Raw genomic sequence first — 51,226 nt, forward strand, 5'->3', positions numbered from 1 at the left:
CCCGTTTCGTTTTGTTCAAGCTGCATAACGACTTTGTGCTATTACGATGATGCGCCGGAGGGTTTGGTCGGAAGGGGACGAGGAGGTGTCGATGAACGGAGAGATGGCAGAGCGGGTAGAGAACGGGCGGACGGGCGGGCGGGCGGGCAGGAGACAAGGAACACGTACCAACAGGACAGCACATTTACCGTCAAGCACGTGCGCGTGTGTGTGTGTGCGCGCGTGTCCGTGCGTGTATGTCCGTGCGTGTCGCGTCATGGGGAGAAACACACGGGAGGGGGTGGCGCAGGGCGTTAGGGTTGAGACGGACGTGCCCCGGTAGACGCTCGCCAACATTTACATGGGCCACTGCTTGGGAAATGTCTTCCACACTCGAGCGCAAATAACGACGGACAAAATTAACCCGCGACTATGCTTTCAATTTTCACTTTAGTTAGCGTTGCTATAATTATATTATATATTTTTTTTTACTGTTTTTGTTTTTATGTTTTCATATATACACTTATACATCTGTGTTATTGTTCTCTTTTTTTTTAATGATCCTAACCGTAAAAATATTTCAAGCAAGATGGTCCATAGAAATGCACACACACCACCAATGTGTCCAGCAGTGGAGTTCAATACTGTCAGCCCCTACAGCACGGAATGACAGCCTTAACCGTTAATGCCCGGCGAAGATGCTGTTTTGATCTATTTGCTTCTTGAATTAGATTTTACCTTAATCCGGAATAACGTAGTGTGGGGTGAGTGTAAATATCTATCGAGTCTCTCTGCAGGTTTATTCGCGGTTGTGCCATCGTACGGCTGTCGGCTGCGTTTTCGCGTCGTGCCGCGTGCCGCTCGGCAAGACCTGCGACGTTTCGCTCCTCGTGCTGGGAGTCCCCTGCACTCACTTCCTGAAAAAGGGGTGCCAGCGTGTGGAGTGAAACGTCGAACATGAATTATGAACGTGCGGTACAACCGGAAAACTAATTGGAGAGCTATCATTTTTTATTCATTGGGGAAAAAAACCTAAGGTTCAATTCAAGTGGTTTTTGTTCGACGATTTTGCAAATATTTTGCCAACGGTGAGGTGTGCAATTAAAATCTATTCTCATGCCTTAGATTTCTGCGCCATAATTGTGCACGTGCGCATCGATTATTTTCAATTCACAAACATTGCAGTCAGCTCGCAGTGACCACAAGCAACATTTTTTTTGTTACTTTATAATTAAATCACGACCGCGGGCCATGAAATTAATCCGGATGAATCGTTACGTGCCGACCGACAACGTGGTGAATCCCCAAGGCCGATGCATCTCCTCGGGTGACGTTTGGCGCAATCTGGCCTCATCATCTACACTTTGGCTTTCCGATCAACTCGCCGAGGTTTGACCCTCAAACCGCCGAGACGTCCGGCCGCCAGCATCACACGGGGGGCGGCGGGGGGGGGTGTGGGGGGAGGCCGTAGGGGGCCGTAGGGACGCGTTCGGTCGCCTCGCATTGACCGCGGGGGGGCCGTCACGCCTCGTACCTCGTAGGGACGACTCGGCGACCTGAACCCGTCGCCCTGAAAAACGCCACTGCGACAAAGATGGAGCGAAGAGGGTGCGACCGTGGTGGGTCGGGGGGGGGGGGGTGGGGGAGGCAGCGGGCAGGGGAATAGGACGAGGAGGAGAAAAATGTAAAGAGGGCGAGCGCTTCAGGAGGAGTCCCTCTCGCCGGGATCGGCGTACACGTAGTTTTCCCTGTCTCCCCCCTGGCCCGGCGCATCCTTGCTCTGATAGCCGTTGGGCCAGCTCCCTTTGCTTTGCGCCGTCGCGCCGTACGACTTCCCGCCCGAGGCCCCCGCAAGGCCGCCGCCGCCGGCACCGGCGACGCCACCGTCGCCCAGCGCCGTCTCGGCCTCGCCCTCCGCGAAGTCGTCCCCGCCGAGCTCGTCCTCGTTGATGAAGCCGCATTTCTCGTCGCTCGTCTCCTCGGGGTCGGCCCACGGCTGCTTCTCGCCGGAGGCGAACAAGCCGTAGAAGATGACGCCGCCGTAGTGCACCAGCGCCGCGATGAGGAAGACGTTCTGCCACTCCTCGCGAGTCTGCGAGCGCGCGCGACGGAGATGTGGAGAGACGATGGGAGAGAGAGGAGGGGGCGGCGGGGCGGGGGGGGGGATAATACCACGGAACGGTTTTTTAGAAAATTGATGGTGCCCGATGAAACGGCGGTAATTGCCATGCAGGGGTGGTGGCGGTGGGGGGGGGAAATAGGAAAATTGCTGCCCGTCGAAAATTACAGGTGACCCCGTCGGTGAAGAGCCTGAATTGAGCGACCGATTTGAGCTCAATTTAACCGGCCCCATTCACGAGCGCTGTTGAGTTAACCAGGCACTCGCGACGCACGTATTAATTATGTCATTATAAGCCTCTATGCTTCGTAAATTCCTGTGCGTGTCAAAGTTTAAAGACGAAATTGTTTTAAAACGCAGTGTTATTTAGCAAACGCTTGAAATCATCAAGTAAAACAGAAATGCCACGAAAAAAACCTCATCCAAGGAATGCTTACAATAGTCTTCTAGTTGAACAAAATATTGTCTTTTATTCTGACAAGCCTCACAGTCGCAAGACTCCTTTAGGTATTTCCCAATAGTGATTTGCATGCGCTGAATGCCATGGCAATGAAATTGCAGCTCGGAACACAGAGCCGCATCTGATCGGCACAATATTGACCGCGCGGCACTGGTGGTCGTACATTTGCTAAACGCTCTACCACGGCAAGTCGATGCAGTCCACGAAAGAGGTCAATTCCATCGCAGCATCCGATATGCCTCCATTGTTCTTGCCTCGTCACGGTGCAGGATCTAGTCAGATTTCATCCGATCTTCGAAGATAATCTGCGATTGAGCCCGGTTAGTACTGTACTTGGATGGATAACCACTTAGGACTTGGCAGGTGATGTTGGCATGCGCGCGGAAGACGGATGGCATTGTGAATTTTCTCCAGGTGCTCTGGTTTCACCCCACACGAAGCCAAACACTCATGAATGGAATTTGCCAAATATCCCAAACGCAGGACCCTCCCGAAAATTTGCCTCGAGGCTCGGTGATGCGCTACGAGGTAACCTGTCTGCCGCATGTCTCGCAAAACACAGACGATACAAATGTCACGCCGACTGGGGCCTCGGTACCAACTCGGGTACGTGTCAGAATTTGTGCTCAAACTAACCCCGTGCCACAGTAAGAGATTGGAAACATTTACGTATAGGAAAAATATAGCCGAATTTAAAAAAAAATTCGGCTATATTTTTGCGTCTCAAATATACATATGCATTTGTGTGTTTGTGTATTTTTGGAGTTCTGCTGTTCTGCAGCTCAAAGTGGGAATGCACATATTTCTACTCTGGCTGACAGCATGTCACTAATCATGCAAACATGTCTTACACCAAATATTATAAAGCCACTGGAGCTGAGCACTTTTAAAATCTACATCGAAATTTTTTTTTACAACTGCTTTTTGTGTTTATTTTGTTGTCCTTCCCCACCGCACCTCTGATGAGCATGGTTGGCTATGTACGGTGCGAAAGAAGCTCAACATACATACATACACACACGCGCGCACACTCAACCCTGCGCAGTCTGGACTGTACAGCGCTATGATTGATGCAGCCACAGTACACTGATCGATCGACGCTGGCATCGTATATCAGCCTAATGAGCATTTACTGCTCGGCTAATGCTTGCAGCCGGGCCGTGCTACTAAATCAAAGGGCAATCTTGTACCCACGGCAGTTTCGTGGCGGAGAGATTTTCGCATGCTCGTGAACGTCGCACACTGCCACGCAGCGCGATTCCGTGACGACAAACCGTCGGGGTTTATCACTTGCACTCCTCGGCAAAAATGCAGTTTGAAAGGAAAATAAAGCAATAAAATATAAAGAGAACATTACGTCGTTTTGTAGCCTTTTCAGATTGTACGTACTTATACGGATCAATTTAATGAAGAGTTATGGTCGAAGTCCTCTTATCCGTTGTGATGTGGGAAACAAGCATCTCCTCTTATCCGCAATTTATTTTCTTCCAGATCATAGGAAGCTCTCCTACAATGCAGGAAGGGAAACATTGTCGATGATCACGGATAATAGGAAGAGTCGCCCGCGGCTCTCATACCCCACAGCTCCCGTTCATAAAAGGAGTCACGGATAATAGGATGAGTTCTCATGTGCGTTGTAGCTTGTATGATATCGCTATGGGTGCAACGAATAACCCCTCTCGCAATTGAATTCTCACGATTCAAGGTAGCAATGGCCAAGAAAGGCCAATGGAGTGGCCTCCAGTGCTTAGAGGTTTCGCATGAAACCATCACATACAACATGATAGATGCATATATCGTGTGAGCATAATAATCGATATTGATCGATACTAATCGATCAATCGATGTATCTTTAACACCCAAGTCTGAGTTGATCTGTGTATGCCGTTATTATTAAATGACTCACTCATTTATTTGCTCGTTTTTCACAAATCGTGATTGCATTTATACATCTCAATGCATTTTTTTTCCTGTATATAATAAAGACATTGTGAAAATAATATAAGTCATCAAAAGTGACTCATTCAGCACGCTCGGGTAAAACACGTTCACGAGCTAAAATACACGCAACCACTCGGATGCTTCATCACAAAGCAGCACTAGGCTAAAAATAATAAGCGTTGATTTGCTCTTACAACACCCCCCCCTCCCCCACCACCGTTTCCCTCGTTGAAGGTAATGAATAAATAAATAGCGCTGCCAATTAGCGCCTGCCGCTTTCATCTCCCGCGGTTGCTATTCCGGTCTGCGTGACTCACCCGCGGCCTCGGCTCCCTCTTTGTCTTCAAATTTTCACGAAGCACCGAATCGAAGTCTCGGTTCCTGACACCGATCCGCTCACGAATCTCTCCGTAGGGCCACACGCATAACAGGAGGTGCCCTCGTTTCGTGAATTCTATTTCCGTGGGGTAATTTTTTTCCGTGCATGTGAACTTAAAACTACGAGCAATTTTTTTAATAAATATTTTACCACGCCCGCTGAGCTATATAGCTCTTTTGTTCAGAATCGACCCGGCTATCACATATGACAGCTCCAAGGAAGGGGCTTAACACGTGGACATTTTCGCAACACAAATACTCCGAACGCACGTCCAATATAATAGTGGAGGGAATAACCCGTAAGACCCGGAGACAATTCCACACAACCACGGGCAGAACGTGCAAACTCCAAACATACAGCGGTGTCAGGGTCAGGATGGTACCCACGACCTCCTGCCAAGCAGGCGAGGCAGGTGGCATCTCGCCACCTTGGCGGCCCTGCCCGTGCTGCGGCAAGCCCGTGGCGCCACGCCTCTCACCTTGCCCTTTGTCATGGCGCCCACGATGAGAGGGCACACCATTCCCGACAGGGTCCCCACGCCGTTGGAGATGCCCATGAGAATACTTGCATAGCGAGGGGCGATGTCCAAGTGGTTGACGTTGAAGCCTGTGCACACGCACACGGCACCAGCCAAGGCGTGAGAGTTTAACGAGTAGTGGCGGTGGCGCTAAGGGCCCATCCATTGAGTGGGTACTCAAACATCTGTCAAAACTTGCCCCCCCCCCCTCCCTCCCTGTACACACACAGACTTTTTACACCCCTCCCCCCTTATCTGTGTACGTACGCCTGACGCACCCCCCCCCCCCCCCGAATCCTATAGAACGGCCGATATTTAATCCACGCAGAAACGATCAAGGATTAATAATATTAACGTGTTTAAGCACACAGATAGTCCACCGCCGGACTATCTGACTCATTTGAAGGCCAATGTAGACAATTTATTATCGAAGCTTCACCCTCCCCCCCCCAGTTCCCTATGCGTACGCACATTGTCAGTAGACCCCCCATACGCAAGCGTACACATTTGGTTAACCCCCCCCTATCCCCTCCATGCGTACGTACTCAATGGATGGCCCCTAACTGGCTTAAGTCAGAGTGGGGGGGCGGGATGAACGATGTACGAAAGAGTGGAAGGTGAGGGGGTGAATCGGAGGCGATGTTACGTAACGACAACAACATTTGCATTCCCTATGTGGAGGAGCCGTCGACGAGATAGTGACAGAGTAAGACGCGGCTGAGTTTAACAAGCGGAGATTGATCAAAGCCGCCATGCTCACGATGTATGCATCATATTCGCGCATACTCAGGGAGTCTGTATCATAGCCACGATACTCAGGGTCCGTCTATCACAGTCGCCATCGCAAGAATGTCAGGACCATGACCACCATGCTCATGCTCTCTGATTCATGGCCACCAAGCCCAGAGCCTCCGTATCGTGGCCTCCCCGTGCAAGTTTTGGTTTGTTTCGATTTAAAGCTTTCGTGACTGCAGGGATTCATCTTCTTGGTTCTTTCAGTAAAGTCACGTAGAAGGGAAAAAAAAATTGTATAATGTTTAATTTTAATTATTTTATTATTTCTCAACTACGTGACTTTACCGAAAGAACCAAAAAGATTTTTGTTTGTTGTTAAATTGTATTTTGCTCGAGGGCCCCGGCCGCCGCTGTACCGCCCCCCCATCCCCCAAACCTGAGATGGCGAAGCCGCTGAAGCCGACGGCGAGGACGAGGAACGTGATGGCGATGCCCTTGCCGTGCGAGAAGCCGACCACGAGCAGCAGAGTGGCTTCCATGCCGAAGCCTGAACTCGCACCGCCACACAGCAGGGACAACGGCGCGGTCAGCCGCGCGGTCTACAGGAGCGTCGCCTCGCATCGTTACAATGTGCGGCCGGATAAACGGTCAAAGCGCGGTTGGGCTACGTTACGGGGGCGAAAGAAATGTCAACACGCGTCCGTGCATTTCACGAATGATCGAGCGGGTGAATTCGTCAATGAACGCGTGAGTGAATTAATGGCTGCGCTCAATAATGCATGGATCGATTGATTAATTGATTGAAAGAATGGTTAAATAAATCAATGGGTGAGTGAGGACGCTAGGCTCGGGCACAAAGCGGTGTTTCTTGGAATGCCACGACGAAGTAATTCAACATCCCCCCTCTGCGTAGCTTTCCTCGTTCGAGCAGTAGAACTCTGCGATGAGTTTTCCGTGCTGTGCGGGAGCCACTTCAGGGCGTCGTGGGACGGGCATCATGAAAAAAAAAAACATCGCGCAATCTGGTTTCCAGGAACATTCGATCTTTTGTTGAAAAAACTTCAGATTTGGCCCTATCACCTGACGTCGTATCTTCCGCCCGCTACTCTTCGCTGGGGTGCCACGGTGGCGAGATGTTAACTACCTCACCTGGTATACAGGAGGCCGTGGGTTCGATCCCGATCCTGACGCCTGTATAGTTGGAGTTTGAATGTTCTCCCCGTGGTCACGTCCTCTGGTTTTTCCCCTCCACGTTTAGAATCAACACGTGTTTATATTATTTCGCTGCTAGAAATTTCCACGTGAAAAGCCAGTTCGTTGGGCTATCATTTGTGGCCAGATCGCTTGTGAAAAAGAGCAATATACCTCAGTGGGTCTTACCTGGTAAAACATAAAACTCGTTCTCGTTTTAATTTCGTTTTTCTCTATCCTTTATTTTTCTCCCGCTGCGTGAATGTTGCACTGTGGCAGATGCTCGGGTTGCACCGCATGTCCTGAATATAATCAGCCGAAATCAAAGCACATTCACAGCACAAATACACAATTCCCGCCGTGTGCGGGAAGCCTGGATTACATGGGGGGGGGGATAACGCATTCTGTTGAGATGAAACTCGAAAACCAATGACGCTTGGATGCCAACGTCCCAGCTAAGAACTCTTGCGAATCGTAATTCGGCATTAGACTTAGCGACTGCCCTGGTGTAATGGGTAGCCCACTGAGCACAGAGGTCACGGGTTCACTCTCCCAGCACGGCAGTTGAAACAATGATTCGAGTTTCCTAAATCTCCCCCGCCTCACCACTGCCTCTGTCCACTCAGCAGTATACAGTTGGGTTCACGACAGATGGCGATCGACAGGTTGCCGTGTGGTGGGGTAAAGTGTGGCTACTTCCACCTCTTCCAAGACGTCAGGACAGCATGGAAAAGCAGGCCAAAATACCCCTCTTGGAGGTGCTCTCTGGAGCAACTTTTAGTGTGGAAGGCCCCGTTTCACCAGCAGTTCCGTGAGCAAGCAATTGCAGCGCTGCACATTTGCTTCAATCTTGGCGCATTTCACACGGAAGCATCTGAGGTGTCGTTGTTTGGAGATTGTCTTGCCGACCTAATGCTTTGTCCAGTGGCTTTGTTTGAGTTGAAACACCAATGTGCAGAGACTTTTGAATCTGAATACGAACGCACGTAGTATTCTCTGCCACTAAGCCGTGCTTTCAAGATTAGTGGCTTAAAATTTGATGCCCAGGAGTACAGTACATGCCGTGTCAAAATAATTTTCATGTCCAGTTTTACGATACATGAAGAAAAAAAAATCTGTGTTGTGATATCCATATTATGAATATGGCATAACATTATTTTTTATTGTACTCAAATAACCAAATTAGGCTTATCTGACTTTCAATTGGTTTTGCATCACACCATCCAAAGAATTACCTAAGGAATCTAATTTATCCAAATATATGATGTTACATTTAGACTCGGCACACTTGGAAACCTCCATTTACAAATATTCATAGGCCTAGGCTTCACAAAAAAAAACCATTCAAAACATTTGACCCCTGAATTAATAATTCTCATTATCATTTTTAATCGACTGCTGGATTAAGGCCTCCCAAAGACGCCACTATCTCTCACCCTCCCGTCACGTAATAATCCACATGGGAAAAAAAGAATAGGTTTTACCCTTTCCGGCAATAACACAGGCGTTAAGATGCTCAAACACCAAATAGGTAACTATTGCAAGGCAGCATTAGTCACACGTACATACATACAAACAAACATACTCGGATAATATAATTATATGCATTGTATTCTTGGTTCTTTCGGTAAAGTCATGTAGACTTTACCGAAAGAACCAAGAATATGAATCCCTGCAGTCACGAAAGCTTTAAATCGAAATATATGCATTGTCTTTGAAACTGATTGGCCTACACCAGACACAGCCTTCTTTAAGGCCTTGTCTCATACAATTTTAGACCAGAGAACACCAAAAGGCAAACAAAGCAAAGGCATAATAACCATAATAACAAATACAACGGCATAGTAACCATAGTACTCCCAGGCTTTTTCGGCAAAGTCACGTAGGTAAAAAATAAAATTAAAATTAATAAAAGTAAAAAAAAATCACGACGTTTCGGAGGCAACACAAGCCTCCGTCTTCAGGTGGAACCGTCACAGCACGATTGCTGTATCAAGCCTTGTGTTTCCTCCGAAACGTCGTGATTTTTAATTTTACTTTTATTAATTTTAATTAAATGTTTTACCTACGTGACTTTGCCGAAAAAGCCTGGGAGTATGAATCCTTGCAGTCACGAAAGCTTCAAATCTAGAAGTAACCATAGTAACCATCATAACAAATACAAAGGCAATGCATGCACAAAGGCAATGCTCCATCTCCTCCTCGGTGGTGATGCTCTCCAGTGCATTTCCCTCCCAAGCTGCTCATTATTTCTGTCCACCAGCCATCGTACTTTCTCCATGTAGCTCGAGGCCAGACTGGCCACGACTGCCTCCTCTACACTGACCAAAGTGCCTTAACCCCTGCCACGAGACCCCCCCCTCCCCCCCAGCTTTAGCCACGAGGGGCCACTGACCTCCACAATTCATCATCTTCCGCACGGTGGTGGTGGACATGATCTTCTTGCTGCGGAAGAAGTCGGCCAGTTGTCCTCCGATGGGCACCACGATCGTCATCACCAGATGAGGAAGAGCCGAGATGATGCCCACCTGCAGGAGGTGGAGACATGCGTACATGCACGGATGAATGAATGGACATGGGAGTGGTGAACAAATCTATGAGGGCATCCGTACGTTTGTCAATCGCACCAGTCTTGTCGGCACAAGTCTATCACAAAGGAAGCTGTGTTTCAGACCTTTCAGTTTGATCGCGGGGCAAACTTGCCGAATGGATGAGACAGTCAACCACAAAAAAACTAAAACTACTGAGTGTACAAGACAGTAAAAGTGAAACAGACAATACAGACACTGCAATGTGAGGCAGACATAACCAACAAAGCCATACAAAGAAGAGGACGTGAAAACATCTTGATTGTTGAATCGAATTATTTGCTGAATTGTGACGATTCATGTAATCGCAGAGGGAATGGGGGCTGGATGTTTACATGCCACGTGAGCATACCCAGCCATCAGGCAACTCAGCTCAAAATAAATAAATTAAAAAGCTGACCCGGAGTATTAAATGTGCCTGCCACTCATCATCAAACCAAATCCACCCGCGCGTGTCAATGCCTTGTCCATGGTGCAATCGGCGTCTGAATCGTCGCGGTCACTGAAACAACGTGGCGAGGAGCGCAACACTGGGTCTGGGTGGCGTAGCAGGTCAGAATGGGCTCCCTGGGTGTAAACAATTACATGAAGCCGCCCATGAGCAATTCCTGTTCCTCTCTCCGCATAGCCCGGCGCCTAAGGCCCCCTTTCTAGTTCGTGGGCAACGGCGCAGTTGCACTGCAGGTGCCGTGACCCCGGCTGGCCAGGAGAACGCGATGCAGCCAGAGTGTAGACTCCGCCCCCGCTGCGTCCATATGGGATGCAGTTTCCCCTTCGTGAACGTGCGTTTATCTCTGGGTGGTACTCCTCCCACATGTAAACACCCGTTAATTGGCCGATAACACCTTCATATATAGAGGACCGCAGAGCTTGGGCAATTGAACATTATGGCTGTACCCCGGCTCTCGCATAATGTCCGTGATGCAGTCATTTTTAGTCTGTTGATGGTCGGCGATGCGGCAATCGACTCGTCTAGACGAGCTGTACACGATGCACTATTCAAATTTGAATTTTTTATAACGGATTTTTTATGCTGATGTTTGGCGTTTCGACATCGCGAAATTGCACTGATTTCGGGTTGATTAGTACCCCAGAAGTTAAGTACACCCCTGGACAAAATAGTGTCCCAGAAATACAATATTTCATTGCCTCACCCATTTTGTGTTATTTGGTGCCCCGGGGTACCGCCATCAGGATCATTTGTCTGGTGCCGGCGCGTGGATTCCTTCCTGTTTGTCGGTTGTTAATTGGCCCTCGTTCTGCCTCCCCTTGAGAGCGAGCGTGTGCCGTGCCTCACGTTACAAGTTACATCACAACAATAATAATAGTCAGTTTAACACGTATGCTTTCGCGACCAATATTATTCATAATCAACGTTTTTGGGTTTAGATCGCATTATTTATAAATGTGTCGTAACCCTCCACCACCCGACACGGCCAATCAGAAAAAAAGTGTCACGTTGACAAAAGACAAATAGTTCACTGCTTTAGCCCACCGGTGTGTTGAAGCGTGAAACTACAACATTTACAATTTGAGTACGACGTTTCGCTGGTAATTGCATCCAGCATCATCGGGCAATTCGCCAGAATGGTGATAATAATAGTTATAACTACGCGGCAGGCTGGTTCACCTCGTGCTAACGCTTTCACGCGAGCACCATGATCTGCCGTCACATTTGGGAGCAGTAAATAAGCGTTGCGGCGTGAGAACTGACTGAGTGCCGAATTTTGACTCGGCAGTACGCGTTGAATGGGCATCCTCTTCAGAGTTCAACGAGTTCGCCTGAACAATCTACAGAGCCGAACTCACGATCCCACATCAATTGCCGGACAGATTACAAGAGGCCTTTTTCTCTTGTGTTTGTTTTACTTTTACTGGGTGGATCATAGTTGTTGTTGTTGTTTCGCAAACAAATTAATTACGGGGGAAGTGTTTTTGTTCACCGCCACGCTATAGATGGGAAAGCGAAACACACATGGCCATTAAATAAAATGAACCATCCGAGGCAAAGCAAAGCCAACAATGAATAATCTGTTTATGAAAAGGGGAAGAAGAATAAGGAAAAAAAATAAAAAAAATAAAAAAAACCTAATTAAATACATTCAATGTACGGCGAAAATTGCGAGATTATTAATTGTGGGTGCCTTTTACAAAGCATTTAATTAACGGCATTAATTGCAATCGCAACAGACGGGCCTCGGCTGCGTGCTCGAAGGACGACTAGCTGTGGGTATTGCTCGTTAGCGTCTGTGGCTAAGTGTCCGACCCGCCGTCGCTATGGATGCGCGCTCGCGAGCACAGATAATGAAGCGTCAAGGCCACCGCTCCACAAAGCTACGACGAGAGGCATCCCCATTGCCAGAGGTGACATCGGCAAACGGGGGTTCTCTCTCCCTTGCTGCCTTTGTGACCAAAAATATGAAGAGATCCCCCGCCCCCCCCCCCCCGCGTGGCCTACACAGATTGTTGGGGGCCAAGTTTCTCTCAGCGAGCACCTCGTGAAGGCAGCCAGCGTGGACACACCGGGGCGTCGGTGTGGCCAATACCACGCCCGGTTGGTGACCTTTGTCTCCGCAGTGCTGTATAGATGTTCATAGATATCGCCAGGCACGTGAGTTTACACACTTTTTGTTGTTGTATTCATCCTCTCCAGAATTTGCCACAATCTGGGGTCACACTTTAATTGAAGAATGTAGTTAATGCTGATGCAATAATATAGTTGCATGGATAAATATAAGCAGCGCTGACGTTATCAATGACTGGGAATCGAAATCGTGCAGAACGCTCATTGCTGTGCCACCATCCCCGTTGTGAACAAAGACAAAGATCCCCCGTATAGCCTAAACAGACTGTTGGGGCAAGTGCTGTTCGCGAGCACCTATGAAGGCGGGTGGCCAGCACCAGGTACTCATTTGAGGCTGAGTCGACGTAGGGAAGTCACAGGACCAGTTCGGATAATCGTCACCGGTGTTGGCCATGAGCGGGAATCGAACTCGCGTGTGAACGCGCGCACAGACACAGACGTGGACAGCACGGGCGTGGTCACTACCCGTGTCTGCATACACCTCCGGTGAAGATGGTTGCCTACGTACGCGCGCAAAAGAAGTCCAACATACATACACACACACACTGCTCGGCCACATGGAGTTCACGCCAGATAGGGTGACACTAACAGGTGTTCTGAACCAGACACTCAAAGCCACACGCGTCGGAGTTGTAAGGGAAGACCCCCGTATTGGTTACACATCAAGACGATGATTCCATGATGACGATGACGACGACGATGAAGATTGGGCTTGTAACAATGAATATTTCCTGTTGTTGGATAAACTGTCACAATTTGACTAAATAAATTGATTCGAGAATTGAAAAACACGTGCAATAATTAAAAGATAACATATACAACACACATCTATGATTCACACATAAAAGCACGAAGCGTTGTTACAACTATGTATCTCAATACTGGATAAGATTGGTGATTAGATTACATTGCTTTACCACACCACGTGTATCAGATATGGAAATAGCTTGACCATAATTCACCACTTTCGACCAGTATGGTGAAGGAGACCAGTACTGGTGTAGACGCTGACGTTTCCCGTGACTGAGAATCAAACTCAGGCTGCGAGGTTCATAGCGCAGGGAGCTAACAATTCGGGGAAACCCAGAACCGGTTCGAACATCACTCGCCACGAACGTTATCCCTGGCTGGGAAGGAAACGCAAGTCTTTAACTGCACGGGCGCACTGAATGCAAGAGCTTGGGGGATTGCGAAGGGGCCCGGTAGAGTGTGCTCAGGGTTTGGATCGATGGAGCAGCTGTCATCCGACACAGCAGCTGAGCCAGGAGCCAGAGCAGCCGGTGGCTTCAGCAAAACACGAGGAGGCCACTCCGCACCACAGTGTACCACGCCACACCACACCACGCTATGCCGCACCGCCCCACGCCACACCACGCTGCACCACACCACATCACGCCACACCACGCTGCACCACGCCACACCACGCCACACCACACCACACCACGCCACACCACGCTAAGCCACACCACGCCACACCACGCCACACCACGCTGCACCACACCACGCCACACCACGCTGCACCACGCCACACCACGCCACACCACGCTGCACCACGCCACACCACGCCACACCACGCTGCACCACACCACATCACGCCACACCACGCTGCACCACACCACGCCACACCACGCTGCACCACGCCACGCCACGCCACACCACGCTGCACCACGCCACACCACGCCACACCACACCACACCACACCACACCACGCCACACCACGCAAAGCCACACCACGCCACACCACACCACACCACGCTGCACCACACCACATCACGCCACACCACGCTGCACCACGCCACACCACGCCACACCACGCTGCACCACGCCACACCACGCCACACCACGCTAAGCCACATCACACCACACCACACCACGCTGCTACACCACGCTATGCCGCACCACGCTATGGTGCACTACACCACACCACGCCACACCACACCACGCCACACCACACCACGCTGAGCCACACCACGCTGAGCCACACCACGTCGCGTGCTGTGCTCTGCAGTCACCTTGCTGATCTCAAAGCCAAACACCTCCTCGAAGTAGGCGGGCTGCGAGATGAGAAGCAGGTAGAAGGTCCAGCTCCGGCAGAAGTTGGCCACGATGATGGCGTAGACCGGCATGGAGGTGAAGAATTTCTTCCAGGGAGTCTTGAATTTCTGAGATTCAATAAAAAAAAGAGAATGAGGGAAAGAAGAAAAAACAATTAAATCGTGTGCAGGCACGTCGATTTCAGCAACGCTTTCCAAACTCGACAGACTCTGCGCAAAGCAAGGTGGCATGGGAAATCTTTCACCCACCAATGGATGAACTAAGAGGTCGATTTAAAGCTTTCGTCACTGCAGGGATTCATCTTCTTGGTTCTTTCGGTAAAGTCACGTAGAATGGAAGTAATAAAATAATAAAAATTCAACATAATACAATAATTATCACGACGTTTCGGCCACAACGCAAGCAGCCGTCTTCAGGTGAAGAACAGGTCTGTCGATAAGACAGAGTCTGAATGGCGGCTGCTTGCGTTGTGGCCGAAAGGTCGTGAGAATTATTTTATTATGTTTTATTTTTATTATTTTATTATTTCCATTCTACGTGACTTTACCGAAATAACCAAGAAGATGAACTGAGAGGTGTCAATTTTTATCCGTTCAGATTCATTGCCACTCACGTGTCGAGATCGATGGCCCTCGCTGTGACGCGGTTTTCAGAGTACATATTGCGCAGCGTACAAACGTGCAACTGATTTATTTAACAACTTCATGGGGGTGTTTAATTCAAGTGAAATACAAATGCACAACGGTAATACTAAGCCATAAATAAGCCATAATTAAGCCACCACGATATTTGCATATAGATTGGATCATGAATAATGGAGGGCATTGCTCCGGCCAGTCTACAGAGAAGCACTTTCATGAGAAGTTCATGCTCAGAAGTCTCAAGTGGCACTGCATGAATTCATGTGAATCGCAAAGCGAACCACGTGCACACGTCTTACCACCCAGGTGCAAATAAAATGCACATTCATGATTTCTCAGCCAACTTTTGCCAATGCTTCCGCGACTGTTATATGTTGGGGCAGATGAAACTTTATACCATCCCATCGGCTTACTGAAGCGTAACCAACCGTATTACTCTATCTTCTTATTCTTTTGTATGGCTGATGTAGATGCAGAGCAACATCTGAGATTTCACATTCAGGTGGTCAAGCCCAGATAACAGCCGTGTCAGGAACAACGGAGTGTGTCGCTGCGATGTCTCCTTGGTTTTTGTGGATCGGGGCATTGCGTCGTTATATGTTGTACAGTCTGTTCTGGATGACCACAGTCGCAGACTGCTTGAGAGTTTTTAAATTTACATTTGTGCATCAGGTATCCGCATCTGCCATGGTTTGTGCGGATGCGATTTATGGTGGACCTACATTTTGATTTTAAGCTTTCGTGACTGCAGGGATTCATATTCTTGGTTCTTTCGGTAAAGTCACCGTGAGCTTCGTGGAAGATCAAACCCAGAGATGTTCTTCACCTGAGGACGGCTGCTTGCGTTGTGGCCGAAACGTCGTGAGAGTTGTATTTTATTATGTTTTAATTCTAGATTGCCTCACTTGATGCAGCTAATCTGGCTGTGACGGTCCCACCTGATGACGGAGACTTGTGTTGCCTCCGAAACGTCGTGATTTTTTATTTTATTTTATTTTATTTTCATTCATTTTGATGTTTTACCTACGTGACTTTACCGAAAAAACCTAAGAAGATTATTATGTTTTATTTTTGTTATTTTATCATTTCCCTTCTACGTGACTTTACCGAAAGAACCAAGAAGAAGATGTTACAGTATATTTTCCGTTATTTTCCATTAAATACGATAGTCCCATATAAGTATGCACATTTTTTTAAAAACCCTGTAGAATCCACACGGCCTCCTGATGCTCTGTGCAGAGTTGCGTTTCTTCAATGGCAACAAATTAAAGCGCCGTGTATAAAAGTAAAATAATCAAAATTACACCCACTGACATCGTATAGATATAGAGTGACAGCCAAAAACAATCATAACAACAAGTTCCATTATGGTGTGGCAATTGTTGTTGACGACATCACTCAAATCATCTTGTCAGATCTCGAAAGCTAAGCAGGATTTTGAGCCTGAACAGTAACTAACACAGGTAATCATTACGCATTCAAACAGGTTGTCATAGGCCGTTGCGGGGCTACGGTGTTGACAGCAGAGAGTAGTTCTGCCATATAATGTTGTACTGTACTATACCCCCTCGTCTATGTCCCCCCCCCCCCCCCCCACATACGCACTTGTCTTAATCCACTGCTGGATGAGGGTCTGCCCCCACCTTCACCAACTCGCAATGACCGGCGTGGTCAAATAATGCTGCCATGATCCCGCATATCACGTGGGGAGGCCCTCATCCAAGCAGTACATGCACGGCACAATGTTAAAGGCCATTTTTGTATTTATTTACTATTGTTTATTTTACCAGGTAAGGCACACCGAGATTTACAGATCTTTTTTTCCGAAGCGACCTGGCCACAAATGGTAGGCCAACAAAAGTGGCTCATCATGTGGAAATGTACGGCAGCGAAACAATGCACGCTACTTAAATGTGGAGCGAAATACCGGAGGAACCAAAGAAAAATCCACGCGGCCACGGGGAGAACACGCAAACTCCACATATACAGACGCAGGTGTCAGGGTCGGGATCGAACCCACAGCCTCCTGTATACCAGGCGATGGAGTAAACATCTCCTAGCCACCGTGATGATGATGAGAGAGAGAGAGAGAGAGAGACACGCAAACTCCAAATATACTGCAGCAGGTGTCAGGGTCGGGATCGAACCCACGACTTCCTGTATACCAGGCGAGGGAGTAAACATCGCGTGTTGGGTGCGATGGCATCGACGCTCACCTGCGTCGATCCCAAAATCCCGTATGATTCGCCGATGCTCTCCTCGATGTAGGTCTTCTCTTCGTCCGAGATGGTGGGATGTTTGGCCGGGCTCTCGTAGGCAATGCACAACCAGAATATGTACCAGAAAAGGCCGAACGATCCTGCACATTTAAAAACACACACGCGCACATGCACGCACAAACAAAATGCAAGGACAGTGAATGAAATGTACACTTGTACTTTTTAATTGAAGATCATCTTCATTATAATGTATTATCATCACGATCATGATTATTATTTATACCACGCTTCCCATGCGGTACATCTCGATGTTCTAGAGCAAAAGGGGTATTTGAGATAAATCCTCAGCAAGGAAGTGATTTCAGACCAAAGTCAATGTTTTTAAAACAATGCAGCATAGCTAATACACACAACAATAGTTCTGAATGGGTACTCAGGTCTTCTCTATGATTATTTTTTGTCCGCAATCTATTGTGTGTGTGTGTATATGGCTGTACAGTATTCCAAAAGAGCTTCGACCCTGTGGTAATTTGTAAATGACTGAGGACGTCCATGCATCTCGTTAAGCCAATTACAACGCTCTCTGTGAATGATGAGAAACTCGTTAAGACTCAAACGTGCGTGCAGGCCGAACAACAAATACAGCATCGCACTACCGCGCGTTCAGAGGGTGGTTTCTGGACTGCGAGAGGCAACATTGTGAGTATAGGTTCAGGATAGGGGTCAGCCCTGCTATCAAGCCATGCATGCCACGTGACATCCCTACACTGATTGATCGATATTGCCTCGTTTTAAATGGTTTCCCTGTTGAGCTGTGCAAGTGGCAGCGCCTCATCTTTGGTTTTAATCTCTGAGCTAGTCGTGGTAAATTGCACATTTATTTAGCAGGGGCCAATCCCTTCCAAAGGGCAACTGCTGTTAACATCCCCGTGAAGTGATGCTCCTTAACTCATGCAATGATTCGCCAATTAAAGTCGATTCCTATGTTCGTGGTACGTGCATTGAAATTGGGCACTCAAGAATCAGTTGTGAACGATCCATTCCAAAAATGGTACGTTATCGTTATATATTTAGGCTGATAAAATAACCAAGAAGAGAATAACGGCAAGATATATTACAGGCAAGACAAGTGTGGAAGTACAAATTAAAGAAATAGAATCAATTCTGGAACTGAACGGCCACTGCCCATCATGCCAATTCATCGCATTAGCAGGGGAACCGATTGTTACGTGGCTAGGACTCATTATATCGGCCCCCAGAGGAGTGATGGGCTGAGTCAGCGGCAGATCCAGGGGGGGTGGCGGCAATGGTTGCGATCGCCCACAGACACGAGGCCCTGAAAATTGGTATTTTATTAACACTTACAGAGAAGATGCATTCAATGTGTGTGTGTGTGTTTTTGTTTGTTATTAATGTAGGGCCCTATTTACAAAGATTTCAATTTGTAATTGCCCAACCACCTTGGAAAGTTTCCAGATCCGCCTCTGCGGCTGAGCCGAACACCAATTAGAATAAAAACCCCAGCTCGCTTCCTTTTCCGCCGTGAGCAACGCACTCTGCCACAGCACCCAGGCAGCAAGTCGGTGTGTACGTTGAACTTAGTTCGCGCCATACGTAACCAACCGCGCTAATCGGAGGTGCATCAGTGCCCTACGGCAGGAGCGGGGGCAATCTTACCTTTAACAAGGGCCAGATAGCACTTTCACATCCCTTCTACAGGATGCGCATTCCCACCTGAATCCGTGAATGCTAATTGTCTTGTAAATGCGTGGCATAAGTGACTGAGCACCCTTAACTGAGAAATGCAGCGTTCTAGATTTGAAGTTTTCGTGACTGCAAGGATTCATACTCTTAGGTTTTTCGGTAAAGTCACGTAGGTAAAAAAAAAAATAATAGAAATAAAATAATAAATCGCGACGTTTCGGAGGCAACACAAGTCTCCGTCATCGGGTTCCCCAGCCCTGTACTGGAGCATCCATACCTGGTTGCACTCACCGTACACATAAAACACTGACGACCATCCTGCATACTGCACCAATATCCCGGCCAAGGGCATTGCCACCACGGCTCCTGCATAGGAACCTGTAAAGAACATGCGGACACACACAGCAGCAGCAGTAACAGCATTCACACTGCGGCTGTTGGTATAGGCAGCAACACGTGGCAGCTCACCGCCAATTTCAAGAGTGCCCATCAAGATATCATCCCGAAAGCACCTGATCTCATCAGATCTGGGAGGCTAAGTGGGGATTGAACCTGGTTAGTTCTTGAATGGGAGACTTTCTGGGAATGTCAGGTGTTGTACGTTTGGGCTGCGAGGTGGCCAAGAGTACAGAAATGGAAAATTGAATATATCTGCACGGAGCTTGTGAGTGTGTTAACTCCTCGTATGCGGCAGTTCTCACATGCCCCGGTTCACCACCGATGCTAAATACCTCAACGAGTGAATTGGCCAAACATTGCAATGCAGGACCATCCTGAAAAAAAGTGTCATAACGCTCAACGAGGCTTTCCGGAATGGCAGGCATTTCCATTGTCACGAGTATGCAGCTGCCTTTGTCCATGAGCTCTAATATCCTGTGAAGAAAACTCACTTGTATCGGCATGATGCCCCCTCTTCCCCAAACCCCCTGTGTTATATCCGATTAGCACGGTTGCCTACGTTGCGTACGAAAGAAGGTCAACATACATACATATGTACATGTATATACCGTATATATGTACATTTAGACTGTTTAAAAGAGCGTTTGCTGCTTAATGTGTTATCATGGAAAAATGCTCGTGTCAATCAATGCCGTTCACATGTCAACTTTTTAAAAATATATCCTGGGTTTAACACACCCGACAGTAAAATGCAGTCTTCAAATATTAACCAATCAAGCTGTCCGTCCTTCTGACTGAAGAGCAGTAACTTCCAAAAATGTTTCCCTACTAATATATATTTTAAGTTATAAGGCAGCGTTAAAAGCCAAAAAGATAGCTAGTTGTGTTGCTGAGCTTCCGCACCAGTGCCAAAGCAGTTTCTTTATTGCCCTTGGTCTAAAATGCACAAAATATGACTTTCAGCCCGTGGCAAACGATGAGTGATGTCTGAACCGGGCCTCGGCCGCCACGTCCACCCACCCAGCCCGCACTGACCCGCATAATGAAGCATGGTCAAGCAACCCCCATGCAGGCGTGGGGGAGGCTTTGGATTGACAAAGCCATATAGATGTATTATTATTATTTGAAATTGAAAATATAGATGTATTATACTGGTAGGAACGAAGTGGACCAGACCACCAATAGATTAATGTGTCCGTCCGTCCGTCCGACTGTCCGTCTGTCCGACAAGATGGCCGCCCGCTCCCCCTGCGATCCGTGAACTAAATGAACTAAACAAGATGGCCGTCGCATCCGGCGCAGCCAATGACATCACCTGTTGCAATCCTTGCTCTGTGGGCGCGCGAGTCAGTGGGGAGGGGGGTGTGGACGTTATCGCTCACCCCCCATGCACAAATCATTTTCTTATTAACTCCTCTATACCCGGTCGATATCTCTGTACTGGTATTAGTATTATTCCTACCAGCCCACCCCGCAGGGTCCTGTTTATTTGAAATTGAAATTAACTTTTAATGGCCATGGGAAACAATCATTACCATTAATTGTTTCATGATGACGATGTAAGAACGAGGAAGGTGCTGATTATGATGATGCTATGAATGGCATGATGATTAAATCTTGACTTAAAGCTTTCCTGACTGCAGGAATTCCTATTATTTGGGTCTTTCGGTAAAGTCACGTAGATAGGTTCAAAGAAAATAACAAAAAACTACGACGTTTCGATCGCAACACAAGCGGTCGTCATCAGGAAAAGGGGGTTAGCTTCTCAAGGCAAATTGTTAATTAAGGTTCAAAATAAACATAGCCCACATTTGGGCTCACATTTGGGCTACGCCCATTTTAAACCTTTATAAACAGTTTGCCTTTAGAGGCCAACCCCCCTTTCTTGCGATCGAAACGTCGTAGTTTTTTGTAATTTTCTTTGAACCTATCTACGTGACTTTACCGAAAAACGCAAAGGCATGATGATTATTGTTATTTAGCGATGATGTAAACATATTGATGATGATTATCCTGATGATGTAAACATTTTGATGAATGATTATGTAAAAAGACTGATGATGATGACGACATAAAAATATTGATGATGATGATGATAACCAAAACCACACAGTCCAAACGACGAGTGATGCACAGGCAGCTGTCCACGGACGACGCGAGTGCACAGGTGCAATCTGGCATTGGCATCTAATCGGATTTTCAGAAGTGCATTCACGTTGAAGCCCTTGATCATCTGCCTTTTCATTTTTTTCTCAAAGGCCTTTTTTTTTCGTCATCACTGGGGTGCTACGTTTCATTTTGCTCTCTGTTGGCCCCGAAACTCGATGCACGATAATGCAACGGCGTAACGCATCCCCAATAAGTGTGCATGCCAAAGTTAAAAAAAATTGCACGCATCGTTGCGCGTGCCTGCACCGCAATGGGAATTAATGTAAACGCCGCCAATTGCGCAATAATACACAAATCGTGTAACAATATTGCATTAGACAAGACATTTATATCCCTGCCTAAACAAACAGTCCTACGGTTGTGTTATATGGGACACCGCTTGAATGTAGGTGTCCAAATAACCACCTGCATCGTGTATTATAAATCAGACTTGCAATTTTTTACATTATTATTGGGCAAACTCAACAATGATTATACATCCATAGATACAATGTCGGGATTCTTGTAAATCGAGGCAAGGGGGTGAGGGGGGGTGGAGGATGTCTATCGCAGCTCTGGAGTGGAGCAATCGGCGTGAGATGGATCGTGGGCCACGCTGGACTGTGAGCAGTGGCAACGGGACCGGTGAGAGAGGGCGGGGGGGGGGAGTTCGTCCGGCAGCGGGTAACATCGTGGCTGACGATCGTTAGATGGGCGATGATTGCGACTGACACGATTCTTAAAGAAGGACCCGGTTAAAATGAAGGAATGACGCAGCTAAAGATATTAAGGAAGGACGCAGCTGAACGAAAGAAGCCTCTACTAGACGAATGAAAAACGTGGCTAAATGAAAGGTCGCAGCTAAACGAAAGAAGGAAACACAGCTACATACAAGACAAAGCAGCCCTTGTAAGATACAAATCATCGCCGCCGAACATGCCAGGCGCTGCCCACGTGAGCCTTAAAGCTTCGCTAACGAGCAAAAATAACTTTGTTGCTGTTGTTGTTGTTAAAGTGACTTTCACGTGCGCCACCTCTAACACTGGTGACGTCACCACAGAGCGTGGCTGTGTATGCGAACAACAGAAACAACACACACACAAAGCACAGAGAGCAGTCAGCGTCGCAGCAACGCCTCTGTCGACCAAATTTGACATTCGACGCGGCGCGACCCGAGACGCGCGACAGGTCGGGTGTGTACCCACGATACAAAGAAGGGGTTTGCCTTTGTTCTTTAATTCATGAGGGAGGGGGAAATTTTGTAACAAAACGAGTGGTAACTTGACCTTCGCTGCAACGCATACGTTCTATCGCGTGGCGTCACAGCTGCGAGCCACTGGCACACGTGTGAGCCGATACTGTCACGTGCAGTGACGTCACAGCTGCGAGAGCCACTGGCACGCGTGAGCCTATACGGTCACGTGCAGTGACGTCACAGCTGCGAGGCACTGGCACGTGTGAGCCGATACTGTCACGTGCAGTGACGTCACAGCTGCGAGAGCCACTGGCACACGTGAGCTTATACCGGCACGTGCAGTGAGGTGATCACGCCTCGTGTGTGTTATGCATCTGTCTGCATCATATGTGTGTGTATGTGTCTGTTGAACTTCTTTCGCACCTTACGTAGCCAACCGTCATAACTGGAGATGCGGGGGAAGGACAACAAACTAAACACAAAAAGCAGTGTGTGTGTGTGCCCGTGTGCGTGCACTATACGGGAGATCTTTGCACGTGTGTTGCATATGCCCACGTGCACCTATGTGTGCATGCGTGCGTCCGTTGCGTGCATTGCTCTGTGTGTGCTTGCGCATTTGTATGCGCGTTTATACGTGTGCGTGCGTGCTTGTGTTAAGGCTTTCGGGAGGGATCTTTTGTATGCGTGCACGCTGGTACCAGCGGTGTCAAGATCGGCCTCAGTGGAGGAGGCTCGTGAAGGACGCTACTGGGCAGTTGGAGGCAGTCGCCCTCCAACAACAACGGAGGGCGGAGGAACGACGCTCACAACAACGAGCGGAGCGCCAGGTGGCTAAAGCACAGCAAGTTGGCACAGTAGGGGGCACAGGTGGTGCATCAGCCAGTCGTCTCGGTCATCTCGGTCAGTCGACCCGTGGCACCTGCTGGGTCTGCCCCGTGACCTCCTGCCAGCGGGCGTTCGACACTTCACGTGGCCTCAGGGTGCACATGGCCTGGCACAAGCGTCGTGGTGACGTCACCGCCACTTAGTGGCGAATGGCGGTTGTTGTTGATGTTGTTGTGCACTATACGGGAGATGTTTGCACGTGTGTTGCATATGCCCACGTGCACCTATGTGTGCATGCGTGCGTCCGTTGCGTGCATTGCTCTGTGTGTGCTTGCGCATTTGTATGCGCGTTTATACGTGTGCGTGCGTGCTTGTGTTAAGGCTTTCGTGGGGGGGGGGATCTTTTGTATGCGTGCACGTGTGTGTGTGTGCGCGCAGGGATTTCACAAATCCACGACGGGATGCTCACCACAGAAGGCCGTGGTGGCCAGTCGACTGCGTTCTAACGGCGGGGCCCACTTGGCCCAGATTCCGTGGCAAGCCGGGTACGTGACCCCCTGTTCCACAGACGACGACGACGACGACAACGACGTTAAACATCCGCACGGCACCGCACGGCGCTCCTCAACGCGCACGGGTAGCCAAAAAAAGTCATCACAACCTACGAAGGGATATTAATCATAACAAATGTTTTATTTTGGGTTAGATCGCGTGAATTTAAATGTGTCGTTAACCCACCATCACCCGATACACCCAATCACTAAGGTTTGTCACGTAAACAAAAACGTGCAATTAGTTACTACTTCAGCACACCGCTTGTGTGTTGGGTAGTAACTCCAAAATAACTGTTATTCTGAATAACATTGGTCGCGAAAGCCCACGTGTTGAAAAGAGAACAATTACACTCACTGTGCACATCGACATTCTATGTTTCGAGATATTGCACGCCCCAGTGAGGTGGGAGAGTGGATGCACTCTCTCCTCTCTACTCATCGATTTGACCACAATATGCCCTTTCCACGTGGGCCAAAAAAAATGAAACAATTCGTGCAATTGCATTGCAAGATCCATAGACCAACCCAGTGACCCTTTGCTTTCTTTTTTCCATCAGCAGCCAAGCCTGCACGGACACGTGGGTGAGGCTGCAGTGCTCGCTGCGAGATTCTCGCAAAGGAATTGAACTCGACCTGAGGGAGTAAAAGCGCAGATCTGTAATTGCTTACTCGCCCCCCCCCCCCCCATTGCTGATGAAAGGGTCTTAACTAAAAGGAGCTCTAGACAGGGTATTTGGCCTACTCTTCCACGCTGGCCTGACGTTTTGAAAGAGGTGGGAGTACCCACACGTTACTCCATCACACACATACACGTGACGTGCCAATCAACTAACTGTGGTGCACCCATTCAAATTGGCGGGTTGATGAGACTTTTCCGATTGTTTCAATTGCCACCTGCGGGAGATTGAATCGCACCGATGAACCGCGGCTTGCAAGTCCAGCGTGCCACTCATTACACCGCGACATGATGCCTCGTTTGGTGTACAGACAAATGCAATCTGTGTTAACCGTGCGCCTTGAAGAAACTCTCTAAGTGGCAACTTTTGTAAAGGACAGGTCAAACCTCAATAATTCAGCGTGGTGATTCTCAGGGAGAATGAGTGGTCCATCCGCTTACACGGGCTCCGTGCCACAAGCCAAGCAAGCCAAGAATAGCTAACCATTTTAATCAAAATTGTTCATATTTGGCAAAGGCTGTTTAAATGCCACAAAGGCTCACATCCTACAGTTTTAAAGGCCATGTAATTAACATTTTTGCTATATATATATATAAATAATGTTGTTCAGGTGTCAAAATAAATGTGAGCACACACTTGGGTGTGACTTGGACGGTATGAATATTGCAGTGTAAAGTTCAGCCCTTGGTCGCTTTACTGGTGGACGAATGCCTTCCTATTGCATGTTGCTCATGGGCAATTTTGACCATACTTCACCACGCTGGTCAGTGCATGTTGATTTAGTCATTAGTGTGTGGGGGAAAAGGAGGTTAAGGTGGATGTGGGACCGCGGGCCTGTTCAGTTATCGCTCCCCACTCAATGTTAAGCGTCACGAGGGAACCAAACTCATGTTTTGCCGGGGCCACAGGGCCACATCATCGTGTCCCTTCTCTAAGAAGACAGCATCTGTGAGTGATGAATGAACCTCCAATTCCGGCACTCACACCTCCTCCAACCTCCCCGTGATTCTCACCCAATGTTACCTTCTCTACCCTGAACCCCCAACTCGCGATGAACATTGCCACGCACACCGTGCATCAAAATGCGTCTGTTCCCCTACACAGCTCATGAACGTTGCTGGGCACGCACGCGGCGCATCTGTCGATACGGCGAGTTGACATCTGCCGTGGACGCTGGCCGCCGTGGTGCGTGACGGTCAGCGATACTGGACAGAGGTCGATTCGATCTTCGGGCGCGGCACTTGACACAACGTGGGCAAGCTTCACTAACTCAAGTACCGTACTCGGCCGCCCGTTTGCAAAACCTCCTCCGTTAAAATGCTAAATTAGGGTTGTTACACATTTCACGCGCTTGGCACGTTACATACGGGGTACACACACATAGCCAAGAGCGCAGTATCCCTTTAGTCGTAAGGCAAAGACAAATACTGTATCCCCTGTGTCACCTTCAAGTGCCGTTACCGAGCTCCTGAAAGTCCGGCATGGCACACGAGGAGGTGTTGCGGTCAGAGCAACTCCCAGCCGTATTTGTCTCCCCACTGCTAAAGTTTAAACGCCCCACCCAGCTCCTCATCAGAGGTCGAATCGGCCGAGTGGAGGGCAAGAAACCGGTTAAGATATCCATCGGAGACGCTGGCCGTGGCGCGTGAATGGAACTCCTGCGCGGCCGGGGTTCAAATCGAGCAGTGCGCTAACTGCTGAGCCACCGCTCCGTGCACTTACCTCAACGAGTCCCTGCAAGATACGCACGAAGATAACGAGGCCATAGTGCACCCGCGCCGCTGTCGGGATGAACATGTTCAGTGTGGACGTTAGGACGATGGCAAGGCCAAATACTCTGCGTCCGTCACACACACACACACGCAACCGCACACAATAGACAGATCACACCACGTTCAGCAGCAGCAGCAGCAGCGTCGACAGCCTTATAGACAGACACGAGTTCAGACAAGAGCTTCATTTCAACCGGAGCTCTCCGGGACTGAGCTCCGGAAAATATTTCATTATCTCCCTCTACGCCCTTAAAGGGGAAGGTTGGCAGGGTGGGCTACATCGGCTTCTGGCGGATCCAGACAATATTCGAATATTCTTTCAGAAATTCATCCCCGGGTTAAATAATGTTAGCGAGCACCGATTTAGGTCAGGCGGTATGGCGAGCGCTTAGGCAACGCCTGGGTCGCCTTTGTCTCGTCGGTACGCTGATGGTGACGACGCCACGACACCGGGTAGACATTTCAGGTTGAGTCCACAGAGGGAGCGGGGGGGGGAGGGTGCATCGTATTGCTGCTGGGTGGTTAGATAACGGCTGTGCGGAGGCTTTCAGTAGCCTTGGTCGCGACTGGAACTTTGCTATTTTAGGGTGAGTGCAATCCTGCAGTGCAATCTGTTCGTCTCTGATGAAGATCAAATCATGGATGGGGTGACCGTTAGCGTTGCATTGCATGCGTTGAAATAGATCGAGTCGAACCGTGCATGGAGAGCCTTTAATAGTTAATCGATGTTAATGGGTGAATCGATGCGGCATTGGCTTCTCTAATCACGACATGACGTCACACTACAATTGTGATAGTAAGAAGTTCCCGTGATGCAACTTTCGTAAAATGGTCATAATCCATCGCGACTCCGCTAACCAGATCGTGATTGGAAAGCTGTGACAGCGCCGTGCGCGTTCGAGAGTGCATCATTCTTATTCTTAGGTTTTTTTCGGTAAAGTCACGTAGGTAAAAATTTTAAATTAATAAAAGTAAAATACAGCACTCGTGCTGTGACGGTTCCACCTGAAGACGGAAGCTTGTGTTGCCTCCGAAACGTCGTGATTTTTATTTTATTTTTTATTTTACTTTACTTTTATTAATTTTATTTTTTATTTTTTACCTACGTGACTTTACCGAAAAAACCTAAGAATATGAATCCTTGCAGTGACGAAAGCTTCAAATCTAGAATGGATCACTCTTGGCGCCGTACAATTACCACGGAGAGAACGTTTGAGTCGTGAAATATTCGCACAGACGCATCTTTAATAATAATAATAATTGCTACAGCAGGGCGCTTGGGAGCGTTCATTCCACCATTTGCTGCGCCCAATGATTGGCGAGAATTTGCGGCGAGCTCGACCATTTGTGGATTTTAACAACTTCATTAACAAACGGTCGATGATCAAACGAAGAAGAACCGATTACACGTCAGGAAATTGTAAGATACAAAGAAAAACCCCAACGCGATTTGACTGCAATATCTTTCGAATGAATGGGCACATTATTTGATGGTGCTGCTGCGTTGGCATTTGTGCACAAGCACCAATAACAAAAACAACTCAACACGTTCGTCAGTAGCACTGCGTGTGGCCTTAACAGAACAAATGTGTAATAGGCGACGTTTCGGGCAATTACCCATTTTGAATAGCACAAAGAGAGGCCAGATTATCCGGGGTAATGAGGGAGGATGCACAGAGTGGGTCAATACGTAGAATTTTGTCGTCTGTTTCGCTTGCTTCTTAAGAGGGATCGGATTTCTTGCCCACGTGTTCACGCCCACGTGGGTACTGAGTCTCTGACCTATGGTAAGTGAGCACGAACAGCTAATGTAATAAACCAGCGCACGTGAAGGAAGATATTATATTGTGTTAATGGGTTGTTGTTGTTGTTGATGATGTACGACGTTTCGTTCCCGCGTGCTGGGAGCATTCAGTTCCTGAAGAAGCGTACATCTCCGAAGAAAGCTCCCATCACGTATGGGAGCGAGCACGTGGGGCATCGCGCCGAACAACAACAAGCGCGGTAACGATCCGAAAAACACAGAGAACGAAACAATGGGATGTTTATTCATTCATTTTTAAATATAGCAGCAGCCCCCACGTCCTTTGTACGTGACGGTCCGCCCGTCCCCGATCACCCTGCCTCCCCCTCCTCCTTCCCTCTCCGCCTGCGCCCTCCCTCCCTTGCTCCCTCCCTTGCTCCCTCCCTCCTTTCATCCAGCCAGCCAGCAAAACTTGTATGTTTAAATCAAAATAATCGAGAGTTGACGATGCAGGAAAAACGTCTTCGCAGTACAATTCTCAACGGCCACGGCGAGCGAGTGAGCGGTGTCGGAGCCACCTACCGATTGGCAGCGAATTTGTTGGAGATGAACCCTCCTGGGATTTGTGTGACGATGTAGCCCCAGAAGAACGATCCGTGGATCATCCCCACAGTCCCAGAGTCCCAGTTGAATTCCGCTTTCTGCAGACGCAATTCACACATCAGCGTTTGGCCCGTATGTGTATACGCATATAAACCTAAATTTCGCTTTTGTCATCACACATGCAGAGTGTGTTCGTGTTTATATATGTGCGTGTGTGTGTGTTTCTCTCTATAAACGATGGTGTAGCGATTAGCGCGCTGCGCTATGAATCCGGCGACCCGGGTTCGATTCCCGCTCACGGCCAACATCAGTGACGATTATCTGAAGCGGGCCTAGGCCTCCCCTAGGTCGACTCAGCCGCAAATGAGTACCTGGTGCGGTGTGTAAACATCGCCACTGAAGAGACAAAGGCGGTCGGGCGTGGTCCTGGCCACCTACTCCTTCGTGTACCGTCCCGGTCTTCATAGGTGCTCGCCAACAGCACTTGCCCCTACAGTCTGTTAAGGCTATACGGGGGATCTTTGTCTTTGTTTTTTTGTATATGTGTGTGTGTCTCTGTCTCAACGCTTTTGAACATCGTGAATGTCAGGTAATGTTACATATGTCACGGTTTTAAATATAGTGGGTTTAGTATAAAAATCATTAACAGAAAATGAAACAACCATAATGAATAGATTTGCCAAATCCGTTAGGATTGCATGTAATGGGGAGAGTCAATTTATTTGCATTTATACATAGAACATTAATTGCCAGTATTGTATCCACGCATATACGCAGTGAAGCTAATGATTAATTTATAATTAAACATTTCACATCCTGCATATACACACACACATTTTGTTTTATTATTTGTAAAAGTATATTATTGTAAACACACGGACACGTGAAGCACCGACTCCGGTATAAGCATTAACAATGCATCTAATATTGTTTCACGTTTCATTAAATTCCGAGAATCCACGTCGCTTGTTGTCATGCGTAATTGTAAATAAATTGTTTATTTATGATTACAACCCTGCTCAAGATCATCACACGACCATGCGCAGAAAGGAACAGTCTATGCAGTATATATATATAGCAACTGCATACAACCATCATTTTCAGTCATTCGTCAATCCATTTCTGGATGAAGGTCGACCCCCCAACACCCTGAGGGTCATGGGCGTTGTTTGACCATACTTCGCCACCTTGGTGATCGTGGGGTAATCGCTCACCACTGATGATAGCCGTGGCCAAGAATCGAATTCTCATCCACCAGGTTCGTAACGCAAAGGTGTGTTTAGCCGCTGATCCAGACAACGCATGCGTGAGTCATTTTTGCCATTGCTACGATAGCCTCGCTTATCCAATCAACGTACAAGTATCACTTTACCTATTAAATAATAATATTAACATTGCCTGTGTGGGGGCGCGAGGAGGTGGACGTAGGCTGGGTCAGGGGGTCCGCGAGAGGGCTTTTGTGAAGTATGGGCACTCGCAAAAAGCCATTATGTTAATCCACTGCTGGATGAGGGTAGTGGGGGTTTGTTTGACCATACTTCACCGCGCTGGTCCATGCTCGTTGGTGAACGCGGCGAGCATAGACGTTCCGGCATGGCGGGGAGGTGCTGACAATAACAGATTTTGTCGCACTGTCCTCTGCATTAACCACGAAAAAAAATTACGATACCCCCAAAGATCTCTGAATGTGCAAGTTTCTCAAAATAACACATTAACGAAACTAAGTAAAAATAGCAGTTTGTTTATGAATTATAAATAGGTTGCGCTGACGTGAGGTCTGGGGAGAATGATCGACGGCTGGGGTGGGTATGGGTGTTGTCTCGCCCTAAGCGGGGGGGGGGGGGGGGGTTAATGGAGCCAAGGAAGGGGGCATCTGGGCTCTTGGGGGATTAGAGCCGTGGGATTTCACTGACAGCGTCTACCTTATACGTACGGCGTGTAGTGCAGTACGTACCACTGCTAATCATGGTGATGTCACAGTTGTAATTCTCTTGTAAAGTATATCGCCGGATTACAAACACGTACAACTGCAACGCTGTCTGTAGAAATGCCGCATTGACGCCTGCGTTGTGAATTGCTCATCGTAAAGGCGCGTGTGTGTGGGTGTGTGTGTGCCGAAACTTATTTCGCACCGTACGTAGCAAACCGTGCTAATCGGAGGTGCGGGTGAAACGATGGAATTTCTCAGGAGGTTGCAATGGACACTGAATGCGTCAGGCATCGTCAGATATAGAGAGCTAAGCAAACGTCAGCCTGGTGCATACTTGGATGGGAGACTGTCTGGGAATACCACGTGATTGTGTGCTTGGGGCTGGGAGATGGATAGATAATGGCATCCTGGATATCCTGAAGAAGAAGAATAATGTTAAGTTCCCGAAGGAGCTCCACGCTCAATATCAGTTCTTTTTAAAATAACCTCCAACCTCCAATGTCGGACATCATTCCGACCAAAAACAGCAACAACCCGAAAAAAAAAAACACACAAATCTGTATAACAGTGGCGAGCGCTCGCCAACGCACCTGCATGATGAGCTTATCTCCCGAGTGGTACGAGCTGTTGTTGACCATGTCCACCACGGCCACGCCCAAGTTGCAACGGATCCCAAAGGAGATGCAGAAGCCCAGGCCGCTCATCACGGCGATGACGTAACGCTTGGGCATTCCGAAACAGCGGCACTCGCAGAGGGGCTCCTTGGGAGGCTTCACTTGCACGGGCCGCCCATCCTCGGTCAGTTCGATCTCACCCTCTTGCTTGGACATGCGCCTGCGTGTAGGTGGGTGGGTGGATGTTGGGTAGGTGCGTAGGTGGGTGGGTGGGTGGTTGGGTAGGTGTTGGGTAGGTGGGTGGGTGGGTAGGTAGGTAGGTGGGTAGGTGGGTGGGTGGGTACGTGGGTGGGTGGGTACGTGGGTGGGTGGGTGGTTGGGTAGGTGTTGGGTAGGTGTTGGGTAGGTGTTGGGTAGGTGTTGGGTGGGTGGGTAGGTAGGGTGGGTGTAGGGTGGGTGTTGGGTGGGTGGGTGGGTGGTTGGGTAGGTAGGTGGGTGGTTGGGTAGGTAGGTGGGTGGTTGGTTGGGTAGGTAGGTAGGTGTTGGTTAGGTGGGTGGGTTGGTAGGTGGGTAGGTGGGTGGGTGGTTGGTTGGGTAGGTGTTGGGTAGGTGGGTGGGTGTTAGGTGGGTGGGTAGGTAGGGTGGGTGTTGGGTGGGTGGATGGGTAGGTAGGTGGGTGGGTAGGTGGGTGGGTAGGTAGGTGGGTGGGTGGTTGGTTGGGTAGGTAGGTGTTGGGTAGGTGGGTGGGTAGGTACAAGCGGCGTTAATATCGTGCATGCGTTATCAGTTCGGGCGGGGGGGGTTGCGGGGGAGGCATCGTCTTATCGTCTTAGGGCCAGGGTCGGCAACCCAAATGTATCACGGTTGGCGGCACACTACGGTGCGAAAGAAGTGCAACATTCATTTGTTCGAATTTGGTAAAAAACAATCAATAAAAATAAACGTCACAAAGCAGCCCTTGCAGCGCCACATGCGGCTCCAGAGCCGAAGGTTGTCGACCACCGTCTTAGACCGACAATTACACCGACAAAGACCCCCCACGTAGCCTTAACCGACTGTTGGGGCAAGTGTTGTTATCGAGCACCTGTCATGGCTAACACGGCCCGGACTACTTTGTCAGTGCTGATGTTCTTCATGCACGAACCAGACCGGTTACTTCTTTAAGGCCGAGTCGACCTAGGGGATGCCCAGAACTTGTTCAGATATCGTTGTCGGTGTTGGCCGTGAGCGGGAATCGAACTCGGGCCGCCGGGTTCATAGAGCAGCGCGCTAACCACTACACTACCGCTCCCCACGTATGCAATTACAAACACACACATATCCAACACACACAGTGTCTTACAGGACCTTATATATTACCACTGTACTGCAATCATATACAAGCCACACATATGTCGATGTATATATACATCCAACATCTACATGCATACATCTTGCGCACGTATCTGTATTGCAAGCACACGTAAGAACATGTAGATTCATAGATGCACAAGCATGCATACATCTGTTTACACATTCTCAATGTTGACATTCAAAGGAGAATTCAATGGACTGCTTTGTGAATGACAGCCTATCCAAATTTACAATAGTACAAATGCATACAAATATTTAAAATAATCATGTAGATATAATATTAAAAAACGACATCACCATGAAAGCTTAGGCAAAGATTAAATATAAATTGACTAACGTTTCGAGCAATGGTCCTTTTTTCAAATCGTCAGAAAAGGCCATTCATTTCTCGTGCACGTCTGTACTGTACATATATCTGTGACCGTGTCCACGATTAATTTTTACGGCGTTGATTTGCAATGTTTCACGACAACAAAAACACACCCAGTGCACACCATCATGCTACCGCTGTTCGCCTATCACGCGGCGTTAATGAACCTTCGTGTATGTGGGCTCACGAACCGCGGCGTGTGCGGGCACGTGGGTCGTTCATCCCGCCGTGGCTTTTCTCTGGGCCACCAGGGAGCCAAGCGCAGTGCGTAGCGGGGCACCCTCGGGATGGGGCGAGTCTCGAGACTGGGTCGAGGTTCTTCTGCTCGACAATTCGTTCCCATCGTGGACTTTGTTTCCAAGCGTGCGATAGAAAGCCCATTTGGGACGAAAGTCTCATTCGCAAAAAAGCAGGGCTTGGGGGTACAATATATCTTGGTGTGCGAACGTTATTTATAACGTAAACGTTATTTATAACGTCATTTATAACGTTATTTGCCGGTTAGTATGGGGCTTGTGGTGATCTTGTGTTCACATTATTGGGCTCGTGGTGGAAATACCACATTCCTCATGTGGTATGGTGCGGGGGGCGGTTAGTGAACCCATAGGTCAATCACAGCTATACCTGTTCCGCAAATTGGTATCTATTTTATCGGTCGCGGCGTGATGATGGAATTGAGCGCGAAACGTGCCCATGACGCAAAATAAAAATAGACGTTAAAATCACAGCCAATACGTGCGAGAGAATTACTATTTTTTTAATATATATATATAAAATAGAGCATTATTGGGCCCTCTTCTTTGTGAGCCCGGGACAAATCCCCCATTCCTCCCTCCCCTGCCTCCCCCCGCCTCCAACTGTGGACGGCCTTGGATACAACGCCATCTCCCTGGGCACCCGGCCATCTATTAATAACATTGCGATTCATGTATTATTGCATGTACGTCTACAGTATGCACGCAGCACGCAGCCCCACGTTGTATATATATATGTGTATATGTGTGTACATACAGGGCTTCATTTCTCATCAAATATACTCGGGGACCTTCAATACGACAGGGTAGCCCATTCACCTTCCGTTAACCCCACCCCCCTGCCCCTAAATAATTTCTGGACATCAGCCCCGGACAGCTCCCGTTGCAATTAGGCCTGACAGAGAGCCAATGCCTCCTTCGCTCTATTGGCAAACACACATCTATACTGTCTATACAGTATATATAATATCTATACAGTATATATACTGTCTATACAGTATATATAATCTCTATACAGTATATACATATATACTGTCTGTACAGTATACCAGAAGTCTAGGTGCATGTATTTAATCAACTTGATATTTAGCACCTGGAAAGTCGTTTTTAGGCTGAATCGACCTAGTGGAGGACCATGCCAGGCTCAGATAGAATTGTCTGTGGTTTACTTCCATCAAATCAATTGAAACATGTTTTGATGTCTGCACCGAAATATATATGTGTATATAATTGAATACACATATATACAGTATACACACTTGTATACAATATATGGTTGGCGACTACGGTGCGAAAGAAGTTCAACATACATACATGTATGATATTTTAAAATCGATATCATCAGCAGCAGCCACGACAGATCAAATCCACAGCTGGATGAAAGACCCATCTGTGAAGCTACTAAACATCTGTGGAAAAAAAAGAGCTTAATAGCTCATAGGATTCCTCCGGGATAAAAAAACTATCCTGATTCTCACTCCCAAAACCGTCATCATCTCTGCGATCCTGCGATGTTGATGATCCACGCGGCCCCGAGACGTGAAATGATACCGACATCCGATCCTCCAAGTAATTTAAATAACAGTGAATGTTTTTTTTGTTTGTTAAACAATATACATCTTCATTTATTTACATTTAGAAAAGTTAGAATTGTACATTAACCTATTCTTTGAACGAATAATCAGATTAATCGCTCTTTGATGTTTACATTGTTGGACGGGCCCGGTAGGGCATGACACATTGACCATAGTCTCCCAACGGAATAATCTACGGAACGAAAATAGCCACGTAACCATAAATTATTATCATTATTATAAACTCAGTACTTGGATAATACAATCGTAGTTATGACACAATAGTACATAGTAGGGGGGGAGCGGTGGTGCAGTGGTTAGCGCACTGCGCTATGAGCCCAGCGATTCATTGGCCCAGTCAGTGGCGAGGGAGACATCAGTGGCGAGGGAAGGAGAGAGCTTGACCCCGTCCTGAGCCGCACTTTCCCTAACCGGCGCTGACCAGCGTGGTCAAGTATGGTCCAACAACATCGTGACCGATGCGACAGGGATATGGCCTTCATCCAGCAGTGTATTCAACAATTATATAACTGCAATGCTAATCGATATGGTCGAATAATAACGAGGGTGCTTTTAATGACAAAATAGGCTGCAAATTGTTAGTACGGTTATTGTATTTAATATATTTAATATATTTTGTATTGTATTGTTCTATCTACGTGACTTTACCGAAAAACCCAAAGAAAAATAATTCTCGCCGTCATGAAAGCTTTAAGTCAAGATTTAGATTTCCACTATAAACATATCGGCACATTATAGAGCTTTACATAAATACATATACGATACGTACTTTTCAGTGAGTATTCATATAGTGTGTAATTCATGTTGCGATAACAATATTACTGTAAATAGCAACATTACGGCAAACAACAATATCATTTACAGCTCGTTGTCACTCCACTGCTGGATGGACGGGAATCGAACTCGGACCGACGGGTTCCTAGCGCGATGCGCTAACCACTGCGCCACCGCTCTAACACTTGCGCTCACGTTACATGTCGAGATTAACATGGCGATGGAATGATCCCTTTGTCAATGCTTGTCTCGCACTCAGATATTATGTCCTGCGTCTCGAATGACCATTGCGGCGTTGCTTATCGCCTGTCTGGAGCCCTGCGCCAGTGGGGGAAATTCCACATTGCTGTGACAGGAGCGAGGCTATCCACCCGAAAATAAATCACTGCTCACTTCCTGACAAAGTGGCACCAATTGCATCGTCTCCCGCAGTTTATTTTTTTATTTTTACCGGGGTCACGTTGCAGGACGCGAACCACTGCGCCACTGGTCCACCCAGGCGTATATTTAGCGTCAAATTATCGTGCATTTACGAGGCACGCACCGCGCGAGTGTGCAAATATACGCGCGTTAAAATACCGTGCGCTCTGCGCGTGCGGTAATTGCAACCGAGGTGGCGCGTTCTTTACATTTTTCGAATCATCGAATTAGATCCAGCGACCGCTTTAATACCCACAAAGGCAACGAACATGCGCAGGCAGTGTTTGCATGCAGCGTCGTAGCGAAAGCAATAATTGTGTTAACAACAGGAATACAAAATAATAATAGTAATAACAACACGTCGACAGGACACGCTGGCGGGACCATGTCGCTCGGCTGGCGTGGGGACGCCTGGAAATTCCCCAGGAAGAGCTAGAGTCTGTGTATAGTAGTGTACAGTAGTGTAGTGTATAGTAGTGTATAGTGTATAGTAGTGTATAGTGTAGTGTGCAGTAGTGTAGTGTATAGTAGTATATAGTGTAGTGTATAGTGTAGCAGTGTATAGTGTAGTAGTGCTGGAGTCTGTCACCAGGGACAGGGAGGTGTGGACCGCCACTACTCAACACGCTGCCGCCGCGACTTTCACCAGGACAAGCGGACTGAGAAACGAACGGACGATCGTAAACCTGAGCCTCGGTTATTTTTTTTTTATTAAGGACCACCACCGTCTCGTATTCACATTGCATTGCGGCTTTTGCAATATTGAAGGGGGTTTATTTTTCACCGAATATGAAAAAAAGCATGGCTCTTCTTGTTATTTTGGTTGTCGACCTCTGCCCATGACCGACACGCGGTGGGGGGAGGCGTTCATCCAGCAGTGGATTGACAAAGCCGCTGCGGTCAGCGGTGGCTATGCCCGTGGCAGCCTGTAGTCCAGCACTGCGGAGGCAACGAGGGTTAGTGGATCACCGCACGAATGTTGCGATGCTCGCTTCCCGTGAGCGTCGAGAAGGTGCCCATACCCTGACTAGCCGGGAGAGGCTAAGTACAGCAAGTGGACTAATCGCCATCTATCTCCATCTGTACGGGGAGAGAGCGTTGCCCCATTTGCGCGTCGGGTTATCTCCGGGTGCTACGGTCTCCTCCCACGTGTGTAATAATGAACACTCGTCATTCATTGGCTGGAAAACAAATACTTAAAAAAAACACCCAACGCAGGACAGCCCTGGAAAATAGCCATACGACTCAGTGTGGCTCTCCTTCATAAATAAGTAAATGCAATAAAAATGCCAAATCATGATGATGATGAACAACGAGAGGCCACGTAGCAACGGAAGCACTGGGAGATATTAAACACGTGTGAACAAGAGCTTTGTAGCCCATCGGATTCCTCGAGTTTCATACATCTTCTCATTATGATGGACAGTTCCGTGGCGAAGAGAATATCCTCACGCACAACCATCCTTGTGACAATTTCACAGGCGCGCCTGTACGAATGTCCCGTGTGTGCGTTCACCAAAAAAACCCAATATCCATCGTCTCTTTCGACCCTGTGCCAAGCAGCAAAATCAACTGGCTTGAGAGCAGAGCACGTCGCTAGAACAGATGCTGACAGGTGATGAGCCAAGCAATGGAACGCGTCTCAAAGCACGACCGCTCGCGGAGATGGAGCGATGATTTGCTATATCGCAGAACCGTGAGATATGGCGACGGCTTGGGAAGACATTCAACCAGCGGTGGCTGAATCATAGCGAGCGATGTGTTGTTGTTGTTGTTGTTGTTTTCTCTCCCCACGTGTACAATCTAACCGACTCTCCCATCCCCACATTTATTCCTCGATTCGCAGTTCATCCATCCGTCCGTACGCGATGCGCGTGCGCTCGTGAAAGACGCGACCGCGTGCGTTTGCGAGGACGAGCGAGAGGCGCTCGTATGTGAATGAACTGCACGCACGGGCATCGTATCCCTCCGCACCGAGTCGCGGCCGCGTCACGGGCATTCTCCGCGCCCTTCTTTTGTTTCCGACAGATTTTTTTTTCTTTTTTTGCCGTAACGCTGCAGGGTGGGGCGGTGCGATGGGGTGGCGGGTGCGGCGAGGGGGAGGGTGTGGGGGGGTGCACCGCGGGTTTTTAAAGGACGGGCTTGACCTTGAAAGATATTTGCGCCGTGTTTCTGCTTTTAATGGGCGAGATACCAAAAAGGGAGCTTGGAGTGTTTGGACGATCGCCACTGTCTGCATTGTGCGTGTCGAGAGTTTGTTTGGCTGCTGCTGTAAATATCCACGCGATAAGCCACTTCGTTGAGCTATCATTTGTGGCCAGGTCGCTTCTGAAAGAGAGCTAAGTAGCTCAATGGGCTTTAACCTGGTAAAACACAAACAAAGAATGCTTAAATTTCGATGTAAAGCTTTCGTGACTGCAGGGATTCATCTTCTTGGTTCTTTCGGTAAAGTCACGTAGACGCTGTCTTCTCGACAGACCTGTTTCTTCACCTGAGGACGGCTGCTTGCGTTGTGGCCGAAACGTCGTGAGAATTATTTTATTATGTTTTATTTTTATTATTTTATTACTTCCCTTCAACGTGACTTTACCGAAAGAACCAAGAAGAAAAACGAATGCTTAACCTTGATTTGAAGCTTTCGTGACTGCAGGGATCCAGTCTCTTTGATTCTTTACGGTAAAGTTACGTAGAAAAATAATAATAGTTCATATTCTTAGGTTTTTTCGGTAAAGTCACGTAGGTAAAACATTAAAAAAGTAAAATAAAATAAAAATCACGACGTTTCGGAGGCAACACAAGCTTCCGTCTTTAGGTAGAACCGTCACAGCCACGACAGCTGTATCAAGTAAATGAGAGATTGCAGGAGCTACCACTCCGTTTATATAATGGTTGGAGAAGGTGGTGGGGCAAGGGCCGCATACTTTTTATTAATATGGTAAGGTGAGGCTTAAGAGGGTTTCGATCGCCACACAAGCGATCGTCCTCACCGAAAGAATGCTTAATTGATAGTCATGATTTAATTGACACGTTACGTGTCGGCACCGCCGCTCGCCTTTCCAACATAAATCCGACGGTGTGTGCAGATGCACATCGGTGGCTTCAACCCCAACCCGCGGTGAGCGGCCTTGCGCGGTGAATCCAAGTGGGGCTCGAGCGATGGGTGGCCTTGAATTGAACAGTGGACGGGGAAGACGCAGAGCCGTTGTTTGCTCTTGCCGCACGGAAAGACAAATGACGTTACTCCGGTGCTGTAGTAAAGGGCCAGTGTTACGGAGAGCGCAAGCTAGAAACGAGGGTAAACTACGAACGAAATTACGTAACCCGTCTCGTGACACACATATATGTATACATAGTCGATGCGGATTTGAACGTATGCGATGTAGAGAGAGGTAAATTTGGCACGAATATAAAGTCCATGCGTAACAATTAGACACATCGGGAAATTTAAATGTTTGGATTTTAGCCAACACCACCACACCCCCCACCCCATCCCTCCACTTTCCCGGCCCAAATACTAAAATAACGAGATCACGCTCTGCCATCATCGACATTGCTTGAGCTGCCGTTATAACCACTTAAACATTGACGATCCCTATCAACAGTGAACCCAAGTAATTAATTATCCTACCGCAGAGTGTGACGCTAAAGCATTTAGAAAGCGGTCAGAGCCCGCTAACGGATACTGACTGATACTATGCATAAGTGTGTGTGTGTATCTGCATCTACACCTGCGGCATCATTTACACGTTAGTGTATATATGTATCCGTTTTCGTCAGTGCAATATTCCGTGATATACATTTGTACAATAACAATATCTAATCGTTATTATAAAATTGTCAACATACGTGGGTTACATGCGTCGCTATCGACAACGCTCGTAATATTTCTATCACACCGCATGATCCGTAAATTAATATGTGAATACTATATTTGTATTTGTTTGTAAAATGTAATGTGTTGCTTGTCGCCTATTCGTAAATAGATAGCGGGTGTGTGATGTGCGGCTCTCTATAAAAGACAATAATAATCGTAAAATCGTTAAACTTTTCTAAAAAAATAATTTGGTTCATAAAAGCCACGTCCATTGTCAATTATTTGATTTTATAAATGCTGTTAACGCCCTCCCGACTGCCGCAGCATGACACCGCTTGCGTCATACTCCATCTCCTTAGTCCGTATCCACAGTTCATTATCTTCCACGCGATGGTCATGCGATGAATTGTAATACCATCCCAAGTTGGTGCTAATAAAATATTACAAATTATTTTCCATCAGACAAATATACTAAACAACCGGTTTGATGAGAACTTTTTTCACACGTACATACATACAAAGGCAAATATTCCCCCGTTTAGCTTGAATAGGCTGTTGGGGCAAGTGCTATGAGCGAGCAACGATGAAGACCGGCACGGCACACGAGGGTGTGGGTGACCAGCACCATGCCCGGCCACCTTTGTCTCCCCAGTAGCGACGTTTACACACCGCGACAGGTCGTCATTTGAGGCTGAGTCGATTATCTGAACCCAGGACGGGTTCAGATAATCGTCACTGCTGGTGATGGTGGCCGTGAGCGGGAATCGAACTCTGATTCCTGGGTTCGTAGCGCTAACCGCTACACTACCGCTCGCCACATACACACACACACACGTGCGCGCAGTGTTTCGCTCGTTATATAAGATAGATCGTACCATGACTAACAAACCATTGTTTAAAGTCCAAAATACAAAATATGTTTGGAATATTTAGTCTCTGTAACAACTTGATCGCTACAGCATATTGAAGTGTCACATTCTTTTGTAATGTTGGTGTTGCTGCTACGTTGGCAGTGGTGCACAGGCACAAATAACAACAACTTAACACACTTGTCAACAACACTGCCTTGAAAAAATAAGATGCATATAACATCGGTGACGTTTTGCACAATGGGCGTTCTTCGTGTGCTTCTTCATTTGCTATGAAGAAGGGCCGGTGCCCGAAACGTCGCTGATTCTATATGCGTTCTTTTTAAGGCCACAGCGTTGTTGGCGTGTGCAGAGTTGCTGTGCAGCAGCATACACAACTGTTGACAGTGCCTCTGATTATTGCGTAATACAAATTAGAATGCTACGTGTATGATTATATATAACATAACGTGGCTTTATTGGCTATTTTCGGCACGTCTTAGTGTTGGGCGTGTTGACGAATCTAAGATGTCTTAATTCGGGTTTGACATTCCCATTACGCGGTGGAGAGAAGGTGGATAAAACATAATTGTTACCAAAAGAACCGTCGGTTTGGTTAGTGACATACCGTCGGTATGATAACGCAATTACACTTGACAAAACATACGAGCCAAAGCAAATCAAATCTAAAAGTATTTGCTGCAGGTTGGGATATCTGTTGAGCGAGTGTGCGCGCAGCGCGAGAGCGAGAAATTCGTATTCGCGAAGGGAACTTGGTGTCTTTAAAAAAAAATGGGACGGGAACGCGTGGTTCTAGGACGCACATGTGGTATCATTACAATTATACTGTTGCCATTATATAATGCCCGGAGCCATTCACATTGTGAGAAGTTATATTGCGGAGAAAATGGTCGAGTTCAATCGGAAGCTATAGCGGGCGGGTACATGTGGAACGCTCGCAGATTATCAGCATAAGCCGCTTTTAAGGGGGGGGGGGGCGGGGGGGGGGCGTGACAGCTGGGCCCCAGATTAAAAATAGATTTCATTACGTCATCGACAATTACGTCAAACCTGTCATCATTGCAGATACAAAATAAAAAATAAAATTACATATTTGCATAATTACTGCGTTTTCCTTTATACAATGTCATATTTGTCGGGTGCAATGATACGAACAACAACAACAACAACATCAACAGAGCATCGACAACAACAAAATCAATCGCGATTCTTTGCAAACACCACCAAACGTTGGCCGGGCTCCCGCGTGTCGCGATATTAATGCGCAGTGAATAATTCATGCGGGGGCCCATGCGTTGCCTTTTATGTGCAGGGCCGATGTGATTCACGAACCATTTCGCGTGTAAATAATTAATGGCAGGAGCGGGCACTGTATGAGACACGAAGAAAATCAGGGGCTCAAAATGGTGGTGGCTCTGGTGGAGGTAGTCGAGTCCGGGATGCGGGAGGCATCCTCCCGTCGCGATTGTTTTAATGAATTCGATCGTTTTCGTTCCTTAAACTCCCCGCCGCCACAGCACCTTTAACAGACGAATGGGTCATGGCTCAGAAACTGGGGTCTGGCTCAGGGTACGGGTCTGGCTCAGAGACTGGGTCTGGCTCGGGGACTGTCTTCTGGCTTAGAGACTCGGTCTGGCTCGTAAATCGAATCTAGCTCAAGGACTGGACTCTGGCTCAGGGCACGGGTCTGGCTCAGAAACCGAGTCTGGCTCAGAGACCGGAAAGCGGATTCTGGCTCAGAGTCACAATTGACGGACAAGACGAGCATTGCGATGAAAACAAGGAATTTAAGGCGTCGTCAGTTTCCGACTCTCTCTCTTTCTCTCTCCTCGAGATGGCTTAATCAGTTATATCGGCCACTGAAATGTCATCAATTACTCGACAATACAATTAGAATCTACTGAATGCAAGCACACCTTTCGCGCGGTTGCGTTTTGAAATATCTCGAGCAACTCGCTATCTCTTATAACAGTCAAAAGAATTAACATGCACCACTAATTAATGGCATTTGCAGTGGCCCACAATAACAAGTAAAACACATCTTGAAATATGGTGAGGTTTTGTTTTTAGTTGTACGGGTTTTTTAGTTTTAATCACAATTTCTGAGCATAGTCCCAACGGCTAATAAAAACGCCAAGTGGCCAGACACAAGCAGCACTATTGAAGGTGCAATATATATGAATGAATACGTGTGTTGCATTGAGCTCGTCACTTTAACACGGTCACGCACCAGCGGTGTTCACAACAACAACAACCGTTCTACAGGTTATATCAGATGAAGACGAAGGTAACAACAGCAACAACAGCTACACAAGTACGATAACCTCCAGCTCAAGCAGCAGAGGACGGTGGCATGTGGGGGGGGGGGGCAGAGTCGTACCTGTGGAGGAGCCGAAGCGATTTCCCCGCCGCTTCCTTGAGCTTCTCCTTGCCGGGAACGAACACGCGCTCCTTGAACGCTTCCATCGTCGATGGAGTTGCCGGGCTAGCTCGGAGAACGCGGCTGCAAGCTTGGGAGGATGATTCAATTCACGGAAGACGTCGCGCAACCGCTACAAAGAAGCGCGAACATTGTCTCGCAGGTGACAGCAGATCGTCGCAAACCTGTAGCGCGATTAATCTCAATTACTCTCTCTCTCCCTCTCTATGTCTGTCCGTCTATTCGCGTCGGACGAAATGAACACGACACGCCAGCGCGCACGCCACGGAAGCGTCGTCTCAATGCGAAAGTGCAACGCGTTCCGACCGGTAATGGGTGTGTGTGGGCGTGGGGGGGTATTCACGCTAAATTGCTCTCGCGTCTTAATAGTCGGTGGACATTCCTTCGAATGGATTTGGCAGCGGCAGTAATTAATGGAGGGGTGGGGGGGGGAAGCACCACTCAAAGTCTACTGCTTTCCTTTACAAAAAAAAAAATTAAACAAAAGGATAGAGTCACCTGCCCCGTTTTCTGCTATCGGTGTTGTTGTTGTTGTTGTCTTTAAACAGAAAGCCAGGGTTCCCCACTTGAGTCTAAAGACTCGCGCATTGGCATACGGCGACTCGCCTGAGCGTCGTCTAATTTCAGCACCCCCAGCAGTATGGACAGCGCCTGTAGCCAGGCAGATCCGAGGGAGCGGAGCGTGGGCAGAGGAGGGAGGCAGGGCGGGCGGGCGGGTGGCGGTGATAGGGGGGGAGGGGGGTAGAGGTGGGAGGATGAGTAGGGGAGGGGGGAGGAATAGGGAGGAAGGATAGAGAGGGTGGGGGGAGCAGCTAGCCCAACTTTTCGGGAAGCTTTATCCGTTCGCTGCTGATCAAATCATACGCGGCGCTGACGCCCAACCCCAGCACGTAATGCGCCACCGGCTGTGCGCGTGTGCGTGCATGTGCGTGCGTGTGCGTGTGCAGTTCTTGTTCAGCCGTCGGATTTACGCTCGCCATAAGCCGAGCCGCCGCTATATAAGCGTTCCCGTGCAACGCGGGCGCCATTAAAAAGATGTGCTTGTGAATTCAGCACTCCCAGCGTTGTGGACAGCGCGCGCGCGTCGAGCGCAAGCTCCGCATGAAAGTGTAAAGGGCGAACGAATGGTGGTTCATCAGCTGAACGAGAAGCGCTTGAGAGACGTTGACGTGACACGCGCAGGCAATAGTGTTTGCGCGTGTGCGCGTGTGCGTGCGTGTGTGACACCGCGTCTTAGAGATGCGCGTGTTTAATGTCACTGCATTGCGTGCAGGCATCGTGTGGTGCATCTGTTCTACCCTACTGTGTTTTATTATAAAAATGGCGGAAAGGGATCTAACATTTTTCTGCGCACTGCGCTACGAGCCCGGCGACTCGGTTCGACTCTCAACCGTGCAATGCGCAATGCTCGTGGCTAATGAGGAACTGAACCTGCCACCCCCCCCCCCACCACCTCGGTTCGCCTTGAGGTTGACTCTGCTTCTGAAATTAATCCTGGGTGCAGTTGTGATCAACATTTCAACCGTGAAGAAAACAAAGTCACGACATCTCTTTGCGTGTGCCATGCCTGCATTCATAGGCGCTCGCTGACAGAACGGGCATCTCATTGCTTTGTTTCAAGTGGTGACAGAAAGGTGATTGATATTTGGAGCTGTTGTTGTCTTTTTTTTTTCTTCGGGCCCGCGGGAAGAAGGTATCACCGATCTACTCCTGAGATCGCTTCAAGTGATTTATTTTCATATCTATACACAAGGAGGCGCTCCGCTCTTGAGATGTTTCTGCTCGCGTGACACTCCAACTGATAGACGATGTTTTGTTTCATAGCCTAAAATGTATCCAACGTGAAACACCACGTACAGTGTGATGGGTGTTCGTGCAGTGGTTGGTGACCGGGCTGAAACCACGACATTCCTGGAGAACCCAGTGTCATCACGGGCAGCTGAAGCCCGCATTAGATCCGAAGACGCAGCGCTCTGACTGGGAAGCCACCCGGCCACCGCAATTGCTTATTTAACGGGAGGATCACTGGTCGCCAGACTAAATAGACACATGTAATGTACATGTCTTTCTCCCGCACCTCCGATTAGCACGGTTGGCTACGTACGGTGCGAAAGAAGTTCAACACATACATACATGTACTTACCATTTGTCAAACCACTGCCTGGTGTTGAGGGCATCCCCGCGTTCACTAAACCGCACTGATCAGCGTGATTGTGTGGGGTACAATAACCTACATTTGAAGCTTTCGTGACTGCAAGGATTCATATTCTTGGGTTTTTTCGGTAAAGTCACGTAAACTAAAATTAATAAAAGTAAAATAAAAATAAAATAAAAATCACGACGTTTCGGAGGCAACACAAGCTTCCGTCTTCAGGTGGAACCGTCACAGCACGATAATTTTAGTGTTAATTTTTTACCTACGTGACTTTACCGAAAAAACCCAAGAATATGTACAATAACCTCCCAAGCCCTGTACCGTGTGGGGAGGCCATCATCCACCAGAGGCCATCATCCACAATTACAGGTGTCTCTCTCGAGCGAAAACAACCATCAAATCCAGTAGCATCCAGTAATCTCGCAGCATTTGTTCAGAAAACATCCCCGACTCTGCTGATGAGATCCAGCAGGTTGAACTCATTCCAGAATTGACTGTACTTGCTTCAACGAATGCTGATGATTTAAGCAGGGGCGGTTTCTTCATTAGGGCGATTGGGCGACGCACCACCAATGCCATTCAACCACAGAGTCACGCTAGCCGTCACTGTGCCTCTGGATATAGTCCAATCAGCGTCATGTCACGTTCTGTGGAGTACCGCCTCTTTTTGGGCGATTTCACTCCGGCTGAGAATCGCCCAGAGTGTTCCCATAGACTTACATTCAAAGATGTTTTTTTTTCGAACGGGGGGCGCTGCAATGCATTCTCTATGGCTTCCGGGAGGGCTCGCCCTAACGTGCTTACGTCATCATACGTAAGCACGTTTCAGTCAACAATTTTATTTGTCGCCACCTAGTGGAATCTTTAATAAAAGAAACTTGAGTGGATTGTATTAATAGTGAGTATAGAAACAAACAAGATGTATTGTAAGAGTCACTTTATTTTTCATTAATATTAAAGAAGTGAAGTTGCCTTTACATGCTTAAGCTGCTAATTTATCCTTTGCATGGGTGGACCTTATCCTTATAAATCATCCAGACATTTGCCCCCCCTGAGAGATTTTGCAGGAGCCGCCACTGGATTTAAGCATCGTTTACTGACCGTCACCGGACGGACCTGTGCCCACAAATGGTCGTCACTGATCTATCTAAGTTGGTGTGATGGACACGAAATGAATGGCTGAATAAATGCCGCTTGATATTGGTCGGAAAAGCCAATAAATAGGTTGATCGACTAGAACTACTGTTATATATGTGTGGAGACGGAACTGATGTTTTCTTTTGCTTATATATGCATACAAGCATTCACGTGTAATACCGATGTTGCTGTTGCTGCTACTGTTGCTGTGACTGCTGTTGCTGCTATTGCTGTTGTCAACTGCTGTTGCTGCTTTTAATGCTGCTGTTGCTGCTGCTGCTGTCGCTGATACTGCTCCTGCTACTGCCGTTGCTGCTGCTGCTGTTGCCCCAAAGCGCAGCATCAATCTAAGCTCCCGTGCCGTGGCCCCGCGCCCCCCACCCCCCGCCGCGATTTGCGTGCGAGAGTGGAGAATCTGCAGGGGGGAGGGAGGGGGCATCTGTCGCCAGGATTAAGGATCCGGCCGGAGCTTTACAGCCCCTTAGCGGGCGCCGACCTGCGGCTGCTTCGTCACCAGCGCTGCACCTTTTGCTTGAAGAGCAGCGCCTCCCACTCGACATTCTGACCCCAAAGCCGGCCTGACCCCCCCCCCCAAACCCACCACGACTTCTTCCCACCCACAAGCACCCCCCCTTGCCCACCGCCCGACACCCCCCCCCCCACCACACAACTCCCTCCGCACCACTCGACCCTCCCACCCGCCCCAACGACGGCTGCAGGGGATGTTCTTGGCCACCGCGGGTCATGAATGTGGAATAGAATAAAGCAGACTTGGCAAAAAAAAATCCAACATATTCGTTCATAACTCTGCTCTCAAGAGGAAGACAAACATAATAGTCGACGTTTTGGGCAATGGCCCTACGTCGTAGCGGATATATAATGCAGAGGTGGTTAGAGGTCACTGATATGAGGAAGAGCCGTTTCTCGAAATGGTGTGTATGTTGAACTTCTTTCGCACTGTACGCAGCCAAACCTCGACCGTGTGTACAATGTCTTTGCCGGTGCTGGGTTACTTGCTTGAGACTTCCGAACCAGCTTTGCTTCTTCTTTCGTATGGCATCTAAGCAACAGTTTATATCGACGATGTCTATATGATGCCATAGTTGAATGTGAAGGTCTTTCAACCAATCCAAGTCGGCAATAGTAGATGCTATATGGATTGTATAGATGATGTCATAGTTGAACGTGAAGGTCCTTTAACCAATCCAAGTCGGCAGTAGTAGATGCGGTATGGATTGTATAGATGATGTCATAGTTGAATGTGAAGGTCCTTTAACCAATCCAAGTCGGCAGTAGTAGATGCTGTATGGATTGCATAGATGATGTCATAGTTGAACGTGAAGGTCTTTTAACCAATCCAAGGAGGCAGTAGTAGTTGCTGTATGGATTGCATAGATGATGTCATAGTTGAACGTTAAGGTCGTTCAACCAGTCCAAATCGGCAGTCGTAGTAGTAGATGCTGTATGGATTGCAGCGATGTCGCCAGGGTGTGTGGCGTGGATGGCGACACTCGTCGGTGATGCGTTTGATGGCTTTGGCTTAACAGCAGTCGCAGATTGGTGAATCTTTGATTTTCCACGTGTGGAACAACGTGGCACGCCGCACATCTCCCGTGCTACGTCCGAGCGCGGTTCCGTGCGGTCCACAGCTGTGGTGAGAAAGAGAGAGAATGCCCGGCACTTCAAGTGTTGCTTCAACACGGGAATAGAAGCATGTGCTCTTAGCCTTAAGGATCGACGGTAATTCATGAACACATGCATTGTCGCACCCCCTATATAATGCAATTTCCACCCCCAAAAAACGGTGATTCAATGCTCTGCAGAACATAATGGTTGGTGATGATGATCATAATTGATGCTGATTTTTTTAAAGGCAATATACGCTGAGCGTCAAGACTCGGGGTGGTTCTGCATGGAAATGTTTAAAATCTTCTTAGGTTTTTTCGGTAAAGTCACGTAGAAAGTAAAATAAAATAAAAACAAAAATCACGACGTTTCGGAGGCAACACAAGTCTCCGTCATCAGGTGGGACCGTCACAGCCAGATGACGGAGACTTGTGTTGCCTCCGAAACGTCGTGATTTTTGTTTTTATTTTATTTTACTTTCTACGTGACTTTACCGAAAAAACCTAAGAAGATGATTCCTTGCAGTCACGAAAGCTTCAAATCTAGAATGTTTAAAATGTTGAGCGCTTATCGCGGACTCCAATTTTGATTGGCATCCAGGGCTGTCCATGAGCCCAAGAAGGGCAACACCAGTCCAGAGTTGACACAAATGTGGCGATACATAACAGCAATAGATGTTAAATTTTGATTTAAAGCTTTCGTGACTGCAGGGATTCATATTCTTGGTTCTTTCGGTAAAGTCACGTAGAAGGGAAATAATAAAATAATATTAAACAATTAAAATTCTCACGACGTTTCGACTGCAACACAAGCAATCATCATCAGGTGTGAAATCCACAGCAATAAAAATTTGAAAAACCGCCACTTTTTCCAAATTTTTCTTGCTGTGGATTTCACACCTGATGATGATTGCTTGTGTTGCAGTCGAAACGTCGTGAGAATTTTTATTTTTTATATTTTTATTATTTTATTATTTCCCTTCTACGTGCCTTTACCGAAAAAACGAAGAATAGCAATAGATGAATTTAATGTAAATACCTGCCGCGACATCCCTCATGATGATTTTTATTTTGTCTTGCTCTGCTAAATCGGATGCAATTGCTGATCGAATGTGACTGCCGATGAGGCCCAGAAGACAGAAACCGCTCCTTAATTGTGCGTTTAGACAGACGCGGCCGCTTAGCGTAAATATGCAAATCGAAAAAGGCTGAGATGAAGGCTGAAATAAATATTTTTATTTATTTTTTATTTCGGATTTTACGAAACAACAACGAACATCGGACCAGTAGCAACGCTTTTAGGTGACAGGAAATGCGGACGGAGACAAACTCGGAGGCCACGAGACCCGACGCGACCGCTCTGTCTGTACACGACGGGGAAATGAAACCGCGGGTGTAGACGGACAAGTCGGGGCTCTACATCGATCGACTCTTTCACACAAAGGATTCGCGTCAGGGGAGCCAATGTGCTTTTATCGGGGGGGAGGGGGGTAAGGGAAGAAGGGGGGTATTCAACATACGGAGGGGGGGGGGTAAGGGAAGGAGGGGGCAGGGCGGGTATTCAACTTACGGAGGGGGGGGGTAAGGGAAGAAGGGAGGAGGGGGGTATTCAACATACGGGGGGGGGGGGGGTAAGGGAAGAAGGGGGGTATTCAACTTATGGAGGGGAGGGGTGGTAAGGGAGGAAGGGGGAAGGGTGGGTATTCAACATACGGAGGGGGGGGGGTAAGGGAAGAAGGGGGGAGGGGGGTATTCAACATACGGAGGGGTAGTCGCAAGTCCCGCAGGGAAAATAAGAGTCGGGGTTGTGAAAGGAGGGGGGAGGGGGGGGGGGTAAAATGAAAAGAAATGAGGGGGGTAATATAAAAAAATGAGGTATTGAACGGAAAGTGTGTTATATTTTTAATTTTCCTATCGTCTTAAATGTAATAAGCAGCGATGAGATCGGTCCATCTGCATGAGTGAGTTGGATGCAAGCGGCACCGGACCGCGAGGGATGGTGACGGAGTGCGGGAGGCCTTCATCCAGCAGCGGAGAGACAATGACCGATAATGATCATATGTAATATGCTCGTCCAACTTTCCGCATAAAACAAATATTAAACATCAACCTAGTTTTGTAAAGTGCGAGTAATATATGCTTTACTAAAGGCGCAGAGATGTACAATCAATAGTTTGGTCCACCTGCAGCTTGAATTAAATTACTGCAATCATAAACAGGGGCATTCTCCAACAAAATGAACATCACAACACGCACATATTTCATTGCCGGATTATTAGAAATTGTTTTAATATTTTATTTTTTAAAAATGCATCTACGTGATTCATTAATAAGCAAGTCGACTTCATCATCGGGCTTGTACCGACTGCGCCCACGTGGGAGAGCTTCATGAATCCACGTGACTGGTTTTTTTTGTTCATTTGGACCGAGGCGAACGTTCGTACCGCGCCACCTTGCGGTCACAACCGAGCACTGCACTCCAACCTCAACACTCCTCATCTTCTTGGTTCTCTCGGTAAAGTCACGTAGAAGGGAAGTAATAAAATAATAAAAATAAAACATAATAAAATGAAATTATGTTTTATTTTTATTATTTTAATAATAAAAATAAAACATAATAAAATGAAATTATGTTTTATTTTTATTATTTTATTACTTCCCTTCTACGTGACTTTACCGAAAGAACCAAGAAGATGAATCCCTGCAGTCACGAAAGCTTTAAATCGAAATTCAACACTCCTCCTTGGAAACAATTGCCGTGACACCCCCCGATGTACGTCTTCCCCCCGTTAACGTCGTTTCGCAACACACGTCGTCGACCTGGCGATCTGAGTCGCATTGTTTTAC

General features: G+C 47.8%; 1 protein-coding gene across 1 annotated transcript; it reads right to left on the minus strand.

Moving 5' to 3' along the window:
• Window positions 1–515: 515 nt before the first annotated feature.
• Window positions 516–44,167, minus strand: SLC17A6 (solute carrier family 17 member 6). The gene is made up of 12 exons (XM_078863703.1): window positions 43,403–44,167; window positions 31,550–31,793; window positions 29,009–29,127; window positions 26,633–26,747; window positions 24,149–24,236; window positions 19,404–19,490; window positions 17,406–17,548; window positions 14,506–14,655; window positions 9,717–9,849; window positions 6,567–6,677; window positions 5,357–5,484; window positions 516–2,071 (listed from the first exon to the last, which is right to left on the minus strand). The coding sequence occupies exons 1-12, from the start codon at window positions 43,486–43,488 to the stop codon at window positions 1,682–1,684; spliced, it is 1,794 nt and encodes a 597-aa protein (XP_078719829.1). The 5' UTR covers window positions 43,489–44,167; the 3' UTR covers window positions 516–1,681.
• Window positions 44,168–51,226: the final 7,059 nt, after the last annotated feature.

The sequence above is a fragment of the Lampetra fluviatilis genome, chromosome 16 (genome assembly GCF_964198595.1).
Source record: "Lampetra fluviatilis chromosome 16, kcLamFluv1.1, whole genome shotgun sequence".
Classification (NCBI taxonomy): domain Eukaryota; kingdom Metazoa; phylum Chordata; class Hyperoartia; order Petromyzontiformes; family Petromyzontidae; genus Lampetra; species Lampetra fluviatilis.

Excerpts from the sequence above, each read along its gene's own strand:
- SLC17A6 (XM_078863703.1), bottom strand. The coding sequence starts at position 43,488 with ATGGAAGCGTTCAAGGAGCGCGTGTTCGTTCCCGGCAAGGAGAAGCTC. Across the intron at positions 26,748-29,008 it reads AACAAATTCGCTGCCAATCG|AGTATTTGGCCTTGCCATCG; the intron begins GTAGGTGGCTCC and ends TGACGGACGCAG. Across the intron at positions 19,491-24,148 it reads GGCCACCACGGCCTTCTGTG|GTTCCTATGCAGGAGCCGTG; the intron begins GTGAGCATCCCG and ends TGTTCTTTACAG.